The 72,089-nt window shown below is 39.7% G+C and overlaps 1 long non-coding RNA gene across 1 annotated transcript; it reads left to right on the top strand.

The window, feature by feature from the left end:
- Nucleotides 1–12,976: 12,976 nt before the first annotated feature.
- Nucleotides 12,977–42,149, top strand: LOC134170188 (uncharacterized). The gene is made up of 3 exons (XR_009967148.1): nucleotides 12,977–13,121; nucleotides 15,596–15,677; nucleotides 41,828–42,149. It is a non-coding gene; the product is annotated as an uncharacterized LOC134170188 (long non-coding RNA).
- Nucleotides 42,150–72,089: the final 29,940 nt, after the last annotated feature.

Here is a 72,089-nt window from a genome sequence, read left to right as displayed (position 1 = left end):
AATGTAATTAAAAGGTACAGGAAGGTGATGGCAAGGCTAGAAAAAGAAGCAGTGGGTTTATCATGGGTCAGAAGCGCTTACAGTCAAGTCCCACATCTGCATATCAAGTCATGCAGGTGTATGCTACAGAATAAGTTATTCTGCCATTAAGCCCCTCAAACCAAACTTTTGCTCCGGACACAAGGTGGAGAGGTTAACCCTGTGCCTCTTTACAGACTCATTTGGACCAATACTATAACACAGAGAATATGTTATTTAATGAGTCCTGTCTGTGACAACTGATGTGTGGTTGTCAGTGCTATAATAGACCTGGACCTTTTTTCCTAGAAATTTCTTCCCTTTCTCCCCTGCTATTGAACTTCTAGTAGAGAAAAAGCATGTAAGGGAGAGAAAAAGCTGTCTACTAAAAACTTCAGAGCAACCGCACAGGAGATATTTGAAGCTCCAATGAGGCATCAGATTCCCAATTACGAAGGCATGCCTTTTAACATGTCCAGGAACTGACTTTCTGACATGCTTTGAAGAGTATATGACTTGCTAAGGTCTGCTGGCATCAAGCCTACATGTTTCTCCTTTTTGTGCTCAGGTCTTCCATTTGGCACCAGAAGATGTCACGGTGCCAGTGTCAGTCCACCCGCACTCCAAACAATGCTTCCATTCACTTCCCAGCATTTAATCAGTAACTAGTATCACTAGTATTTTCATTCAGGACTGTTTCCTTGAGCTCTAGCTTCAGGTGCCCTGGAACAACCACTGATAACAAGGGAGCAGTCGATTTGCTTGCTGTAAGGACACACCATACGATATTCTCAGCAGCAGCACAGGGCAGGCGGTTTGTAAGGCAACTGTGATTTGTTGTACCTGCCAATGGGTTGAGCAGGTGATAGAGCGGACCTGACCAATTATCAGAGTCACCTGTCTGATGGCTGGACTTACGGTCTATGCCTCTTGCTTCCTACTGCAACTTTTACTAATATCCTGGCCTAAAAATGTTGGAAATAAGCTTTAGGGAGCATCCTGTCTATTGGGCTTTATTCTCATGGAAAATCCACATATTCTCTTTGTCCTTAGCTGTATTTCAGTGTTATTCAACTGAAACTCATTGCTTATATAAGCACAAAACTCTGATGCATCGATACCCAACAAGGCTGTATGCTGGGCTGTAACTTTAAACTGGTATCAAAGATGACTTAACATATCAAACCTTCTGATGACTCTTCATGAAGGTCAGAAGGAAACAAAGAACTAGATTTGTCCTTAGCATACTTTCCTGCTTTTAATAGAGTTATGCCAGGGCCTGAAATGTCCATCAGAAAGGAGGGTTAAGTTGTCTCCAGCTAACGAAGATGAAAAGAATAATTTAATGGAGGTGGGAGCCAGAATGCAGTGTAGGGATGAAAGGACGAGCAGTAACTGAGACTGAATTTAAACAACTCTGGAGATAAAACGATCCTTTAAAAAAAAAAAAAAAGATAATTATGTCTTACAACAATTACCCTGGCTATGAAGCAAAATTAGCATAGTCCTTTCTAATTTAAATGTGTTGAAAGTGCCTGAGCATGACAGCAGAAAATTACAAGGTTTACGACACGGGCTTTGGTTAAAGTGATGGCAATCGGATTATTGTAGCTTTTTGTCTGTTGATAGTAATGATTGCAAAGTTACCTATAAATATTAACTATTTAGTAGTGGGAGACTTTTGCTTTGGATGGCTAAGATATAGCTCTTCTAGATACTCCAAGGCATGAAGTTCTCACACAGAAAACACTTTCCATTTTAAATCATATATGGTTAATTCTGATTCATCAGTCTGCTTTTCTAATACAGTTCCATAAACAGGAAGATCCTGGATTATGATTTGAGTTTGTGGTAGTTGGAGGATATTTAGAGTCTGAATCAAATATATTTTTATTTATCTATTGGAAGAATCAAGCCTGACCTTGTGGAGATGATTCTCTTTGGCTTCCAAGGATTTTTTTCAAAGCATATCTTTAGTTTCCAATAGAAAGACTGGCCTGCAGTTAAGCAGAAAGGTTATTAAAAGAAATAAAAATTCAATAGTATATCATGATCTGCACTTCCATAGAAGCATCAGTGTGGTAGGGGTAAATTTTAACCTGGGTAAACTCACGAGGGTTTTGGCCTGGACTGATCTTAGACACATGAATACTCTGTATTGTCCATGTTTTGTTTACATGTGTTTTACCTTGGTTACACTATTGATCATTACTTTTTACTTTGACATCTCAAAGTACTCACAGTGTTGTCACCAGCTTGTTTATACAAAAGACCCTTTCTTTCCTCTCAGACGTAACAGGCAAAGAAATGTTGGGCAAGACTCATATGTATGGAATTGGACTAGAAGTGTGTCCTGGGCAAGACAAGATGTGCAGCACAGTGTGTGACACTCTACAGTCCAGTTGCACTTTGGTACCCCAAAGTTCATCCTACGCTTTTGCAAATATTCCATGGTGGAGCCTGCTCCTGCTCCATGTGAACTCAAACACAGTGATTTATATTTGTACTAAGAAGGTCAGTTGTTCAAATACTTTCATTTATTAAATTAGCTCTGCAGTAAATTAATATGATTTTCTTAAACAACTTTACAACTTGGGAGGTTTGGGAAAGAGAATTGGGCTCAGCTGTTTCCTGTGGTATCTTGTTTTCATAACCTCACTGAATCTTCTCTGCTTGACTTGAGATATATCTATATGTCTATATATAGTTAGATATAAATTTTAGTGTACACAAAGCAAAATGCATGTGTAGATTAGAATTCTGTTTCAAGTATGAGTCTACTTGATTCATGCAAAAAACTGATTTGCTTTTTGCGTTTTTTGGGTCTGACATTCAGATTAACTTAGGTTCTTCTCTTCCTAAGTTTACTAAAAGATTTTCTTCCTTTATTTTTTCTTGGCAGGATTCTAGGAAAAAGAATCCATTGTATTGAAATGGTGGCTTATTAAATTAATACAATTACATAAAGAAGCTGTGTTATTGTTATACTTTAAGTAGATCTCAGATAAGACGCTTTGCTCTGAATACTAAAAAGAATTCAGTCTCCCTGTATGCCTGATTCAAATGATTATCAAAGACATTTAGTTTTTGTATGTGGCATGTTGTTAAATATGTTAATTCCATAGAAGCACAGTGTAAGAAGTGCAAGAGCAGCTGTGTAGGACAGTGAGCTTGAAAATAACAAGGCTGAGCTCTTCTTGGGAATTAGTGTGGTCCAATGGGTAGGCAAGTAGCCTATGATTGCAAACACCTGGGTTCTGCTCCAAAATCTGCCACTGACCTACTATTTTCCACTGGGCAAGTCATTTCACCCCTTGCTTTTTTGTTCCTACCCATAAAATGATCAGGAATATGATAATTACCTTAGAAACAGTTTTGTATCATAACAGTACAATACAGTTTGATATGTGGAAATGTCTGAGTAGTAAGAATTTGGCATTATTCAGAGATAATTGAGGCCTGTTAGAGCGCTTGTATTTAAGGAAGAAGTAGGAAGCCTGACTGTGTCTAGACACAAACTCCCAGTAGAGATCAAGGGCTTGGTAGATAGAGCAATGGTGGACACGTGCTTTAAATGAATGATGGTTTCAGCTTCCAGAGTAGTTCCATTTAATTTGTGGTGATGATGGGCAGGGCTATTTAATTGAAATAATAATTGATTTTGATGATATTACCTGCTTGAGTGAAGGATATATGCTGCAAAGGGAACCACTGTGCTGTGGCAGGCAGAGAATGTGATATTCATAAGCCGGAAAGGAACTGATAAGGGAAATCAGGACTTGATTCTGCTGCTAACCCACTTTGTAAACTTGAACTATACACTTCATCCTTTCCCATTACAATTGTAATAATAGTCCTTTTGTTTTAAGCTAGAAGATGATAGGATGGATGAATGTAACCTCATGCACATTACTGGGAAAAAAATTGAGGCGGTAATGTAGTATTCCTCCCTAGCAGTTCCTTTCTTCTCCACTGGATGCATGCTGGGGGTGAAGGTACAGCCCTGGCTCTATCATGGCATGTGTTTGTAGTATTTCTGTCTATCCAGACTCAAATTCTGGGCAGCTTATGAGAAAGGTAAGCTTTGGATCACCCATTTCTTTGTGCCACTAGAAGGGTCATGATTTAGCCCACAACGATAACTGAGATTTTATCCCCACATTTTGTATCTCTGAAGAATACAGAGTTAGGCTACAGTTTGTCTGAGTTCCCCTACATTATTCCTGCTGTACAAGATTAGGAGTCTTATATTATTATCTCCATATTTTAGGTTCTAGTGTCTTGGTCAGTCCGTTCGTCCACTTGTCTCAGTGTGTCTTGCAGGTGCTTCTCCAATTCCCCTAGCAATATCCTAAATGTGTTTGGATGCTAAGCCATATTTTTGTTCATCTTGTTTTAAGAAATGGTTTTCTAAGGATCCATTTCTCCATTCCCCTTTCTCAAAGTTTTTCATCCCTTTTCACCAGGATGTGTTCTGCTAACGCAAGTGCCCGCTCAGCAGTGGAGAGCATTTCTGTCCTAGGAGGAAATATTTCCTTTCTTCCAGGGTTAGATCACTTCGCTCGAAAAATCAACACCAAAGCATCATCAGTGATCAGGATCAGGCTTTCACTATGATAATTTCCATGAAGCCCGATATTCTTTCACACTGAGGCCTTTTAGTGACTTCTAGAAATAGAAAGGTGTGTGTGTGGAAATATCTTAAAAGTGATGTAAACGTGTCATGCTTTTTTAAAGGCCCCTTTGTACTGCCAGACTCTTAAATAGGTATCTTAGCGTAAGTGGCACTCAAACCAGTAAAATTTTCAGATAGTTTGGCTATTGCCTCTTCTGCTTGAAACCTGCACCACAAATCCAGAAACAGAATTACCAAGAGACAGAAAGGACCTCCCTCTTAATCAAAATAATTAAGGAGTGAAAGAACTTTCTAGGGATCTGAAGACAAATTATTGGGAAATATGTTCTGAGGGTGATTTTTGTTTCAGTTTCTGCTCATTTTATCACTGAACTTTATGTTTGCATTTATTTAAGCTGTCTGGGAAAAGAGGCTGTACATAAAAGACAATTAGTTTTTAAAGCACTCCAGGGTTGGTTTCAGGGAGAGTTCTTTGTTTTGTTTTAACTTGTTGTTGGTGGGTTTGTTGTGGATTTTTCCCCCTTAGATAGAAGACATAAACTTTAGCTCTTAAATAGATGAATGTTGAGAATAAAATTACCAAAGGCTTCTTTTTAGAAAGGAAAGCAAGAAAAGAACAAGGAAAAACAATGTGTCCTATAGCAGTCATGCAATGATACTGAGATACTGGGCCAAATTCTCAGTGGGTAGAAATCAGTATACCTTTGGTGAAGTCCATGAAGCAGCATCACTTTGAGCAAGTTGAGGCCTGATAGCTACATATATATTTTATCTATCTGTATGCAGCATTACATTAAAAACAAAAAAATAGAGAAAGAAAAGATAAAAGAGCTCTTGAAAGTGAATGAAGTTGATTCTTAAAAAAAAAAAAGTGGGTTTTAGATGTTGAATATTTAATTTGCTGATGAAAGGACCCTGATTTCCTGCATAGAACCACCACAAATATAGAAGAAAAAAAATACAAAGAGGAAAAAAAAAGAAAGAAAAAAAAAAAGAAGAAAAGAAAGGCACATCTTAAAAGGGAAGCAATGAGCAGAAACTGACCTTTCTGTGAGCAAGCAGATGAGAGAAGGTATTTGGTTAATCCCATCTGTCGCTGATTGGTCAGACAGAACCGTGTTGAAAATGTCTCCATCTGGGCTAATCTGCTCTCAGTTGGATGAGCTGAGGCCTTCAGAGTTAACCTGACATTTAACAATAATTACCCTTTCGGATGACCCCAGCCCAATCTCCTGCTCTCTTAGAAATCTCTCTTTTTTTGTGTGTGCTCCCAAACCCCATGACTCTTGTGTTCGAGATAGCTGAAAAGTGATGATACGATAATGAGATATGCTGTACAAACACACATGCGCACGTGTGCGTGCACTTGTACACACGCACAGGTATGTGCACACCTCACATCTAAATGTGCAGCATGTCATGATTGCTCCTTCATCATTTATCAGATTCCTGTGGCAGGCAGGAGGGGGGGTAGTTTAAAAATCAAGGGGGGGATAATTTCCCAAATTAAGGAGTAGTCATGCTCGCTTGCTAACCTTTGCGTGAAAGCTCTAAGTGTCTTTCTGGCACTTGGAAGTCTCTTATCTGTGGTGAGGAGAAATGGTGCATGGAAATAGGTTCAGATAGAAAAGCAGGGTTCAGAGGTCACAAAGGCTAACTGTAGATGAAATGTGGCTATTTCTTTTTACCTGAGGCTGGCTTCATCTTTCCTCTGAAAGGTCATTGCGATAAAACAAAAACACATCTCAGGAGAGGAATCATTTATCTCTGGTCAGGTTCTCCTTTCCATTCCGGTACTTTATTTATTTTCCTCATCTTTTGACCACATTTCTCCCAGTGTCACCTCCTTCCTGTATGAACTCCAATTCTTAGTTCTGGGTGTTGGTAGAAGTTTGGTCTCATTATACTTATTGTCTCTGATTTAGTTGGAAATCACGTCCAGAGACTTGGATGGTTCCCCAAATCACTTTAATCTGTTGGTGATGAGCTGAAAAGTTGGAGAAAATAGCCATGCTAATGGAAAAAGAACAAGGACAAGTCTATATGATAGGAAGCTCATTTCCAGTGCCTGATTTATTTCGTTTCTCCGTTGTGACCATACATAAATCTTATCTCTACCTCAGTTTCTTTATTTGTCTAACCAAGATTATAATAGTCATTTCACAAAAGTGCTATGAGATTAAATTTAAAGCACCTTAAAATTCTTAAATAGAAGACAATTAAGAAGAACTATATATTTGTACATGGTATATCCTCTTACATCTTGGGTTGGATCCAATAACCATCCTTAATTACAATAATTATGCTTCTGGCCACAGCCAGAAGCTTGGAGTGAAGTGAAGGAAATCAGAAAAAAATGTTTAATCAATGCCTTAAACAAAACTTGCTTATAAAAGTCTTGTTTTTTCAATTTCTAAGCAGTTCTCAGCTGGAAATTCAGGTCCAAGTTTATGTCTGGACTTTGGACTGGCAAACAGCAGTTGCATTTGGAATTGGAGTTCCAGGCAAGGATTTTTTTTCAGTTATTCAGTGTGTAGTTCTTTGTTTTAAGCTAATTTCTTATACAGAAGATGGATTCCTCAGTACTAATGGGCAAAGTTCCTTTGACTGTGAAACTGCTGGGAATTATCTGACCTACAAATGAAATCATGATCCAAGCAAACAGTCCATTTCACTGAACAATGTTCAAATAGTCATCACTTGGCAAAATCTCTGCTTATGCTTTTGCCAGCTAAGCAAACCATGGCTGTGTATTTGCCCTACACCCTGCAGTGTCTGTGGTGGCACGTGGAAGAGCTCAAGTTCAGAGGTTTTCTTTTTGAGATTTTAGCAGTTTATACATGTGCTGGATCCAGTAATTTTTGGGAGTCATCAGATTGATTCAGGTGTGGGATCATCTTTTTGTTAAACTGTTGTAGCCTTTTGTCTTTCCATAGGGATTCAGAAGGGTTTGAAATGTGGAATTCTTCCCTTAAGATTAACTCACTAAGAATAGCAATTTGTATTTTATTTTCCTTTCTGTTTCTGAAATCAGCCACAGCTTTTCCCATCATATGTGATAAAATAACACCTTTAGTAGAACCGTAGTCAGTCTCTCAGCATTTCGTATATTTTCTTAGACCAAGAGGTGTTTAAGCTCTGGGAGAAAAGATACTATTTTCTCATATCCAAAGAAAAAAAAGAGTCTCTACAAAGCAAATAAAAAATTCCTGCAGTTCTTCTGGATGAAGATGCTGTCTCCTACAGCAACTTCTGCTACAAACTTTCTAGAAATCTCCTTTAGAAAAGGCAAAAGCTTTTCATTTTCATCATTTTATGTTTCTTCCTGGCTGCAGCTGCTGATAATATTATGCCCTTTGACATGTTGAGGTAAGGACATCAGCTGCAACCTTACACGGTCGTATCAAAGGTGAACTTTCAATGGAAGAGATTCTGTTTGATTTGGGAGGTATGAAACAAGCTAACATGTGGTATCTGCTCACTGTATATCTGATGATTTGCTCTACAAAGTAGCTTAGTGTGATGCCCAACCAATGTTTTCTACCTTATCCTCAGGATCAATTGTTGTTAGACTCATTCATATCTGATCAACCAGCTCTTGCCCTTATAAGCAAAAGCAAATATTCTTCAGTAATTAGGGTGCAGTGGGACAAGTCTAAGCACCATGAGATCCTATTTAAGGTATATCCATTTGGATTCTTACAGTTTATGTACCTGTCTTTTAGGCTGTCTTTGGAAGATGTTATCAATTATTACACAGTAAAAAACACACACTCAGAGGTGTGTGGACACTGAATACACAAGCAGATCATCTTTGTTATTCACATTAGGCAATGTTTTATGCCCTGAATAGACCAATGAAGGGAATGAGATCAGAAAGTTTTGTTCAACCTAGGAAAGAAGAACACAATTTAACCCTTTGATTTAACATCAAAGACAAAATTGTCTTATTCTCAATGAATGACACTGTTTGAATGGTGCCCTCAGCCTGGACAGGGGAAGTTGTTAACCCTTGTGAGAAAGGGTGCTGGGGTGTTATCCAGACTAAACATGTAACACTTGCTCCTTACAGCAATAGGAGCTCATCATGGTTTATTTTAGTTAGGTCATGTCAGGGTCAACTTTTATTAATTCACATGATTCTCACATCTAAAATAGAATGATAATATCACTACATGGTAGTGGATTGGCTCCTTTAAGTGTTTACCTCTCTCGTACAGAAGCTATATCCCCTGACAGTGTAATGGCACCACTGTTTTGCTTCAGCTGATTTCTATCCACAAACTGTTTTGGAGTTCAGACAAGAGATCACCCTAACCCATTGAATTCTCCACTTTCACAGTCAATTAGTGATGGTTGCAATACAGAGGAGGGCAAATGATATGGGCTGCCCTTGAGAAAATGTCATACTATGCTGATGTCATAAAATAATAATACTACATACTAGGCGTCATTACTTTTGCTAGTACATAAAGGCAGCCAAGCACTAGAGCTACTTGGCTGTCCTGTTTATACAGGCTGGGTCAGGTAAAGCTGTGCCACTAGAAATGCAAGTTGAACAGCCTGTGCCATTTGGACAAACTGAAAGCTATTCCACAAGATGAGAGTTTACAACATTAGTCTTCCCATTATCCAGTCCTACTTCTCAGCCTGTGTAAATTGGCCCAACTGCTTTGAAATCAATAGTGGTATGTGGATGCATGGTGTTTTCTCATTTTATACCTTGTGAGAATCTGGCCAGCCATTCCTCTCTACGTCATTCAAAAGTGGATATATATACACCTATTTATAGCCTCTTGAGTAACTCCGAGCCCTGTAACAGCCTCTGTATTCCCAAGCCTTTAGGAAAATCTGCCTCATGATCATGCAGGCAATAACTAAGACCAGTAATACTTAGGCAGACACAACCATAAACACAAAATTCTCCATACAGAATTTTGTAGGTAGGATAAAACATAAACTGCTGGTTGGCCCTTGCCTTTGTGCTATTTTTTTTCTGTAACATGATCAAGCTAATTAGTTATCTCACACTCTGACACCTATCAAGCTGCAAAGGGGAAATACATATTTTGGTAAAGGCAAAGAACTGTCTGTACTCAGACAGATGGCAAACATGTATTGGTTTCCTCCCTCTCCTCTATTTTTTTTCCTTTTGGTTTAAGTCACCCAGACCTTGTCTTTTCAGTAATGTCATAATCGGCAAGCTGAAGGCAAGGCTGCTGATAATTGTTCTTTATGTTGCTCTTTGTTTAGTATCTGATTCAATACATCTGTGTGGACACCATTCCATCACCTTCTTAGTAACAGAGGTGAAAAAAATCAATGGCAATCAGATTACCTTTTTAACAGAAAGGCTAAAGGGCCAGTGTGTTAAGTTCACAGTGCATCACCTTTCATTTAAAACATCTCACTTCTGGAGTTTCTGCTCTTTTTTGTTTTTTTTTGTTTTTCTTTTATTATTTACCCTTTATTATCATTTATAGCTTCAAGAGTTCTTTCGTATACCTTGACATAATTGCATTAATCTACCTCTAGGTTAGACTGGACAGCTGTGACATCTTTTCTGAGGGATGCAATGTTAATTTTGATCAGGCAGCTCTGTCTGCACGTTCTTGTTTCACATGTGGTTCATAACAAAATCCAGGGAACGTCTTGTATTACAAAATACACAACTATGTGTATTTTTACTGTTCACCCTCTCCTTTCCTCCTTATTCACTGCAATATACTGAGAGGCATAGAGTGACTTATAAGTTGTGCTGGATAAAATGTCCACAGCACAGCGCCAGCTGCTTATTGAAGAAACCTAAAGAATGTTATCAAAGAGGAAAAGCAAAACTAACAACAAATAATTGCAGGATACAGTGATAGTAGCCTGTGATTCCCTGAGCACCTTATTTTTTTCATTTAGGGATATGACTGCAGTCCGGACTAAGAATCCTTCTCTTTGCAGTTCATCAACTAACTGCGTTCCTTTTAAATGACTAAAAAGATTTATTAGAACCATTCTTCTGACCAGACATAGTTTGCATGATGCTTTTCTGTATAACTCAGTTGTGTTCCCCCTGCCCTGCACCTCCAAGTCCTTTCTTATTGCTGCTGGTAAATACGGGCAAGTTCTGTATCTGAATCAGCCACTTCTTTGCCATGGATAAAATAATTTCTGTGTATTTTCTGGAGGGTCTGGCTAAATCTGTTGGAATCCTTTCTGAGAGACATAGTGCAGCACAAACTTTATTAATCAGGCTGGGATACCACAATTTGCTATCATAAATATGAACGAGTAGGGAGTGTCCGTTACAAAGAACTTGTCTTCTTTATAGCTATTATGAGTCGTTCTCATCAGCCAAGATACATTTTAGAGTGGGTTAGAGTTGGGCTTCTTAATGACACTGACTTTGTCATAATTTGAATAACAAAACAGCTAGTCTGGTATCTGTTATTTCATCTGTCTTTGGAAGCTAAAGTTGTGCTTAGGCAGGTGTTTTGTGTACATGAGCTAGCAAAGGATTATGTCCAGCAAATCCCTGAGGGAAAACAAGAGACAGGATAAAAAAAAGGAGAGAACTGATTAAATTCAACAGGGTCTTTATTTTTCATTTCTTGAAAAATGTTGTTCAAGTATCTTTTAGCTCTAACTGAATTCCAGGTCAAATTGCATGTAACTATTAGAGACCTCTTCACCACAGATTCCCACAGCTAGAGTCATTTCAATTAATTAAGTGTTGCAGAGGTTAGTAACAATTTTAACTTGTGGAATGAAATTACTTTAAGAAATGGTAGATTCTTTGTGTGTCTTCTTTTCCTTCATTTGGCTTATAGCCATCAAATGTATAATTTTGACAATGGATTAAAACCAACCATGTATCTAACAGGCTGTAGGTAAAATCCAGTCCTTGGTTTTTAAGGTAAGATCACAAGGAAAGTAATTCAAAACCTAGCTAGGATTAAATGTTTGTTTCTGGAAGTTCTGTAGGTGGTTTAAGTCTGCAAACCACATAGAAGACCATTCAGCAAATTACCTATATTGAAAATAGTGGAGGAAATATGGATTAATCAGACGTTCAGAAGCTGTTAAGGACTGTCTATATCTAGTGCAGGCAAACATCCCCTCTCTGGGATCCCAAGCCAGTAATGTTTATTTGGTTCCAGCTCCAATTTCCCTGGTATTTTTCCATTTGTGAGTTTTGAAGGCCTGAGCTATGTTCCCTACCAGAGACAAACACTCAGAATCAAGGTCATGGGGAGGAACAACTTTAATCTGGCAAAGAGCAGGCACCCAGGCGGCTTCAGCACTCAGCTCCTCAAGCAGACAGCAGAGAATTTACAGCCTCAGCCTGCTCCAACCTCCCCATAATTACATATGCAACCTTATACCCCTCATAATCACCAGCCAGGCAACAAGTTACCCTCTGGTCCCACATAAGGTGGTCTATTTTATATGTGGAGTTTTCAAGTGGAATAAATCCCAGCTCTGGTGAGAGCAGTGTGATTCACGTCTGGTTTCAGAGTAGCACTGGAGGGTAGAGACAAAAAAGAGGGAATTTGGGTAAAAGCAAGAAAAGCTCTGATCTGTGAAGAGGGGTCCATGTGTCTGTGCTTGTAGGGTCAGGAGCTGAGCTTTTGTCAATAGGAGGAATGGTGATCATCTGCTGAGTAAACCAGAATAACTCCTCAAAATATTCTTAGCACATTACATGGTATTTTTACAACTGATACAACTTCACATCTGTGGTACATATTATCTGGTACATATTATCCAGCCACCAAAGACAAGAGCAAGGTATTTAAGGCAGATCTATAGAGGCTGCAATATCTAAGCTTTAGACATTTTCCTTACTTGTTTCATACAAGAAGTTGCATTGTGAAGGACCGGGCACTTTTAGGAACCCAGGGAGAAACAGAGGGTTAATAAAGGGTGCTCTTGCCCTTCCACAACACAGTCTTTCAATGATGGAGTTGGTTTCTCTATAAATGAAGCTTTGAAAGGAACTTAGGATTTATAAAGTGCACTGATGGAGAAAGCAGCACTGTCCACAGGAATATGATTTTCTGGCTCAGGGAACCAGGCCCTCCAGAGGCCCTAAACTCCTTGTGCCAAAAGCCTGGAACAAAAGGACACATTTCTGTGTGAAATCTGTGTCTTCCCATGCTTCATGCTTACTAAAATGCAGCTTTACAATGGAGAAGTGAAAAATGCATGTCTTTTGCTAATTAACACAAACTACATCAGCCTGGGAGGGTTTGCAGGTGTGGGAAATGCAGCTCATAGGTGATTGGTGTTTTTGATTACACCAGGTGAGGTATATTGAGTGCTGAAACAACCAGCTGGCTTATTGTGTGTTCTTTTTCCCCTCTTGCCTTGGTGGTGTGGTTAGCTGGGGAGCTGGCAGCAGAGACTGCTATGGTGAAGAGGGAGAAGTTTTTATGTTAGTGATGCTGAAACTGGATGAAGATGACCTCAAAAGGTTTGTGTTAGAGTGGTTTCTCTAGGAAGACATAAACAAACAGTTCTTGTAGAGGGAGAATGTAGCTGTGGGATTTGGGTCTCTGAGCAGCATGGTAGCTTGAGCTATGTAGCTGCCTTATATAGGACTGTTCAGCAGGGGAGGAAGGAGGCTTGGTGCTCTCCATAGAGCTGTATGTGTCAATGCAATACAAAAGTTATATTTATGGTTTTTGCTGGCTGAGCCTACATTGTTCATGCTCAGAAGATGGTTCTTGGTGCTCCTGGGTCGAGAGGACCATAGCATATCTCTGTATGTGTCTAGTGCCCTGTGTGCAGGAGGAGCAGAGGGACTATGCAGCCCCAGTCACGGCTATAGCTGATTCCAGCCTTGATGCCCAGCTGAGTCCTGTCCTCGCTTACACAAAAGCAATTTAGATTTCTGACCAAAGATTTGGTTTATTATTAAGGCCATATGTTTTTCATAACTATGACTTTTGTCAGAACCCATGGGCATTAGGGGCTTTTTGTCAAGGATAATGGAAAATTCCCATTGAGCAAGATTCCACTGTGTGCTGCCATTAACTTAGCTCCATATATCTTCAAGGGTGTGGAGAGGGAGGGTTTTAAATATTTTTAAACAATTAATTTAAAAAGTTTTTTCTTCTCTAATTTTTTCTCATTACAACTTGATATTAAACTAAATAGTTTCATGAAACTTTCTTCTTCAAATTAAAATTAATGTGTTTCCATTTTTACAACCAAGCCACAAATCTTTATATTTTTGGAGCTGAGAGAGTGCCAAAATATATTTACTTAAAAAAATCCACCATCCAAAGTTAAAAACAGAAATGGGTTGGGGTAATCTATATTTGAACCATAACACAAATTCAAAGATCTTGCAGGCTGAAGTATAACAAATACTGTGTCTGATTCAACCAGGGATCTGTGCAAGGAGAAAAGAGGAAGAAAGATCAGGAGATTGAGACTTTTCTTTCATTAAAGGGCGATATTGTTGTGGAATTTCAGTAGTTGGTGATGATGTGCAAGGCAGAAAAGACTTTAGTTGCATTTTGCAGGTTTGATGCAGCAGTAGGTTAACTAGAAAAAGGCTTTGTGATGTATTACTGTCAAGAAGAAGATGGAAGCTTCTCTTATTCACTTTTCTGATTGCAAGGGTGCTTCAATAACTGATTAAAAGCTTACTTCTTAGGGTAAACTGGGTACTGTATGTTTCAGACTGGGATAGTAAGTCACTCAAGGTAATGAGGACTCCTTAGAGGCAATGGAAGCCAGGTCCTACAAAAGCCTAATGACACCAGATTCAATTGGAAGACTTAGTTGGAATAAAATCCCTTAACCATAAGTAGCAATATGGGTGCTGGGGTTCTGCCCACAAGTAATTGCTTAATGGTGTAAAGCATTGCAGAGAAAAGCCAAAGACATATTTTTGCTATTAGGGTAGACCAAAATCAGCTCACTTGCTTTCTTGTTTGGATATTCTATGCATTTAAGAGATTAGATTAATAACAGTCTAAACTGACTATGTTGTGGCTGTGTTAATCTTTAAATATGTTATGGCAGAGTAAGCCTGCATCTTAATGTGGGTTTCAGCTTTGTCTTGCATAATGGAAGTATTCAGAGAGTCTAGAAAGCCACAAAACCAGCATTGGGATTTATTTGGTCTCAAAAATATGATGCTTTCCACCCTCCTCTTAAGGGCTATAGTACACTTGTATTTCAATCATAGTGCTTTTCAGCAGGTACTGTTGCTGAGATAAAGGGACTCCATGTTATGTAATTAGTAATGGATAGTACATAGTAAAAGATAGTCTCCAAATGTTGCACCTCAGTCCAGCTTGGCTTGGTAGCCTTTCAGACACTAGGTGCCCTTGGAGGATGTGTGCTATCCTTATCAAAGAGGATGCTTTCTTTGGGGTTGGGGTTTATCTGCACACACCTTCTGCCTGACACAAAGAGCCAAGCTCCCAGACTTGTCTGGCTGGTGGCCTAAAAGCAGCTGTAGGGTAGGCCCATGGCAAACTTGCAGCCTATTCCTTATGTTTTCCATGCATTTCTGTTTAGAAATTGTTCACATAAAACAGCTTCCTCTGTACTTGTGCCATTTCTTGTGTCTGCATACTGACTTGTGCCTTTTGCCTCTTCCTTCAGCTCATTTCTGAGGAAAAAAGGGAAAAAAACCCCACTGCAAACCCCTTAAAATAACATTAAAAAGTTAATCCAACAAGGTGTTTTGTGGAAAGTTCTTTGAGCTCACTTATTGAAAGACCTCATGAAGTGTATATGCTTTGAGGAGATTTTTAGGTTGCCACCTGTTAGCTTCTTGCTGCAATGTTTTTTTGGTGGGGACATTCACCTCATGATAGAGGATGACAGGTTTTCACTCAGAGTAGAGGTATAAAATACAATTAAAACAATAATTAATATTGAAAAGTAGAAGATATCAGCGCTAAACTTTTTTCTCCCTTTATACAGTGTATATGGGCACACTACTACCTCTTCTGAGGAAGAACACCCAAGAAACAGCTTCTCCACGTGCTGGTGACCCCAGGACAAGGTAGGTGGTTTCAGCCTGATGGCAACAATTAAAAAAATCCATATAAGTTATGAAGATGAATGTTTAAAGCTTACACACGTACGTGTCTATTATGGCTTTTCCTATGAACAGCCAGGGAAGCTCACATGAGCATCACAGCAGCGCCTGCTCCCTTGGCTTACATGCTCAGAGGCTCACCACCATGCTAAACAGCTCAGTATGTGAGAAGAGTATTTCAGCTGTCAAAATCCAACGGTTATTTCTACTTGTGTTTTTGGTTATTTTTTCCATGTAAGTTCCCTCACTACCCCTTGCGTGTGCGTGCATGTGTCTGAAGCTGCCATATTGCACAATGTATTAACGTGGTAGGTCAGATTAGAGCTACATTGCCAATACTATTCCAGTAAGAGAGCTGGCATGAAGAAAAGATGACTGAATTAGTGGCCTATTGGGACATTTTCTGACCTACTCTTTAGGAACCGAGTCCTCTGAACTTTCCCATTATCCTTCGGCTTCATCCTTTTAATAGGGACCAAATCTCCATTAACAATTGAACATCGACAATAAGTGCCATCAGGAAAAGGAAATTCAATTTTAGTGGGGGATGACAGCCTTACCTTTTCGCGCTTAATTGGCCGTATTGTCTCCAAAAGTTAATTGGTTACTTAGTCCAGGTAGTTAGTAAAATGTTTAGCTGCGTCAAAAAGCCCAGGCTCCTACTGTTAATGGGGCATGAAATGGAATGTTTGATACTGCAAATAAAATCAGTGATATTCAAGGATGTTATGGTAGGTAATGCGTTGAAACTGCCATTTAATGGGTCCTGGAAGATTAGGGTAGTGTCAGCTGGAACCGCCCGGTCTCTTTTCTGACATTGTTAGTTGCCTCTTCATTTACTTAACGGCTGTCTGCACTGATTACATAGGCATAAAACTCCCTACAAAAAAACAACAGAGACACGCTCTATTAGCAGTCCAATTAGAACTATTTGCATATTACAGTTCATTTCTGCTTAAGTGAATCCCTAATACAACTTTAGGAAAAAAAAATTCTATTGTCATTAAAAAAAAGAGAGAAGAAAAGAAAGGAGAAGCCTTAAAGGTGATCTCTTTTCTACCTCTCTTTTCTCTCTGGATAGTTCAGTAAAGGTCCATAAAAAATAAGAGGTAGTGGCACAGTCTAAAGGTATGAGACTTCTGTTGCAGCCTTATATGATGATGACAATTTTTAACATCCCACTAAATTCATGCCAACTTTTTTGCATGGTCAGTATGCACTTTTTGTTCCTGGATTGTTTTCCTTTTTTCATTTAAGTTTTTCTTAAAATATCTTGAACATAGATGTTAGATCAACCTTCACCTTGAGTTTCTTGAGCTAAATAGCTACTATGTCTGAGAATGGGTCTCAGGAGGAAGCACACTTGATGTTGTGCAGCTCACCTACCTTATTAGCAAATGGTGGTAAATGATCCCCTCTCTCTTCTTCCAGCCCTCTCCCACATCCTTAGAGGCTGGAGCTATTAGGAAGGCAACACTGCTTTCTGCTTGTCTTGAAAATACTGGGTAAATTTTAACCTGTTGTCAAATAGAGTAGATGGCTTGTTAATGAATGGGGAAAGGTGAGAACAAAGGCCTCCAAATTATCAGGACTTCAGAGGAGTCTTCTGCAAAGAATTAGAGGATTGAGCCAGACTTGGTGGTGGGTGTTTGCTGGAGCCCTGTTTTTTGCCCATCTGTAGAATGGGAGAAGATCCATATGGCTGTGAGACTTTGGCCTAAGTGATGGCTGTGCTTTGAGATCTGCAGCTGCAGTGGCAGCAGCTATGCCCATACAAATAGCAAGTGAGCTTATGTATTTGATGCAGTGCCCTTCAGGACTCTAAGGTGACTGTTTCTTTAAAACAATAACAGTATTACTGGTAATAACGAAAGGAAATAATTTCTAGTCTTCCTTTTAATTTCTACGTTCCTGTAGTCTGCTGAGCCTGGTGTATTTAAAGGCCTCTTATTAAGATGGTAATTACAATGCGTGCACATGCTTGCCCATGAGGTGGATAGGCTGTTTCTCCTGTGAAATAAAAATGCTGATTATTTTTCCCTTCTTCTGTTAGCATGTTTTCAGGAGAGCGGGGCCCCAGGAAACCTGGGGACTGACAACCAGTGAGAAGCTTCTCACCTTCCTCTTGGTTGGCCGGGATATATCTCTGAGGGTCTCCAAGCCGGGCTGGCTGGGTAGAAAAACAGAGTTGGTTGATTGGTACTTGGATTAGAGGCACCTAGAGGAGCCCAGGGGAGATCTTTGATGTTCAAATGCTAATGTAAATACCGACAGAGTTATTTCCAAAGCTCACACAGTTCAATTCCTTTTTACATGCAGACCTAATTTCACAGGTCAGCCAACCCACCTCCGCTATTATCTGGATTTAGCGATTAATAGAGGATTTCAGTAGTTGACTGTGACAAATAGTGACTAGGGAAGGGAGGGAGTGAAAAACATTCTAAAACAAGGGAGGTTTTTAACGGGTCCTTCTACCCAAATCCATTATTTTTATGCTGACACGTAAACAATTGCAAACAACCCCCAAACCAAGAAAATATCTCAATGCAAAGAGTGAAATTCTTCATTTCTCTCTCCCTCAATTCCTGCCTTGCCCATGAGAGGAGTCACAGTGTGCAGTATGTATCGGTTTTATGCCCTGTTGGGTCTTTTGTATCCAGCCTCTTGCTTTATATCTAACACTCGTTCACACTTCCCAGAGATGAGTATTGTCAGGCAAAACTCTGGTACTGAACCTCCTGCTGCCTTCCTAGGCTGGCCAGACACAGAGGATGCAGCCATGGCGGGGGGGACACGGCCCTCTGCCCCTGCAAATATGCTGTGCTCCCTGCTAAGAAAATGGCTTTCTGGAAAAGGGCTGCCTGGTAATAAAATGGACCTAAATCAGTAAGCAGTGATTAAGGATTGCTGTTACTCAAATACACCCTTTTCTCTTTGGCATTAAAAAAAACCCTCCAAGTTATTTTAAGGAGTAGTTTCTTGCAGATGAGATGAACGAATGAGAAAAGCAATACATGGAAAATATTCATTTTCTTCCTTATAAAAAAAGGGAATGCCAACCAGAATTGCCATTTTAAATAAAACATCAGCCCGGGAATGCAAACTCTACTCTGTTTATATTCAACCTGTACTCTGTCTTTTTTTTTTCATCCTGGTTCAATGTCATGCCTAGTGTAATAGCAATTCACAGAAAACATGGGATAAATCATTAGTTGCAGTTTATTCTACTTTTTATTTACAGCAAGAATTTCCTTACTGCTGAACTGAATTGATTGCTGGCATGGGACTCTTTGATTATCAGTGTGGGACTACTTGGGCACTGCTGTAGTTTGTGAGGGAAGGTGGCTTTTTTGTGTGCAGAGGGATTGTGTGGAGACCTTATCGGTGGTGCAGGAACATGTGGCTTTTTCTAAGGGCTATTCTGCAGGTAACTCCAGATTCAGGAAACCCTTTTACCTCTTCCATTAGTCTTTTTAATGCGAATTAGGAGAAGGCTTTGTCCACTTTAAAAAAATCTGCTAGAATATTAGTTACTTGCAAATAAGATTGACTCAGTTATCTAATCATAGTGGTGATTTTGTTACTCTTCCAGTGAGAGGGGGAGTCAGGTTGCCAGTTGCACTTCGTATTTATGATTAGATTTCCTTACTGACCCTCCTGGGATTTCAAGTGCTTAAACAGAAGGTTTTTTGGTTTTTACTTTTGTGTGTTTTGTGTTGTTTTTTTTTGTTTGTTTTTTACCAGCACTATTTCAAAAAATCCCAAATTTTGCACTTGAAATACTTGCCAAAGGCTTTAAACAAAGTAAGTTACTTTCTGTTACCTGCTAGAAATTTGCATCACAAGCTCAGGTGCACTTGAGCTATGTGCTGATCATCAGTGTGCCTGTGAGCCAAGAAACTCATCTAATAAAGGGAATGGGCAAGTTGAGAAGCTCCAGGGTCAGCTGGAGCTGGAAAACGCAGTGTCACAAGAAAAACAATTTGCATGAGTCCTGTAAATGGGTGTATTGATATCTCTGTGCCCGAGTTGAAATCTGAGGGTGGGTCAGTCTAGTCCTGTTTAGTGTTTGTCTTTTAGGGGGGAAAATCAGAGCTGTTTTGTTGTGTTGTTTGCGTAACCGGGAGTCATCTTTCCCCAGTCTTCTTTTGCCCCTCTGGGACCAGAGTTTGACTCTGAAGCCCTGGCTCTAAGGCACCCTTGTCCTGACCTGGCGTTTAGCAGCAGGATCACATTACTAATGAGTGCGTGTTTGAGCACAAATAAAATAAATACGTTTTACTAAACTCGGGACAGTTTCAAGTATTCAGGCAGCTGTCTCTGCCAGTCACCTGCCAGTTTATTGCTTCAAGTCCTTTCCTCCAACTTAAAATCCTCTTAGCCCCTGCTCAGGATAAATGTTTATTGCTTTGGCTGTGCACACAACCCTTCTTGGAAATCTCTTCTTTCCCAAGTATGGTACTTTGGCACATGAAATAATTTGGCTTAAAAAAAAAACAAACCCCAAACCACCACCCAACAACATTTCCAGTATTTCTGTCCCACTGGGAAGAGGAAAAAAAAAAATGAAAAAAAAAGGAATGCTGGATTCCTCACTTGTTGAAGAACTGGCAGGACAAATCTGCTCATTAAAGAGAGCACAGATTTGGGGAAAAAGTGATATTTCAGACGTATTATCATAATTGTTTATGTACTTCTGGACCTTTCCCAGTGCTGTTTGGGAGAAGGAAAAAGAGAAAGTGCTTTTTCGTTTTTTTCCTTTTGCTCTTTCTTCTGTTTAGTGATGAAAGTTCCACATTGAGAACACTCCTTCACATCCAGCCTCCTGACCACTGCGTGTTTCTTACTTCCACAGATATTCTCTCCTGTAGTAATTTCAGTTCCATTTCTATGTAACAAGCTGTTCTAATGTATGTATGTGTGTGTGCTCATATAAACAAACGCATTCCCTGTTCCCTGTAATTGCATCAGTAGTTTCCAAACTTGTTGAAACACAGGCTTGTTGTTAGCTCCCTGAATTGACTGTGAACAACTGTGTTTTCATGAGCCATCCTAAATCTTTATAATCAAACTGGTGGTGGAGACAATGCTGCCATTGACCATGCTGAGTACTCTGCCCTTTACAGACCATTTGAGTAATGTCTTCCAGCCACACTTCTCTTCGTGTTTGCCTTGCACTTAGGGTTTCTTGAGTTTTATGACAATTCCCTTATGTCCTATGATCTTTTTTGCTCTTCCCTGGGCTCCAACTAGTATTTCTATGTGTCCCTGCTATGCAGTGTCCAGCACGCACTACAGAATCACAGGCACACTTCTAACAATTTTGGCAGACAGAGCTCTTTGAAGCCAATGGCAATTTCATGCACATGCGTCCAAAGGCATGATTTGACCCCAAGGAAGCCTGTGGTTAGACATGGATAGCAAGCATTTGATTACCTGTGTACACCTTTAATTATATCAAGGTGTATGTAATTAAAAATGAAAGTGCCTGATTCATGGCTATGTTACTCCATTTCATGCTAGAATAGTTGAAATGAGCAGGATTGTGCCTGATGGAAGAGATGCAAAATCCTGGTGAAAAGGGACATAAAAGTATTTTCTGATAAGTTTTGGTAGAGTTGGTGGGTCAGTCACACCTTGCAGGGAGGTTAACTTTCTGTATGTCTAACAGAAACCCATAGAATGACCACACACACAAGCTATGTTTTCATCATTGATTAACCAGTTTCATGACCTATTCTGCAAGAGAAATAATTGGCAGTTTAAGAATAAATTGATCCCATTATTCAGTATAGAATATTCCACTGATTTTAAGAGATGCTTATTAAAGAGGCCAGATACTTTCTGTCAATGTCATGCCTATGTAAGTAAGCAGGGCTATTGTATGCCATCTATGACAAAAGCAAGACAAGTCATAAACACAAACATTCACAAGCAGCCAGGTCTCCAAAGCTCCTGTTTGCCAATTACAATAATGCTGATGACATATCTAGTTTAATGTACACAGCATTAAAATAGTCCCCCCTTTTCTAGGAAAATCTAATTACACCAAGCCCAAGCACTCAATCAAACCTGTTATTCTGTGGCTAAACAGCCCAGTGTTAATGCAATTTGAGGAGATCCAGGCCGTGACTGGGAACGTCATGTATTAACAATATCTAATGGGAGCTCCCGTAGGTAAATGAATATGCTAACAAGCAAGGTCGCTGCTAAATCTAATATCTTTAAGCTGTTTAATTCCAAACAGTCCCTTAATAAATCAATTGACCGGGAGAGCTGATGTCCCTATCAATTATTCAAGAGGGCAAATAAATATTTCAGATGATTTGATAGGAAGGCTAGTGCTGGTCTTATAGAAAGCTTTGCATTTCATTAGCCTCTTGCTAAAAGTTTTATAATGTGCAGAACAGTGGTGGCTTTCCCTAATCTAGAAACCCCAAGTGTCAGGAAGAAGAGACTTGAGGAATCCTGCTTCAGCCACGTATTCTGCCAGGGACTTGATGACAGCTGACACGGGAAGAGGTGGGAATAGCATCAGGCTTCCTAGTGACAACTTCTCCACCCCAACAAATGGCGAGAGGAAAATCAGAGCACACTTTCATTTCTGGGTAACCCAAAAGAAAAGTAATCTCGAGAAGCTAGGATTAGTGGTTAATACCATGTGCCATGCTGCCTTTTGTAAATGAGGGAAGTCATTTGTGTTTGCATTGGATTATTTGTGTGTTTATGTTAACACTGAGCCATGATTCAGGTTTGCCAAATGCAATTCCCTTGAAGGAAAAGCAGAGTTATTAAAAGAGGTGCTGCCTGTAATTGATCTGCATTAAGTAAGAGAAGCTCACAATGTGCTTGAGATACTTGGATGGGAGAAGCCAGGTGTGCAAAATATTATTCTGTAAGAGCAAAGTATTATCACTGTATCTGAAAACTGCTGATCATTGAAACATGGTTTATTATAAAATCAATAAAGATAAAGTTACAAGAGAAAGAAAATGTACCTGATGCTGGAGAACAAGGAATAGGGAAGTCCCTGAGGAAGCTTCTTATTTAAATGTGTGTAAATTTGCTTGCCTCTGTCCAATCCATTTATACCACTAATGCAGATTAAAAGTCACTCATTACTTACGCAGGCATTTCAGTTTATGAAAAGAAACCTGTGTCATAAAAAAATTATCTATTGTTCTGCAATGCATCGCTAGATCAGTACATGAATCTGCGTTCCCCTATGACAACAAGTCAGGGTCTACGTTTCTGGCATAGATCTCCTACCTGGAGTGTCTCTTCCATGGAGTCCTCTGTAGGAACAGGGCAAAGAAACCAGCTTAGGATGTGTGTTGGAACCAATGTCATCAACACAGAGCCTGAAGCCTCCTACTGGGTCTCATCAGTATGGAGAACATAAAAATGACATTCTTGAAACAACTATGAGCAAGGAGGACTTGGCCTGGCAGGGTGCTTGCAAGGGAGTGCAAAGTCCCCACATGGCCTGGCTTCATGTGCTGATGAGGAGGGGGACTCAACTCCTGCACCCTCCACTATTAGAGACTGGATGAAAATCTCTGAAAGATGGTTTGCAAAGGTTCTCTCCCCACTAATGCAGCCCCACATAAGGGATATTCTAAGGGATTTTCTACAGTGTGAGGGAGAGGAGTTCCAGTTGTGAAAGTCCTGTTAGTGGGGAAGTGGTTAAAAAATGAGATGTAAGGGAAGCTTTTAAATAATTTTGAACATGTAAGAAAACACCACACTTTGAGAAGCTTGACTAGAAAAGCATGTCACACTCCAGACTGGGTCCTCAGCAGAAACAGGCTGATTTATGCCTCCTCTAGAACAGGCTCTTGGTTTCTTCTGTTTCTTCTCCCTAAATAGCAAGATCCATATAAAAATCACTGAATGAGGATCTTCTATGGCAGCAGTTTTACATTGCAAATTACTCAATGAGGTATGAAAGAGACATCTCAGCTGCACAAAATCATAATTTCAATGTTAGGTTTGGTTTATTTTCAGCTTCATGACTCAGTGGAGTAGATCCTCTGTATGGCATTGAAAGTAAAATCTGGCCAAGTTTAAAATCAGGGATTTTAACTCATCTTTAAGTAACCTTTTCCTTCATCTCAAAATACAATGTTGTCATGTGTGTGCTGTAGCTAAGCCTGTGTGCCACAGAAAATTGCACGGAAAAGCAGGAAGGGGAGTTACTCTGCATGTGGAAAATACAAAAGTAATATAAACACAGGTCAAATATTAACATAAAACTTGAATAGTAAGATGCTTTTTTAATTTTAACTCCAGTTTATACTTATTTAAAAAAAAAAAACCAACAAAACAACCAAAACCAAAATAAAATGACAAAACCAACCCAAACCTTTCAGGAGCAAAATCTTTGCTGGCATGAGAATATAGGGTTCACATAAACACATATAAGAGAGGGTCTGTATTCCTGTTTTCAAGAGGGAACACTTTTTCAACCTCTTGCAAAAGCTATTTCTATTACAGGGAACAGCATCCGTAGCAATTTCTTGGAAAAAATGGGAGTAAAGCCAATGGGAAATTGGTGAAGAGAGTTTTTTCTTTTTCTATTTTCCATTAAAATAGGAATTCTCAAAACATTTTCTTTAGTTCCAATTCATGTTAATCCTTGAGATTCAATTATCCTTGGGGACTTCAGGGGCACTATTGGTGAGGGTTTTATGAAAATGTTGATGCAGAAAAATACATCTTGTTTATCGTATTGAATCTTTCGTGACTGGATAAGGGATTGTGAAACAAGTACATAACAATCAGGTCTAGTGATTATTGAAGTCTTCATGTTTCTTTTAGACTTCCATGAAGGACAGGATCTGTAGTAATTAGGACTGTTCGCTTATGCTCTTCTAGCTATAGACAAAGTACCTGCAACTGTACTGATTTGTCAGCAAAGCTTCTATCAGTGAGAGTTGTTTTGAAAATCCCCTTGCAGAAGTACATGGAGATGCTGTTGATGTCATTTTTGTCCTTTTGTTCCTTTAAAAAAAAATTAAAAGAAATATATAGTGAATAATAATGAGAAAGTGTTCATCTAACTCATTCACAAGGTTCTACCTGCTATCCCTTATGCTCAATGAGTATGTGAGGGCACTGTTAGGCATATGTGCATGTAAATTACCTCTAACTGCACATCTCTATTATAGGCAATTACACTAATGTGCTGGAATGATACATTTAGTGTCTTCAGAAGATAGAAGCTGGGTGGAGGGCAGACTGATTTGAAGATCAATCTGGATGAAACAAAGAATGGTATTTATTTGGCAGACCACTGGGGAGAGCTGGCTTAAACTGCTGAATGAGATAACATTAGCCATTTGATAAGTGAGGCTTGCAATTTAGGAGTCTTATTTGCTTTTAATTTAAAAAAAATAATGTCTGTGGGTTTCTAGGCTAAGACTGGGAGCTACCACTGCCTGTCTGTGTAATAGGTATCTCAAGCAATAGGAGCTGGCAACCAGAAAATGTGACAGATATTTGAGTTTGGCCTATCCATACTATGGACTATATTCAGGTGTCAAAATTTGTGTTTCCTTGCTCGCACATGCAAGGCAAAGCCCCTGTAGTGACTACCTGTGAGCAAGAGAAAGTGATGCCAGCGTTGCCTATGTGGTTGCCAGTAAATCTGAAGCGTCTCTTTTTGAACAAGGGGAAATTCAATGTGTCTGTGCCTTGACTACCAAGTTTAAACTCTTGAAATGCTCTTTGCTGGACAACTTCTGTTGGCTAAAAAGAGCTGTATTCAGAACAGCGACAATTTATGGTGGCATTCGTTCACTCCATGTTGCTTTCCAGCATTGTACAAGATTCAGGGGGCTTTATGCTAGTGCTTGGGTCTCAAATCTTTTACTTAGACATTACAGGAGGAAAGTTGTTGCTGCTACAGCTGCTGGCAATGCACAGCTTTGAGGTGTGCAGGGAGAAACTTCTATGTTAAAATACTGGCTATCATCCCCATGACTTTCCCTTCTACTGTACTCCATGACTATGCTGCTTTTGTTACTTGTTCATGTTCTAGCCTTGCTCTTACCTTCATTTGGGAAGAAACAGAGGAAAGTTGTATGAAGTTATCTGTGTGGGTTGACGTGAGGGATGAGTAAATAGGCAAAAGTAGGCAATCTTGTATTCTCTATCACAACAAAACATTTATCACTGGTTTCCATAGCAGCTTAAAGAAACCCTGCACACTACAGCTTAACACAGGACGCCCTGTGAGAACTGTCATGGTCAGAAGTGATGATGGTTATGATGAGCTGTTTTGATAACAAAAATGCTTGATAATCTTGGCTGCTTGGGGGTGATGGAATGAGCACACTTCAGAGGGACACTGGCTAGTGTTGTATTATAGGGGCATAGTGCACAAGACATGAGGTCAAATGTTGTGTGCATTTGTGGGCTGCAGGAAAATGAGGAAAGGGGGGATGGAGGGAAAAGACGGCTCTGTTTCTGATGTCAACTGAAGGCTAAATATCTTTATATGCTTTTGAAGAACTTAGTAAATTTTATACCAAGGACCTGCTTTTTGCAGGGATTTGTTTTGCATCCCACAGGCTGCTTTAAAGAGTTTTCCTGGTTTATATTTGGCTGCACCATGAAGGGATTACTTCCTGATGCTTAATAAATGCAAAAAAGAGATCTGAAGGGCCACGCATGCGCACACGCGCACCCTTGCATGCAACTTAGATGTCCAGTAGATAAGCGCAGTATTTTGTTTACAAGGAGATATTACATTGGAAATCCTATTAGCAATCAGACAGTCTGCTGGCTGGATTTAATAAACTTTAACCAAAGGAGTTATTCAAGCTGGCATATTAAAACCCTAAAGGCTTAGTTTGACATTTTAGGTGCTCCCTTAACTTCCATCTGCACTGCATAACATGGAGGTGGATGCACTGAGTGCACAAGCAGGTTTTTTCCAGTCAAAGTGTTTAAAATCAAGACAGAAATCCATGGATACTCCAGGTAGGATGATTTTATTGCACTAACATCTGCAGCACAGGGATGCTGGTGCATCTTAAATGATGCCTCGGCATCTTGAAATCTCCCCCTCACAGCCCTAGATCTTAGTCCCATGGCGTTTGGGGCTGTAAGTAGGATGGAAAGACATACCTGTTTTCTGGGGAGCGAGGCTCTGATTCGGAAAGGGGATACAGGTACACATACTCCTTCCACTCAGTATCCACTTGTCTAAGACTTGCTGCGCCATCGTAGCTTAAAAAGACAACAAGCAGATGGAGAGCAGGGAAGTAGGATGCAACACACACAAATTAAAAAGTCGCAGATGTGGTAGACGCATATCCTATTAGTTTTGTCTAGAGTTGGTTGAAAAATGCTAGGGATAAAAATTCACATGGTTGCTGAAATAAATACTGTTGAGATGTGCCTTCTAGCTTTACCTTGTGTCATTTCATTCTCCTCAGTACTGGGGACGTACACAGGTGAAAGTGAGATGCTGGGGGAAGAAAATGTTGTTAGAGAGTTTGAATGTATGAATCTCCCATGTGTGAGATTTTTTAAGTGCCTTAAAACCTGTTGAGTATGCGTGTTCTTAGCTAATGTCTTAGGAGCTCCTGAAATCAGATCAGATTAGAGATTTTTATCTTTATTATCTTCAGGGATTCATTAGGCTATAAGTGATAATTTAGGCTCTGTTTCTGAACAAGAAAATTCAGAGCTGAATTTTGCTTTGACCAAGTGTTATCACACGATCGGTAAATCCTGAAATGATGTCTTAGGTGTTTCAGGTTTTCTTTCTTTTTAAACCATTTTTTTCAGCTTTTGTGTGTGTCATGTTGTATTTTCAGCTATTAGCAGTGATTACACTTACAGTTTATGAGTCTTTCTCATCTTATTTAAACTCAGTCCTCTCCCAGCCTGCATTTCTAACTGTCTTTTTCTAAGGATGAATCATTTAGCACCACCACTGTGATATTTCCCTCTCCTTCACTCTCTATGAACTGAGTTTGTTTGACAAATTCTGATCTTTCTGAAAATACCTGACTTAGGTTTAGAATATTATTTATTTTTATAGCCCAAACCCAGCAGGTGAAGAAAAAAATGAAGACAATTTGGTAAATAATGAACACAGGGATGACATATTGTTTTCCTGCAATGAGGAATAAATGCACTTTATTAAGTGACCTTTCCTGCAGTGGCTGCCAAGAAATTGGAGATAATAAAGCTCTTACTTGCAGAGGATTTTAGTTGAGAAGGGGTATTCCTTAAAAAAAAAAGGTCCATTCCTTTATTAAACCCTTGTTGCAGCAACATCAGTATCAGCCAAAGCATGTTATTGAGACTATGTTGTGGTTTTGTCTTTCTTTTAATTTATTTATTCTTGTAAATCCTCTGATTCAATTACTGTTGCAAATGAGAGTTTAATTCCCCACTCTGATACTTTTCTGATTTGCAGATGTTTATCCTGGGTCTTGCTTTACTCTTCCATGTTGTTTCAGGAGGCACAGTGTGCTTGCTGTGAATTGCACTGGGGCTGGTGGGTGCATGTGAGCACCAGCTGCCTGTGTTTAGCCATTGATTCCATGTATGATCATAAGCAACTTAATCAGTTTTGCATCTGAAGAGATTACTGTGACTGATGACCAACAGGAATCTTTCCACTTCTTTCAGTGTATTAATGGTTTGATCCAATGTATCAGGGATGGCTCAGAAAGGACAAGGAGCTCTGTGCATATATAGTTTGCAGGGTGATATCCCTTGTTCATGTAGGCGAGGGAGATGCTGAAGGTTCAGGGTAGGTGATCTCTAGGAAGGAGTCACCCCTCTTGTTGAGTGTGCCCAGAGGGACTGTACCGTTCATGAACACCTACAGCTACTGTACATTTGTGTGGTTTAAAGGTTTTATATGACAGGCAGGAGATTTGTCTCTAGGACAAGTTTCCTTCAGTACAGCTGTATTATCTTGTCTTAAAGAATGGAAAGCTTTTGGCCCAGTAACTCTACAGATGCTCTTGGGCTTGACAGAATGGCTTCTCTTTGTGCACTGTAGTTCTTCCCACACCTTAAAATTTAAGGGTATTTTCTGACTGCATCTTCTGCCCATGAAAGTGACACTTGAGGATTACAGACATGAGTCGGCATGAGTTAGACACTTGTTCTCATAAGGCTAAACACATTCCTTAACCTTCAGTTAGGGATGGTCTAGAGCACATGTGGAGCTAATTGTACAGTACTCAGTTTCTGGTGGAAGCCAAAGCCCAAGCAGATGATCTGATCCATAAGCCCTGCAGCTGATGCCACCATGCTCTAGTTGAGCATGGATTAGTATCAAATCCTGCACTAGAAGCTGTGGTTTGAACTCAAGTACTAACTGCAGGGGTATGTGTCTGTTTCGAAGGATGTCATATCTCACCTTAAGTATGTATGAATGAAAACAAGATTAGCTACTGGTGAGGGAGACTGACAGAGGAGTCAGGACATGAGCCCACAAATCCTTCCTGAAGGATCCCCCCCTCCCAAGTCACTAAAAGCGTCAAAGAAGAGAAAAAGAAGCAGAGGTATAAAATGCAAGTAGCACTTTTTAATAGATTTTTCTTCCTTTTCCCCAAAGGGTTCAGCTGCAGAGAAAGAGTGGAACATAATAATCCTTAGCATTTATATAGCACTTTACATTTCCAAAGCTCTGTGCAAACATTAACTGATCAATCTTCACAACACCCCTGTGAGTTAGGGATGTATGATTAACCCCATTTTACATTGGGGGAAACCATAACATTTCAGAGCCCGACTTCTCCCCACCCCTCTGGAGGTGCACGGTTCTTGCAGATCCCACTGATTTAAATAGGAGCTATCCCTGACACTTCTGAGCAGCGGGTGCTTTGTGACTGCCTCAGGGATACATTGCCAGTGTGTGGCTGATGCTCCAAAGGGTCTGTCTTCCCTTCCTCTGCTCTAACCAAAAGCATGGATGACCCATGCTTTTACACACTTCTGTTCTCAGTGGAGTGGGACCAGTGACTGGAATTTCAAGAAGCAAACCTATACTTTGCTGATGTGCCTACTTGAATACTGTGAAGTTGTCTTCATTTGGAACCCCTAGGGAAAAGCCTGTTATCCCAGTGTGGACTGGATTTGCATGGCAAGGTTTTGGTAGCAGGGGAGGCTTCTGTGGGAAGCTGATAGAAGCTTCTCTGATGTCTGATGGAGCCAATGCCTGCTGGCACTGTATTTAAGAAGGGGGTGGGGAGGGAACTGGGCAACTGCAGCTGAAGAGAGGAGTAAAGATATGTGAGAGAAACCCAAGGTCAGTGAGGAAGGAGGGGATGAGGCACTCCAGGTACCAAGGCAGAGATTGCCCTGCAGCCCATGGTGAACCAGGCTGTGTCCCTGCAACCTGTGGAGGTCCATGGTGGAGCAGATACACGTCTGTAGCCTAGAGAGGACCCTATGCCAGAACAGGAGGATGTCTGATGGAGTCTGTGACCTGGTGGGAAGCCCACGGAGGAAAAGGCTGCTGGTAGGGGTTGTGACCCAATGGGGGACCCCCACTGGAGTAGTCAGTTCTTAAAGGACTGACTCCATGGAAGGGACCCACATTGGAGCAAGGGAAGAGTGTGAGGAATCCTCCCCAAAGTAGGAAGGAGCAGCAGAGATAGTGTGTGATGAACTGACCACAACCCCCATTCCCTACTGCCCTGTGCTTATGGGGGTGAGGAGGTAGAGAATTTGGGAAAGAAGTTGAGCCCAGGAAGAAGGGAGGGATGGGTTGATGGTGTTTTAAGGTTCAGTTTAATTCTCATTATCCTACTCTGATCTGATTGGTAATAAATTAATTTTCCCCAAGTTGAGCCTGTTTCGCCCGCGACTATGATTGGAGAATGATCTCTCCCTGTTACCATCTAGACCCATGAGACTTTCCTTATACTTTCTCCCTCTGTCCAGTTGAGGAGGGGTGTGATTGAGCAGCTTTGGGGGGCACCTGGCATCCAGCCCAGGCCAACCCACGACGTGATGCCTTTTCTTTTTTTCCTTTTCCAACACCTGTAATAATTTAGAATGAAATGTAATCGTGTATAGAGTGAAAGCACACAAATACAGTGATAAACCTGCTCCTTGATGCCTTTTTTCCCCCTTTCTTTTTCAATCTTTTCCTGGTAATTTTCTATGTTTTAGAGAAAATCTCAGGTAGAGCAGGGAATTAATGCAGAAATGCATCTTTTCTAGGTTTTTTTTTTCCCTACCATAGAAATAAATAGATGTTTTGAACATGAAATTTTGGTATAAAATGTTGAATTTTATGAACTTTTTAATGCACCTTGAGTTTCCATCCCCTGAGCATTTATTGACTCCTAAAGCAGAACTCTGCTTTTGCAGGATATGGAACTATCTGGCAATGCGTCCTTCCGCTTTGCTCCTTGTCTTTGTGCCTCCTGAGCCACAGGTGCTTTCACATTAACTCACCTTGGGTCCTCATCAAGAGAAAAACAATGGATTTACTCGGAGGATGCCCCATTGTGTCTAAAAGAGATTTGTCCCAAAGACGTGTCCTACAGGCAGGAGTGGCTCTATATAACATCCAATAGGAACACGATCAGAGCGGTAGACTTGAGGAGAGGACCTTGTTTCTGCACCAGCTGGTGTGCATGGGTCATGCAGAGAATGCAAATAAAGATAAAACCCACTGTGAAGGTAGCTGCTGCCTGCCTTGGTGTACACTGTCTTCCTCCCACCTTCAGGGTTTCTCCTTCAAGATATGGTGTCAGATATTGCAGAGCTCATAGGAATCACTGCCACTTGTACATCATCAATGTTCACTCCTTTGGGCCTCCTAGTTAGCTGAAAGAACATTAAATCTAGTTAGGAAATGGGTTTCTTCTCCTCTATCTAAAATATGTCTTAAGGATGAAAAAGGCTTCTAAATAAGACTAATGTAGATAATTTTAAAAATTTCCTGGGATGTCATTGCTTTGGGTATTTTGTATATTTGTTCATCTTTTCTTTATCTGGAACATATCACTACAATAATAGGAGGCTCAAGTCTGGATTGATACTCTGTTTCTGGAAGAAAGCAGCTGCTTCTGCACTGAGATGTGACCTGTAGCCTATTGCTTTTTATCTGTATTATTGACTCTTCTGATTTGGGAGCTGTGCAAAACAGCTTTTCATTCTGAATGCTAATCAAAAGAGTGCGTTAATTAAATATACTTCTAATGAAACTAGTTGGGAATGTGACACGCAAACCAGAGGCTGCCCCTTCTGAAGTCAATGAGAGATATTGAGGGGATTGGATTTTATTTTTGTTTTAGGGGTGATCTGGCCACTGATACAGAGATGAGCATTATTGTAATGAAGGCTTGTAAAAGAAGATCATTCTCTGATCTCTGTTGTACCTGAAATTTGTGAGTCTCTCCAGATTTACATTGGTGGAAGAGGAGCTCTGAATTTGGCCCCCTACTACTTAAAAACATGTAGTTGCCCTTTAAGATGTAAATCTATTGAAATCCAACCTTAGACATTGCCAGGGTCACTCTGCTTATTACTTTATGACATTTCCAGATTAAAGGTGCAGTGGGGGCTCACATTAATTTGCTTTATGTTTGACTAGAAATGCTTCCCATCACTATTAGAGCACACTTCAAGCTCTCTTCATTTTAGAACGCTTGTCAGTCATTTGAGAATGATATGCCCTACGTCTGGGATGAATAAGCATGTCATATATTAGGCAAAGGCTTTTCCTCTGGAGAGGCTCAAGAGAACTAACAACTACTTCCAAGGAAGTTGAAAAACATACACAAGCTCAGCAGCTGAATGAGGAGCAGGGAAATATTCTGCTAAGACGTTATCTGCCGAGTTGGTTGAAAGTATCCAGGCAGTTGTCTTGAGGTCTGTGGAAATGAGAGGAAATGGGGACCAACACTTTCACATGCACCTCTGTCTGCAGGAGGTAGGAAAGAAAACTTTCATGGGGAGCTTGTATATGTCTGAGAAAACCCCTGGTTTGCACAACTCCTGTGGGTTTAAAGGGGAAGGAGCAACCTCTTCTGAACAGGGATGTTTTCCTTTTCTATTTAATTTTTCTGGAGTGAGAAATAGGTTCTGTCACTTATTTCACTAATTTCCATCTTGAGATCTTTCTAGCTTTGATTTTGGAATCAGTTTGATAGCTGACTGTATGTTAGGCCCTTAGGAGGCAGAAAGTGATGGTTGTATCATGAGGTACCCTGTTTATCAGGTGTTAATGTGATTCTGTCTGATATCACAGTACCCCGGCATGGGCAGTATCTGTAACTTCTCTAATAAAAGCAAAACATTTGCCTAGGGGTTTGGTGATGCTGCTTTGCAGGGAGAGGACTTTTGGTGAATGTCACAACGAAGTTCCCTTTATGGCTCTTTAACCAAGTCACTTCTCAGTGCATATCTGTGGGTCACAAATCCTGCAAAGACTGGGGGAGAAAAAGCAAAATAAATGATATTTTGGCATTTTGATTTTGAACCTTTGTGGTTGTTTGAATTTGAAGCTCAAAATGAGTTGTGGAAATATAAAAAAACACAAAGCCTAATTCTGAGAGTGGTGAGTGAAGACGGCTTTCCAAAAAGCCACCAGATTTTATGTGCTGTCACATCATGACAGGCATAAACACCTTTACCTTTATAGTGCCTGTGCACTTGATGTGTATGTGTTTAAATGTCTGGCATCCCTGGCCAAGGAATTTTGGAGGATTGTTCCCTTCAGTCCAAAGTGATGAATTTCAGGCAGTTTTTTAAGTCTTCCTTGTTTTCCAGTAGTGGATTCTCCTGTATGATTATTTTTCTATAATCAGCATTTCTATGTTCTATGAATGCTGACTCTCTCAGAGAAGTAATGACAACATGGCTAAAGTACCATCAAAAATATGACACTCCTGTGGAGGGAAATTAGAACTGTAATGAACAACATAGAGGCTCTCAATTCTTTCACGCACAATTAACTGTGTGCTACTATGGCTCCTTGCAAAGTGCATCATAAGGACAGTGAGTTCCTGACTGACCTGTGTGTCAGTCCATCACTAGTCATGACCGACCTATTCCTGTTCAGCCCCACTGAAAGATGTATCAAACCGCTGCATCTGCAGATCTCTCTACCAGCAGCTTCGTCTTTTCTTGCTGCTGTATTCTCTGGGGAGCCCGTCTCTGTTTCTTGTTCTATATGATATCCTAAAACACGTTACAGAGCGATGTAACCTGGTAGAAACTCACATTTTCACAAACTGAGTGTGAAAACTGCAGGAACCAATTGTGCATACCCGCATTTTGTTCTTCAGTGCTCCATTTTTGCTTTCTCTGCCTTCAGTTTAATGTCCTAACCTCAGTTATCCACAGAATTATATAGCTTAATATATAGCTTAATCCATTCCTGGGATTTTATATTTCCTTATATTAACTTATCTATAGATGATCTTGTAGGGATGGCATATGTTCGAGACAGTCATTTTTAAAGCTGTATGCAGCTGGTTCTTGTGTGAATGCAGCACCCTGCAACTCATGATTCCTCTTCACTACTAATTATTTCCTATGGCTTTTAATTCTGCTCTGAGTCTTAGAATAGCTCTGAATGATGATAGACATATATTATTATTACAGGTTGTATTAAGCAGTCGTAGCTCAAGTTCTAATTACATTACCCTTCAGCCACGGCAGCAGTAACACTTGGTTTGGTTCTTGAGTTTCTAGGGATAATCTTGCCAGTAGTTCTTAGTCAGACTGCAAGGTCAGAGAGAAAGGAAATTCTCCTGACTTTTTCTTGTAGGATCTGAGGGGATATATTGTGAGAAGGGACAAAACTGGTCATGAAGAGAGAGGATTAAAATGGGAAGCTCCTTGCATTGCATGCTGACAGCAGCAGCACCATGACTCTGCTCCAGGCAGTGTAGGCACCCTGGGGAAGCAAGTGCTAGGGATGGTCTAAGAGCATGTGGGTGCTTGAGTTATGGGGCTGGTCTGCTGAGCCTTAAGTAACATGACTGGGGATTTCTAAATACATGCAGCACAAATGAGAAGTACAAAATACCCTCTGGTTCCCTGTAGAATTCCCAACTCCAATGATTTTTTTTTTTTCCATAAACCAGTGATTTTTAGGTGGTTACATAAAGTCCCATAGAATGGGAACAATGTCATATATATACATGCATATATATATATATATATCTTGATCTCATTTTAATATTTTTTGACTGGGGGAAGAAGATCTATTCACTGTGATCAGTGAGGAAAAGATGACATTGGAACTAAAGGATCTCAAAGCCATGAGTCAGTTAAAAAGTACTTGCATTTCATTATATTTAGTCAGTGGGTTACCAGGGTCATCACGTCTAAATGGCTGTTAATAATGACTCTGATTTGGGCCTGTAACATGTTTATTGGTATTTGGTGGTTGTTTATAAATCTTAAGAGAAATATTTTTAATTATTTAAAAATGAAATAGAAATATGACAGACATTTTTAAAAAACTATTTGAGAAAATTCCTGTGGTGTTGAAGTGACGTGTGCAGAGCATAAGGACATGATCTGAGTTTTTTTTTACATCTGGTTGTCCAAATGCCCAAATAAATAAACAGCATAAATAACAAAGGGGCTATTTCTTTGTTCTCAAATTCCTTTATCTGATAATCTCAGGCAGTATAACTAAGGAAAGGTTTTATTACGTAATGCTGCCCACCAATATGGTATTGCTGGTTCTTTGGGACAGTGAGACTCTCTCCACAGTCCCCAGAACATTTTGGCTACTAGTATAAACTTATTACAGTCTATTTCTCTATTGTAGAGTTTTCTTACAGTACCCATAAAAGCCAAGCACCTGATAGTAGACTGTCTCATTTCTACAGCAATTTCTATCCCTCAGCTTATGAATTTTTACGCGTATATCTCTGTGTGCTCCAGATAGCTTACATTTGTCATGTATATATCCCTTAAAATCAATGTGCATGTTTATTAGCAATTAATGATTTTCAATAAAAATCCAAAAGTAAAATAATCACTTTTAGGGACTGGAAAAAGATCTGGTTTACCATCATGAAATTGAATGAAGAGCATTTCCTTACTATGTTAATTAATTGCAGTTGACAAAAAGTAGGATCTTTTACTCCTCCTTTCATGTTGCTAATTCTATCCTTCCCTCCCTCTCTTTTGCTCTCTCCCCTCAATTAAACGTATGAGAGTATCCCCTCCCCTTTTAGAAAGAAGCTTTTAGATTAATCATATTATCTTAAGGTTCCAAATCTCAATGCCTGCGTGACCTTTCTTCCGTTAGAATCCATTATCTTAAACTATCACAATAATCCTGGCTTTAGGGAGGGAGAGCGGGAAGCAGGAATCAAACCTAATAGATGGCAAATAAGATTAATCTATGATCTAAGTGCCGATTACACTTGGCCCTGCCCTTGAACACCCAGGTGTAACCTTGAAATTCACATCCGCTAAGACACTGCAATTGGATTGCGGGTCCCCGAAGGGCTGGAAGGGGCAGCTGGCCAAACTTTACCCGTTATTCCCCAGTGAGACATGAGCTGCCTCGGCCTGCAGCTCTCTTACTTGTGGAATTTGGCAGCGGCACAGCTGAATGTTTGTTTTGGGATGTTTAGCATTTTTTCAGATAAAATAGTTATTTTCAGGTCCTTAATTTTTGTTTGTCAGAAGCAAGCAGCCAGGGAATGGGTGAACTTTTACCTGGACCTCACAAGAGGAGAAAGCTCTCTTTACAAAATCTGATAACTCCGCAGAAGAAAACAGATATTTTCTTTCTTTATAGGCTGACCTATGGACTCTGCCAAAAAAAATGTTCCATGTGAACTTGAGTTTGCAAGGTCCTTGTTTTCAGTCCCAAATACTCTGCGTTCTGAGAAAGGACATCTGTGATAAGATGGAAATTGGCACTGGTAATGCATGTAGTATGGGTGAAGCATGCTCAAAAGAGGCAGACCCAGAGGTAATTTTTCATCAGAGAACTTTTTTAAGCCTTTATTAAAACTAGCATAAATTTCCTCCATGGCTGGCAGCTTCACCAGGCAGAGCAGGATTGATTTGGATATGGCAGCTCAATTCTTTTTATATGTAAGGCCAGATTCTCAGCTCAGGTAAAACAGTGAGAGTTTGCTGACTTGCTTGAACCTTTCCCAAGAGATGTTGGCAAGAGGTGGCTGTGATATTCAACCGAGCCATCTACCATCCATCACCTCCATTTGGAGGCAACAACTGAAACCCTCAGCAAAGAGGCCATATTTCTGTTTATACCTACCCTCATGCAGCAGTACACTGGTGGGACAATGCTGCAAGCAATAGGGAGTTAGTAGGAAAGTACGCTGTAGGAAATGTCAGTGTGAAGCACGTCTGATGGCTGGCTGACTCTAAGGTGGCCTTAAAGTCATAGGGAAGAGGAAGAAGAAATGGAGAGAGGTATCATGTGGATAACAGTTAACACACTGGTAGCCTTGCAGGGGTTGTCCGAGGGGTGAAATAGCTGCAGCCACCAGCAGCAAACCCTATGGAGGGCTGAGAGAGTCCTGACCTGCCAGGGTATGCCCACCTCTGGGAGTCATGTTTTAGGAGACGCGAAGGATGTAATTCCCTTCAGAGAAGTGCCATGCACAGAAAGCTGTTTTGCTGCCTCTTCACTTTGGCAGCTTATGAGTGTTGGCTCTCATAGGTGTTTTAAAAGCTTTGTTCAGCTCCTTTTGCGGCTGGGACACTATATAAACAGCATGGAAGAGAGTCTGTCACCAGGTCCCTTGCCTGGAAGCTGGCCCAGTGGGACTGGTGGAGACTATGTAGGTGTGTAAATAAAAAAAGGAGATAACCTGGCCCCACTCTTTATGTAATTTAAAGAGAAATCAATTGGAAAAGATGGGAGGGGGGCAAAAGTTACAAAATAGACTGGCCAGGTGGACTTTGGTCAAAAAGTAAATCTGTTCACACAAGTATTGATTAGCAAAATCGCTCCTTTCTCAGTTCTCTTCATGAGTACATGAATACAGTGTTAAATGTGCCTGTGGTCTTGGAATTGTAATATTTTAGAAGCTTTGTGGTGTCATGAAAAGCTGGAACCTTAAGCAGTGATCAGTATAAATATGAATCTGCTATTAGATTTCTGTTAATTCTACAAAAAGCCTCATGAGGATTTTAATTTTATGGGTGTGTCTCTTAAAGATCTTATAGGCTTGACTTCTAGCTTCATCTTGCACTTCCCTAAACCTAGAGAAAGTGAAGAGCTGGACCCCATGTGTAGTAGTTGATCTGGGGTGCAAACATCTGTGAAACAACAGCTGAGATACTCTGGAATATGAGCTACAAGGCAGAACTTGCAGCTGAGTTCAAGGATGATGATGATGGAGAGGCAGGGGGATGCTCAGGCAGTGTGGTGACTCCCAGAGCCAACCAGAACACACAAACTCTGTGTCTTCCATCCAGAGAGGGTTAACTTGCACTTGCAGCAGGCAGCCTCATGCCATTAAGTCAGGGAGAGTAATGAAATTTCATTTAATTTGTCAGGAAGAAAGTGCTAATGTTAAAAGGCATTTAATAAAAAGGGGGAGATTCTTTGAGAGGAAGCCTTTAAGTAATTACTTCAAGTGTCTTAGGCCTACTCACCAGAATATTTACATTAGTGTCTCCCAGCGCCAAAGTGTAATTAAATTAGTGCAGCATTTACATTCCATCCTGTTGGTTTTTTGTTTTTTTTTTTAGAAGTGTGATTTTATTAACAATTCTCAAAAAAAAAGAAAAGCAAGCCTTGATCTAATCAAATCAGGTGTTAGTATTTTGTTAATGTTCTCATTGAGAAAACTACGAACTTAACAGGTTTGGAAAAGGCAGGGAGAGGGGCTAAAGCAAACTTCATCTCAGTTTTGAGCTCCTGCCTTGGGACTGATGTGGCAAACTAGCCAAGACTGTACTGACTGCAGAGGTTCCCTGGTAGAGCTTGTTGCACAAGTCTGGCTGTCTTCACAAAACACAGAGGTGCATATGTGAGAGTAAGAAGGAGATGGAGGGGCGGTGAAGATGGCATAAGATGGAAGAAACAAGCAATAGGCCTAGGGGCTGCCTATCCCATGGATGTGTACACGGCTCAGCATCAGGTGACAGCAAGCTGCAAAATGCTAAAATATCTGATTTGTGTATTTTGCTAGTAGAAGATTATCTTTTCTGGAAATCTGTATGGAGTAGTCTTCTATGGGAGGATAACTTTTCCACCCTGAACTAAAAGGAAAGTGTTCTGCTTTCCTTAACTTCATTATAAAAGCAAATTTAATACAAGACAATAGATAAGATGCATCTGGGCAAATCATCTTTCTGTGACAAAAGTGGTTCAGTTTGTTATACACAATCGCAGAATTGCCAGTACTAGAAGACATTGGAGCTGTATACCAAGAAAGAAAAGCCTATGGAATACTTTTTTTCCTAACTAAACTAAATTAAACTGCCATTTTGCAAATGTTTAAATGTTTTGGTGAAAGATAAATAATTGCATTTAAAAAAATACCCCAGGAGTTAGTTGACCATTGCATGTCACTTTGTTCAAAAGAGAAAAGACTGTTTCCATCACAGAGTAACTGCTGTCTTGTGGCTGGTAAACTCAGACAAAGTCCCTAAAAATAATTAAGTAGAGCAGAGATTTAAATATGACTGTTTGCTCATTACCTAGAGAAAGGTTGCTTGACTGGTATTATTTAATGTGAAACTTTCCTAGATAGAAATGTATTTTCAGTGATGATAAATACAAATAAACAGAAACGTTTTCCAGAGTTGCATCAAAACACTGCCTATGGCTATATAAAATCCTAAAGCTAGTTTAACTGCTGTTCGAATTTCACCTGGGATATAGGAATCCATATTAAGATTTCTGCTGTGTCTATATATCAGTAGGAACTTCAACCATGGTGTCTAAAACATTTATACAGTAAATGCTTCCTTCCCTTGCATTCACGTAGTCCTTTACCTTAGAAATGCTCTGGGTGGATATGAGGAGCAGCTTCTAATTTGCTAAGTGAAATATAATTTTTAAAAGAATTTAAATGTGAATGTTCACCAATACTGAGAGTTTCAGTGTTCTTCCTAGCAGTTGGTTTTCACCATCTCCAGTTTGCCTTGCAAGTGACTCTGAGAGACATTCTATCAGGAATTAGTCTCACCATATTGGAAAATTAACATGTACAGTGAGTATAAGCTTTCTCCGCCCTATATTTAAAGAATTTGGTGAAAAGAAGAACTTTGTGGCTGAGGAAAAAGCCCTTGCTCTTGCCACTACCTCTCTGAGCATCTACAGTGGGGGTGGTTGGTGCTAAATCAAAGGATTTTGCAGGATAACAATAGCTGAGCTGTCAGTAGGGGAAGAGCATATATGTGTAACTCCATCCTAGGCACAATGGCTTCCTCTTCCCGTGGTACAGTGGATTCAAAGGCAATCTAAACACTCAAAGATCCTAGAAAAATATCTGAACTAGGGGAAACTGTCCAGCACGTCAATGAAATGGTGACGGGCTGACACTTTCAGAAGGAAAAGAGGAAAAAACTGTAAAAGCAATGCACTCTGCTTCTTCCTGCCAGGGCTGTTATGTTATTTACAACTTTGTAAGTTCTCTTGCATGTATCTGCCTGATTCAGAGTGTCGTCTTTATTTTTTCCTGTCCTCCACAGGGTTCACACCCTTTGAAGGATGACTGACAAAAGGTTGTGTTTTGAAGTTGCTGTTTGAGTCATGACAATCACATTGCCGTCTCCCAAAGAGACCCTGGCATGGGCAAAGCCCAGCTGGGACAGCTTGTGTGGTGGACCATGGTCATGGACTCAGATGAGCTGAACTTGTTGTTCACTCAGGAGTCAATATGTTTAATAACAGTATGGTTGAGAGGAAGGAAAGGGACGGAGAAGCCTTGGTGCATAAAGGTGTCCTGAGCATGGAGACAGCTGATCTCTCAGGCTGCTTCATCTGCTCCTTTGGGCCTTTTTCTGTGTGCAATCACAGAAGCCCACTAAATCACATCTCCATTGTTCTTACCTCAAAGGACATCAATCCCATCCCCACCTCTCAGAACTAATGTTCAAAATTTTAAAGATTGGCAACATGTGCTTTATTTTATTCTGGTTTTGACTTTGGAAGTATTAACTTTTTGAGTGTGGAGCTTTATTTGTGGACTGGCAAGCAAAACGTGCAATGAAACATGCTGGGATTGCCAGCACTGAGCCATGGTTTGTCTGCACTGCTTGTCAGGCCCGGTGCTATCAACATCTGCTGTGTCAAAGAGTACTCAGTCCAGTGTCTATTTACATGGGGTTCAGATTGAGAGGACCTGGTGTTTTCAGAAGGTACAAGCATTTCATGCTGCAGCCATTTCAAACACACATTTGTAGGGGAGATGAGGCTCAGGACAAGCATGCTCTGTTTCTGATTAGGGCAAAAATAAATCAATCCTGCAGAAGGGCTCTGAGATCTGGAGAAAATGGAACTCACTGTATGTGGAAAACTTCTGAAAAGCCGCACTTTTTCCTCTAGATGCTTGTGCAGGAGCTAATCTCTTTCAGAGATCTGGTCCTATCTCTTAAAAACACATTTTTTTTATGGTAGAACAGCTGTTGTTGCTTCTGTTGTGATGATCTGGGTGAAAAGTTTGGTAACAGAGAGGGAGGCTTTAAAAAAAGCAAAAGGCAAAAAAACTCCCCCAAAAATTCCTTTCTCAACCCACCCACTGAAAAAACCCTTCTGCTCTGGCCTTCCAGAGACATAAAACTTCTAGAGCTTTTTAATGCAATTAAAACAAATGCTGACGTTATTTATAGCTAAATTACTGGCAAGAAAAACAACTAATGACCAAAACCTACATTTGTACCATTTAAAAAAAAAGGGAAGAAAATTCTAAAGGGAATGATTTGTAAGGATGTGGTTAAACCTGTTTATACCCTGGGTTCTATTTGTTTTACAGCCAGCGGTGCACGAACAACATGAAAGGTTATCTTTGACAAGGTTTTAGCTATTATTTTCTTCCAGTGAAATGGTATTTCTTGAGAAAAAAAGGTCCTCAGAACAAAATAACAATAAATCCTGATTTAGATACATAAAGCTGCCATCGATATCACATAATATCAGTGTTCTTTCTCACTCGATACAGGCGTTTTTAAGATAAATGGTAAAACTGAACTGGAAATCCATCTGGCCAGCTGCCTGATCTAATGAATAACCCCACTTTGGCTCCTGCAATGTAAGCAGAAAGAGTTCTCTCCCGGCCGCTTTCGTCTGTCATGAATCTACAAGACAGCCGACATAATATCTGGGCGACAACAGCGTGCTAACAGTGCAGTGACTTCCATTTTCTTTGCTTTCTATTGATTTTCACTTAATAACTGGCGAAATACTAAACGTCCGCCCTGAGTACCTAATAAATCCTGCCTGAGCTTTTTATTGAGGAGAATTTAATAAAAACAACCATTGCGGCTGAGGGATTTTTCTTCTGGACAGAACATGGTGAGGGGTGGATGGTGTGTGTGTGTGGATGGGGGGAGAGACATTTGAATGTTCTAATTTTTCAGGGGGTGAGATAATTCCTCTCCTGCCCTTGCTGCCCTTTTGAGGGACCCAGTTACTTTGCCTTGTGCTTGTTTTCCCCTTTTCCAGAAATGGCCACTCTGCACATTTACTGCTGTAAGACAGAGTAGAAGGACATTTGTAGAAGAAAGGCACTTCCATCAAGTCCATCCTACACACCCACACTTACCTCTTCAATCTGATTTCAATTCTGTTAATTTTTACGAAGGTTCCCTAATTGCCAGGCGTGGGGGCTGTCAGAATCCTCCAGTAACATGCTTTTTATTGTCCCATTTTACAGCTATTTTATGTTTGACACTTGACACGCAGGCATGAAGATCCTCTGTTGGATTGGTTGGCTACTGTAACAAAATGGCATTTTTAAGTTATATGAAGTGTTAAATCTGCATCCAGTTAGAAACAAAACAAAACCCAGTGGTTTATAAGTTGACAATTAATCCTAATTGTTAGCTTGGGGAAAAAAAAAACCCTCTGGAAAAACAAAAGTAAAAGGCCAAACCTCTTCTTTTCCTAGCTGTCCAGCAAGCATTTGTGTGGGTATATATATGTTGATACATAGGTTTTGTACAGTTTTCCTTACTGAAGGAGGATCAGGAGAGACTGGGAACACCGTTCCTAAAAACAATGTATTATTTTCCTCTGCATACCCTCCTGGAACAGCTCTCTTTCCTTGCCCATAAACTCAACAGAGTTCCTATTATACAAAGCTGCTCTTTTAAAGCATTTGACAGTTTTTATTTTAATTGACACAGAGGCAGTTTCAAAGTCATTGGGTTTAATGAACAATCATCTTAGCATTTGCCTGCTCAAATCCTCTTATTCCCGGCAGTTCACAATAAAGTTTATTCTAACGGTTGAAATTAAAAAAGGAGAGAGGCAAGTAGAAATGTTGAGGAGCTTATATGAAAATCTGCGGATCTCAAGTTTGTGCAGTGCTGTTATGAAAACTACTCAGCCATGCAAAGCAATAAGAGGTTTAATTACTCATTGGTAGTCCCTCTGCTGCTCCTGATGTGGCGTGTGGTGTTGCGGAGGCCTGGGAGAGATAATTGAGGCATACGGGTGGAGTGCAGCGCTGCTGTGGCAGCTCATGTACTTTTTAACTCTCATTTTCGCATGTGCCACTGTTTCGTTGTTCCCAAGGGGCAGAAGGCTCTACAGTTCTGTGTAGAGAGGTATCCGGTAGGTGACCCTGATCTGAAGCATGCAAGGGAAGAGAACATCTCCTGGTAGTCTGACAAACACACACTGACTCGAGCTACTGGCTGCAAGAGGCGGTGTGAGAATGAAACCTCAGAGCCTCTGAAAAAAGTTCTGTTTTCAGGTTTGGTTTAATCGATACAATTTAGTTATTACTGGGCTCATGTGACCAAAGATTTAATGACTCATGATAGGCGTAACAGCAGTGACAGCTATGGCCTTTGCCTTCTGTAGGGTGTTACAGGATAAAGAGTAGGATACGGTTACTGAAAAAACATGGACCCTTAAAAACACGTGGAGGGGATTTTCAAACCCAGAATTCTTGAATTGGCTTATAGTTTGGTGTCCATTTTAAGGCAGATTAATTAATGAACCACCTTCATCGCGTAACTTCATGTGATATGTCCGTGAGAATAAAAAAGTACTGAAAGTTTCTCCTGTTTTATTAATGTATGTTAAAGACATTCAGTGACTGGAAGTAAAATTGACGTTGAAGCAGAGTGTGATCAAATTGTTCTCCCTAGCTGACCAGCCAGTAATGCATGTACTACCTGTCTTTAGAGCTTGGAAACCGCTTTTCTAAGCTAAAATCTTTTTACAGTTTTTACCAAATGGATAAAACAAGAAGAAATTTTATCACTATCTAAACAGAGTAATAGAGTGACAGGACATATTTGCATTTTGAATAGATTAGCTGGTCTTTTAAATATTTATTTGTGTCTATTTTCAAAGTCCCTGATCCTCTGAATTTTTCCAAACACTTCTGATTTGACAGACTGGGAAATCTGTCTGCAGCTCCAATTATACTTGAAAAGATACATATAAATGATTTGACAAGTTAAAAATTAGCAGCAAGTTCTATACCTAGCAAGATTTTGTAAGCAGCAGTTCATAATTCATGATACTTCACTCTAAAGTTCATGTAAATTCTGTATGTGTGGGATCCTTTAATTGGTACGCATAAAGGTGTATTGCTACTCACCTAATGTATTCTGTTGCTCAACAAAAGGTTGTTGTAGTGAGCTCTGATTGTGACAAATGATTTACTATTAGGAACATTCTGTAATTATTGTTTGGTGGTACCTCAGACCGATACATCATTAACATGATAGACGACCTTTTATATCAGCAAAAATAACTAAATTAATAAAAATGGCTTCATTCCAAACCCTGTCAGAAAGCCAATACTCGAAACAATCAAGTATCAGTGATACCTGAAAAGAACAGAGTTATATTTTTGTTAAGCAAACCTTATTGTTTGTGTAATAGCATTGACATGTGCTGTAGAATAGAGGGCTGGATTTTCAGCTGCTGTGAATCAATGATCTAATTAATTCTATTTATGTAGAGACACACCACTCCACATCTGTCAAGGGTATGATATGTAGGATTTTATTGTACTGCTAAAAGCAAGACTGTAAATGAAGTATCAGAAAACTTCTTTTCCCTTCAGGAATTCTGGGAACTAATGCAAGTGTGCTTTGTTGGTTCTTTAGATTCTGTTCCCAGTTCCATCCACACAAATCTGGTGTGACTTTCCTCAATGAAATACTACGTCCAAATTTATATCTTTGTCATTTGAATTTGGAGAGGACCGAATCCCATCCTTTAGCCATTTAAAGTCAGGAAAATAGAAAACTACTTAAAGAATAGGTTCTTTTTTTTTTTTTTTCTACTGATGAGTAGAAAAAAAGAGCTCAAGATCATGAATTCTTTGGTTTTCACCCTGCCATATTAGTTTTTTAATGTTTGTTTCAATTACTTGACAAAAAAGTGCAGTTTCTGATGGAAAATATTGAGCCAATAGTTCTGGAGACACTGTAGCTTTGCAGAATACAGATAACTCGGGGGTGATATCATTTTCATAGCTAGGGTTTCTCCCTGACCCCTCTAAGGAGCCAGCAGGGAATAACAGACACAGGTACTCCTGCTTAGGGAAGGGCTGGAGATAGTAGCTACAGAGCACTTCTGCTCACAAATTCCTTTCATGTTTTAATTTCTAATACCTCCCATTCTCTCCTTACCCTTTAGCATGGGGCAGCCCCCATGACAAAAAAGGTAGGAGGAAAAGCCATGATGAGACTGATGCTGGAACAATACCTCCTGAGAGCCATGACCATGGCTAAATGTACCACTCTGGACTATTCCTCTATTGTTTTATTCTTTATTCAGACCGCTTCTATATCCACCCTCTTATTTAATCTCTTCTTTCTCTTGTCATTCCACTTAGCAGTTCATTCCCAAGGTAGCTCACAAGAAAAAAATGAAGAGGTATATTGAACTCACTTGGATACTTGTCAAACGCTCAGTGCCACATCTCTTTTTTTTCCCCTTGCTCTTGCAAGTCTTGCTCAAGTTTAAGTTCCTTCATCAGGGACTGTTTTGTGTATAGGTGTTTCACACCTGTCTTAGTTGTGCATGTAGACATCACAATGATAAATAGGGCAAACAAACATCAGATGGCTGGATCACAAAATGTTGCAGGATACCTGATGGTTTGCTTCACTGTAATGAATTCTCAGCATGTTCTTCCAGTGACACATGCTGAAAGAAGAGCAAAAACCCAATTAATGCACAGGTCATTGTCTTCTAACAGGCAACGAACAAGATTTTGGGACTTAACTCCTTCAGCAGCTGTGTTACTAACTCACTGTGTAACCTTCAGCAAATCCATTTATTGCACCCTTGTAAAATATTGGTAATGAATTTACGTTTTGTAAAGTGCTGGGAGATCCACGGATGGAAAGCACTATATAAGCTAAGTGTTATTAATGCGATTCACTCAGTGAAATGAAATATCTGTTGGGCAAAATACTGTTCTGTAAAACTTATATTTAAAGTTACATATTTTACAGCACCAAGAGAATGAAGGTTGTGTCACTGTTTCCAACATATAAACTATATTTAGCAATTTATTCCTTGGCTTCTCTCTAAGTAAAAGAAAACAGCTTGGTGCTTAAAAATAACATTTTGTAGGCTTGACGTTCATAATTTGGACTGGAATATTTTTTAAACAATTATTTAAAAAGAATGAAAAATCTCTTTCTGCTCATATAGAATAAATTTTCATTCTTGCACAGGCCATATGTGTGAAGGTTAGCCATTTATCTTGAATAGTTATTTCAGTTTTATATGAAGATTGCTATAGAAAAATGCTTCCGATGTCAACCATTTCTGTATTTTCTTTTAATGCACAGCTTGCCTTTCACTGTTGCATCCTGTTAAACAGTGGGGCAGTGTCTGGACAGTGGACAGTTCAGTTTTGTAGCAAATCCTCTATCTTCACTGCTGAGATGGACTAAGTTGCAAAAGGTTGTACAAACCACGTACATGTAGGGAAGTATATTTGACTCTTAAAAACCTTTTGATTTTATTAACTGATATTACCTATAACATCTTCAAGGAAATTGGTTCAATCATCTGAATTTTAACCCAATATTCTTTTTCTTTTGAAGAAAGAGGGCATTCATTCCTGATCTTCCCCTGTAATTCATTTTCAAACATCTTTTTATTCAGAAAGCTTTTGGTTCACAGTGACTTCTGCCCGGAATACAACCTTTTTGTCTTGCATCAATTAATCAATTATCGCTATTACTGGAGTCTAGGGAAGGAAGAAAAACCTTTTACAGAACTTTACCAGAGATTGTAACTAGTCAAGAAGAGATGAATCTGGATTCCATCTTAGGTGAAATGTTGATATAATTCTGCTGAAAAACAAAAAGGACTGTACACAAGACTCTTCCTTTGTCATCATTATACCAAAAAAACAATAGACTTAGACTCAAGGTGTCCTTCTATGAGGAGGTCAGACTAAATGGACACCTTTTTCTACTTCTGGCATCTAAATTGCAGCTCTAAGCTCCTACCACATGACCTTTTTATTTTAAGTTCCCTCCCCCCTTTAGATATGAGTTATTATATATGGCAATCTGCTTCATTCACCATCATATTCAAACCCCCTTTGAGGAGCTTGCAGAAGAACTGAGGTATTTACCCAGCTATTTTCTTCAGTGATTATACAAGACTCAGTTTCTGACAGATAAGAATGTCTAGCCACTAAACATTAGCTTCTCAAACAGTCTGGAGGCTGTAGTTAACCTGGAAAAATGCAGCTCTGAACTGGAAATAGAACCTACAGCAAAATGTTAAGTGTAAACCCAACTGATTGAGGAGGTGAATCAATGTTTTGTAAAGAAAAGCACACAACAGCCCCTGGGGCCACTGTCCTGTTTATAGTAGAGAGATGAAGGTGCTACCGTGAACTTTCTTTGTAGCAAAGTCTGTAGCTACTTTTAATTCAAATATAGTCTAACATCAGGAAATTAGGCAGGTATTAGACTATTCCTAATCTCCAGCAACCACAAGAAAAGCCAAGCCTTGTTGCTTGTGCATTTCTTTGGAACGTTACATGGAGATATTAAGTAAATCTTATGAATGATTTTAGTGGTTTGAATAGGTCCTCATTTTCCAGACTTTGTACTCAAAGAGATATTCTTTGTCCAGTTCTTCTAGATCAAGGCTAAACTTCTTCCTAGCAGTTAGCAGTGACTCTTTGAAATTGTTTTCAAAGCCAAATGTTGGCTCGAACTATTTTAGGCCTTGCTTTTGCTACCTTGGCCCTATCTTAAAGGAAGAAGTTTGCCCTTGAAAGAAAGTTAAACTGCTATGATTCACCGACTTGGAAGAATTGCAGGATGCTGACTGCCTGAAGTGGTGCCTCCCGCTGGACCAGCGCAAGTTTCCTTCCTTCTTGTCTGACCAAGCCATTAAGGAGTTAGTCAATTCCCTGAAGATTGCTTCCAAGGAATATCCAAAAAGGAAATACCCAGCCCTGGAAAGGTAATTTACCTAGACAGGATTTGAAATGCAAGGTTTTCAGCTGAGGAAGAAAGTCCTAAATCCCATCTGGCTGTGGGAATACAACTTCACAGTCTTTTCATCCCTTGAGCTAACAACTGCAGACATTCCACTGGGAGGTGGCCCATAAAATCCAAAGTACTTGGAGATCCATGTACTATTGCTTATGGCCTATTGAAGCCAGAAATATGGCATATTGATGTTCTCAAAGAAACAGTGGCAAAGCAGCATTCTCAATTTGATAAAGGTTTGAATCCTCATCTGCATGTGATGTCTCCTGAACAGAAGCTATTTTTGACTTTGTGGAGGCACAAGTGTGAGGAAATGCCAGCTATCTGTCTTTAGGGACTGGCTGTAATTTGCTTCCTTTGTTCTTAAGGAGCAGATCCCCAGCTGGTGTGAAATGGTATTTCAGAAGAGCTACTCTTGTGGGAAACCAGCCCTAATGCCTGCCACACTGGTGGAGCCTATCGCTAAGAAACCAGTCTCCAGGCCAAAATACATTGTACTCTACCCAAATTCAGTGATGCTATTTGAAATCAAAGAGGCTGGTAGGCTGAGGAAAGTTCACAAAATATTTACTTTTTTAGGGTGAGAAATACACTTCAGAGGACCTCCAGCTGGTTAAAATGTTTATCAGAGAGTTTTATTTTTATTCCTTGAATGTTTTCAAAGTCCAGTTTATTCCTGAGGAAAATGTACTGGAAAAGGAACTAGTAAGGGACCGGAGCAACTGCTTGGAAATGGGTAAAAGTGACTTGGGAGGTCTGGAGTGGTGTCTTGGAAGCAGGAACGTACCCTTGTGTTTCCTGGCCTCTTGGGCATTTTTGAGAACAAAATAATGGCTGTAGGTAGAAGGCACTGTGAGTAACAGACGGGTCTGAGAGCACCAAGCCCTTATGCAAATAAGAAAAGCTTTTAGCAAGTAACAGATGAACACAGTTTTAATCTTTAATCAAGTTGTCTTTGGCCTGCATTTTAAAATATACCTCTTCCCACCATTTCTCTCCTTCCCCACCTTCTCTGTACTCAACAGGCAAAAATGCTGGTGATATCTTCATTAAAAAAAACCCACAACAACCAAAAAAACAAAGAAAAACCCCAAGTGTCTCCAGAATATCAGTGTATTGAAAACCCCTGACAACTGTGTGAACATATTTTCAACACCTGCTCAGTACTTAGCCAGATGCCTCTTTATTTCAAGGGGTTTGAATACTTACCTGCTTGTTCGATATGTTGAGTTTAATGTCTGCAAAAAGATGCAGCTGGAGGAATTTGTGGGCATTCCTTATCTTAATCCCTCTGTTGAAGAAAGTGAAACCTTGTGGGTCAGATGGACAAAAATTTCTTAGTTTTCTTTTTTGCTTGAGTGCCTCTCTCCACTTTTTTGCCTCAGTTTCCCCTTCTATGAAAAGTACTCCTTGTTTGGACTTTGAGCTTTACTGTGATCTACTGATGCAAAGTGGTCCTTTACATTACAATTTCCAAGTAAAGAACTGGCCTTCTCCATGATGTCCAGCAAGACTGTAATCGCTTAGGTGGGGAGAAGGTACAACTTCATCCTTTGCCTGGTCACTAAGATTTCATCCTTTACACCATTCTCATGACTAGGGGCTATTTGGCACATAAAGGTTGAAAAGGACTGTTCATTCCTTGGGTGCAACTCTGATATGGATACAGAAATGCATCACAATTTTGTTAAGCCTTTTCTCAGAACTTTAATTTTTGATGTTAAAGATACAGCTGTCTCTCACAGCACAACAGTCCTCAGACTTTTACAGCTCCAAGACATAGATGTCTGATTACTTAAGCTCTGAAATTAAATTCCAGCCTCAGGGACATTTTGATAATACTTTCATTTAGGGAAGAAGTTTCTTTCACAGACGCAAACATCCTCTACAGCCATGTTCTGTGCCAGTATATCCACAGAGAAAATTTTAGGGTACTTTCCCCACATTTTCCTTCCTCTTTCCTTTCTCTTCTACAGTTTGACTACCTGATTCACAGCTGCTTTTGGCAGGTAGTACCCTCCTGCACTTGACTCAGCTTTATTGCGCTTCCAGGTTTTCCTCAAGTGAAGCACGCCTACATCACTACTTGAATTTGCCTTTGAGGATGTTCCCAGCCTGCCAACACGTCCGAGTTTCCTTTCACCTCTTAATCCTGCCTTGTATTCATAGCAGAGTCACCTCACTGACTGTTGCTTCACCACAGATTCCTTTGTGTTTTGGGGGAATAGAGAGAGGAATTGGCAATCAGGCTGGATGTGGGACTCAGAGAGTTAGATGCTGCTTACAGGCTGAATCCACATGCTCAGAGACCATCAGCCAAACAAGCTTTGGGCATGCTGAGCACCCAGGGATGGGGAGCAGGGGTGTGAGAGTGACCTTGTAGGCAGGTGGAGGATTTGGTTTAAGCCCTGACCTCAACCTGGTACTTGGTATGTGTGGAAGAAGAGGGAATTTCCCAAGCAATAGTAGATATTTGCTTCCTTGCAGAGGGGAAGGTAAATAGAATTTTGAAAATAAAGCTGAGAGAAGTGAATAGCTTTCTGCTGGCTTTGGTTTCCCCCAGGAATCATTTCTGATCCTGTATTTTTGTCTCTAACAAATTTAGACCATATTTTCCTGTTGCTGTATTTCAGCCTTCATTTGATACCAGGCTACAGTGGCTTATAGCAGTGATCAAAATGAATGCTGAATTCCCAGGGACTTCACTGAGGTTGCTGTATACAGCACTTAGAAAAGCACTTTGAAAAGGGGACTAAGGATTATTATTCCCATTTTATGGATACAGTGTCATATTATCACAGACATTAAGGCGAGGGATTGCAGTGCACCTATTTCTTGTCCATAGGAAACCAAAGAAGGAGGTGGAAACCTCAAGATAAAGAATATTCCAGCAAATTTGCAGACTGCTTCCAGCCAAAAGATAAGCACTTCATCTTCTATGGGTTGCTTCACCTTGATTTCTAGTTTTTACTCTCACAGTAGCACTGGCTAGGAAGAGGGAAAAGACAGAGGACATTGATGAAGGACTTGCATGAATCTTGCTTATAGCCAGGTTCTGCTATTGACCACTTCTTGGGAAATCTTGCTTACAAGGACTGGATTTTAGGACTGCATTTGCATTCAATGATAATGATTTTCTTTTAGTCCAGCTGGGATAACTGCAATGATAGGGCCCAACTGCAACTCTGTTGATGGGAAAGTGCAAAATAGATTACACTTCTGAGATGAGTGGGGCAGGGGGAAGGCAAAATGCTGGAGAAAAATCCACACTGTTAGAGCCATAACAAGGACTCTTGATTATGCAGGTTAAAATAACTCCTTGGCTATGCCTTGTATTCAATATTATTATCACTCCTAAGTGCGGCACGTATTATTTTTTTGAAAGAACAGGTAAAGGTATTAAAAAACCCAGCCTGGATCTTTAGATAGAATTGAATGTTCTGTGACTTTAAATGAAAGCTCCAGTGTTGTTGGGCAAATAAATTTAAACCACTTAACATGGCAGAGAAGGTCAGGCAAGCTTATTATAGTGATCATAGCGTTACAGCTATTGCGATTGACCGCTGCTCTTTGGAATCACCAATAATCAGAGGCCGCAAGCTGTGTTTGCAGAGAAAGGTCATCATTCATTTTTTTCGAAGCATTAATATCTTTTGTTTGTTTGGCTCAACATGAAACAGGAATCGATAGAGGTAATTCACAGAGCAATTAGCCCCTCATCTGTCAAACGGTGTCTGGGTGTATTTAACAAAAAGACCTTTGGAAAGGTTTAAAAAGGAGGAAAGTGCCTGTACAATCAACAATTTATATTTTCTACATGACACATTGTGTATGTATCTGTGAAGAGAAGGGACCTTGGGACTAAAAAAATATACATAAAACATGCTGTAAATCTGTACTCAGACTTTAGAAACCCACAGCGAGACAAACTGTTAACTGACTTGGAGAAGTTTTCCATGCTGTTCTTAGTGAAGACAACAATTTTCTACCCAAGGCTTAGGGAAAAAGTTAGACAGTTGTTCAAAAACTTGTCAGATTAATGACGTGAAAGGGAATGGGGCAGCATATAAAACATAAGGGGGCAGAGATAGAGGCAAAATGTCCCTTGCAGCCCTGCTCCTACAGTTTTGGGGTACTGTGAGTCCCTTTCCCAACCCAGAAGTTTTTCTTTATGGGGACACTTAGAAGAGTTAAAGAAAACTGAGAAATAGTGCAGAACTCAGAAAGCTCTGTTACACTTATGAAGTCTTAATATAAACACTAGTGAACTCTCAAATTTGAGAGACTAAACTGGGAAGGTAAAACAGCAGTCGATCAAGGATACTTTATTTCTGGGTAAGAGTGTCTACCAGGGGATTTAATGTACATTAAGAGTTGGCTGTATAGTGCCTGTATTTGAAGGTAGAAGACTGGCAAAGAGCATATGGACTGTTAAAATAGATGCACCATAAAAGGTTTGGAGGTGGTCCCAGAAGTTCAGATGCTTATTCCAGATAAAATTTGGCTATCTCAGCCACTTATGAAAAAGGCTCTGGACTTTATTAGATGAATAATTGTAGGTTAAGCTTGCCTCATTTTTTGTCTCAATGCTGAAATTCTATATCACACTATAAAGTTTATAGTTGGTGAATATTAACTCCTCTTCTGAAGCCTAGGACTTTGAGTTCCAGTTAGAGCAAATTTTAAGTCTCACCAGAAAGCTTTCTGTACTTTCATATTCTCAGTGATTTCTTTACCTTGTTTTGCAGCATCAAATTAATTATTTATTTAGTTATGTATCTTCAGGACTCAAAATGTGCTGTGGAGCCCATTTTGCTTTGGGAATTTTGCTTCATTACATCCTGTAGAAGTTTGGATCTTTGCTGCTATAGACCTAGGCAGATGCTCAGTAGATTTCTAGACTCCATATCAGGTCTTCATATGTGGAAAGAAGATGCATTAAGCCCTGCTTGCTAACTTTGTCGTGTTCTCAGCATGCCCTTTAGAGCCTCAACTCAATGGAATTGCCAAAGGTGCCAAAGGCACCTTATGAAAAAGCAAAGGAAAGTGATTCCTGTGCACTGTTTATACTTTAAAATTGCTTCTAAATTCTAGTTTTTGCTAGATCTGACTCTTTTTCCATCAAGTTTTGCATGATTTTGCTTTGGGCCTTTTTTCAAGCTGAAACTCTTGTTGAGATTATTTGAAACGTATTATTTCAAGGGTGGTCATTTTAATTTGCAGCAAAATGGGAAGATTTGATTTGTGACCTCAAGAAGTCTATTTGTGATTAGCAAAACTTTTATCATCTGTTGTGAAATTAGCATTAAGAATTTAAATGTTTATGTTCTGGAAAAAATTTAGAGTAAAACATAACAATCAGCTTTCTGTTTGCAAGATCTTAGTTTCTTAATCTTCAAAATGCAGTATATACAGTGAGTGAATTTAACTTTCTTAATAGGCTGATCTCCATGTCACATCTCTCATACTGTAGCATTAGTTCATAATTGTTCTGGTAGCTTCTTTGTTTCTTTGGTTTCTTTTCCTCCGAGATATTGCTATAAGCTCCAAATGCTAATTCTGGGCTTCTGCTGAGAACAGATACAGGAAATACTTTTCCTTACTACAAGCACACTTTTAAAGTTAAGGCATTGAAAGCAATATAAGTTAAACAGTCAATTAATTTTTGACTGATTTTTCACTAATTCTTAACATTATTTTTTTTTTTTTTGAGTGCCATGCAGATAGTCTGAGAAACTTCATAAAACCACCTTTAAAACTGTAGTCCAAGGGCAATCAGTTGTCTGTGAGATTATGGCAGGTGGTCTTCAAAGTCCTCTTGTGTTTGTGGCCAAAGTTCTATTATCTTTTGGGTGTTTTTTCAATTAAAATTTTGATTAATTATGCTCAGTGTTTCATGACGAATTTGGAGTGCTGACAGTGCTCTGTTTGCCCCCAGAGTGTGAGAACCAGTGCTCTAGAAGAGGATTATATTTCTTTCACTTTCAGTAATGGTGAGTTAAGTTCTTACAGGCTCTTCTGTGAATTTTCTCTGATTTTATGAATCTGTTCTTAGATGTAGTTAGATGGATAGGCTGCTGGGGACTGTGCTACTCTGTTATTCTCATTAAGGTAAGATAGTCCATCAACTAAACACCTCTTAAATATCGGGCCTAGCTACCATCCAGAGAAAACCAAGACATGCTATTGAACAACACTTAGGACCAAATCTTTCTTCCTTCTCTGCCACCACTAAGCAAATTCGTTAAAGGTCTTGGCCTCTATTTAAAATAACATGAGCTTAAAGAACTTGCTGGTGTTTCATCTTAGAAGGCATTGAGTGTTAGAGGAAAGGCCAAGAAAAATGTTGGCAGACTCTTCATCCAAGAAGTTCAAAGATGGTGTTGATACCTAAATGTCCATTCTATCCTTATACATCTGTTTGCCAGGCAACTTGTCTAAGGAGTTGGGCAGGCTTTTCAAAGGAGCAAATGGCAGCGAGATGCCTGACTATCATTTGTGCCTTTGAAAAATCTACCTTCTTGTCTAAAATAACGTTTTTCCCAAAAATTTACCATCAGCAATAAGAATAAATGGTTTTGACAGTCACTCAACAACTGCAAGCGATTAGAAACATCTAGACCTGCGCTGACTCTACATGCCATGGCATTTAAAATACCAGCAGTCAGTTTGTTAGCACTCCCACTGGCGAGCACAACCTCTGTTTGTATCTGTGAAACATTTCCAGGTAAGTCAGTTATGAATAATTGTCCTTCCAAACAAAGTTAAAGAGGTGGAGATGTTTGTGCCCTGTACAATAAAGGGAAAACACTGCACAGAAAGGTGGAAAAAGCCAAAGAACCTCAGGAGAAAAAAAAATACAAAGCTTATTTAGTGTATTTACAGTAGATTTTTACACATTACAGCAAGTCAGAACTGGAAATAAATGAGTTTAAGGCATGCTGTCATTCAAAAAAGGAACAAAGCAGTAATTGTTGTTTGGCATCACATTTTTGTTTATATTTATGACTGCTTTTCTTGAAAGCCTGACTTCCTATTCATGTGCAGGTTTCCCTAAACAGTTTTAAACTAAACAATTAAACTTTCATTCATGGGTATAATCTAATAGGAAGGAATTCTCCTGTCACATTGTTTTATGCTCTTGATGAAGAAAATATTTCAAGTTGGCTTTACACATCTTTTAGGAAAACAAAATCCTGAAGGACAGCAGCTCTCAAGAACAATCCCTCTGTGTCCCTACATGGGAGAAGGTAGCAGTTCTGTTTGTGGCAGCTGTATTTTCTTAGTAGAGAGCAGTGTTTCTTGGAAAAGGAAGGGATATTTATCTCTGTTCTGTGAAGGGCCAGGGTACACCTGTTCTTTATCTCAAGGACCTATCCAAGGGTAATGTCAAGACTCACATGGTTTTCCAGGCTATTGGCAAATCTCTAACTTTAGCCTCAGGAAGAGTCAAGGGTGTCCTCTAGAGAGCATGTTCTCTATCATACTGAACAAACATAGCACCTGGAAAGCAGTTTTCAGCCATGAGCTGAAAGCCATGGGGCATCCTGCTCTTGCAAGTACTTTCTGCAACGACTTAGAGAATATCCCAAACTTAGAAATATGAATGCTTTGTCTTTGAGAACAGTAAATTCTGACAGAAAAAACTGAAGAAGTGTAGAGATAGTAAAGGAATTTGGCTCAGATGACGCAGAAAACTCATAGCAGAAGCAGAAAGTTCCAAGGCAGGGACAGTGGCATGCTTGTCTTTGAAGTCCTGTAAATAAAGTCTCTGTTGAAGCTGAAATATTTCCACAAATCATTTTGGTTTTGAAATAACATATTTTACTGAAAAGTTTCCAGTTAGCTGTGTTAACACCAGGCCAAGTCCTGAAACCCTTTATTTAGGTAAAAAAGAGCAACAAAAGGTAGGACAGGTTTGACGATGAACTTAGTAGGTATCAGATGGAGAGGTGTACCTGGAACAAACCTCAGGCCTGGTTAAGGAGAAAACCATTCTTGCTTTCTATTGGAGCCATGTCATGTGTTCCTCTCCTGCCACTAGTGTGGAAATGTTTACACAGGTTTCTTTCAGAGCCTCCATAGTGCTTTACAGGAGTTAGGACACTTATTTATCCATCCAGTTTGGATCTGGATATTGCTGAATATTTGAGGGCTGTCATATAATGAGGTTTGGGATGCGGTCAAATCTGTGCAACAAGGAAGGCATTTTCAGACAGAATCCTGTAAGCCTATTTGGACTGGCTTTTTGAAAAGCATTTAAGTGAACTACGCTTCCTCGGAGACTTGAGAGTGCCTTTAAAAATCCCATCTTCTGAGGTTTGGATTTCAGAAAACGTTCAGGTTGACATGAAGGATGATGTTCTTGAGATAATAATTTGCAGCATCAAGCCCTGTCCAGTCTTCTTTTCCTTTGACTGAATTGTCAGCACATTCCCTCTAACCAGAATAGGACCAGTGTGTCTGAATTTCAGTTTTACCTTCTCTGGTTGAATGCAATAATAGCAAAATGTTTTGTTTTGGGGTTTGGTTTTGTGTTTTTCTTGAAGTAAAGATCTGCTAGAAGAAAACTGCTAATTCACCTACAGTTAGCAGACTTGTGTTTGAAAATCTGTCACTCTTCTGTCTCAGTTCTCATCTATATTACTAGCTACTCGTACCTCACAGGTAATCCCTGTTTGTGTTGTTTTATTTAATAAGTTTTCTCAGATAGCCTCACAGGGTTCTAGTACTCAAATTTTACTGAAGAATGGCCTGAATGTCACATTTGTGAGTAGAACTGGATTTTCTGTTCCTGTTTTCCAAAACTGTTATGAAATGGTCTTTTTGGCTCCCTCTCAATCTGTCAGACTATAGGTTTTATGTAGGCTTGTTTATGACTGTTGGAACGTACACAGAGATGTCTTCTGATACTCCTCCATGTACACACAGTCTTGATACCTTCCTCAAGCCTGCTCCGTCTCCTGCAGATATATCATATCTACTTTGATATTTGATCCATGTGCTCCCAGTAGAAATCTTGTGACAAATTGTTCTTCTACGTCATTGCCAAATGCCTCAAAGTGAAAACATACTTTGGGTGGGGAAGGAAACCTAATTAGAAGTTAAAAGAAAGCAAAATTAGGGACCTGCTAATAAAATTAGATTTTCTTGACACTTTTAGTCAATGCAAAAATAATTGTGGGAATATAAAAGGTTTTTTATGGTCAATTATTCTTGTCTTAGTAAGTATCTATAATCATAACCACCTCTGAATAGGTAATAATCCTCAGTAGGGAGAAGGGAAACTTCCCTGCAGGACCATAAGGAAGGTAAAACGTTATCACATGCATGCATAAAATGTATTAATATTGAGATGGTGCCAGTGCTAAGGTCAGATGGTTAGACATCTTTTCTTCCCTAGAAAATATACTATTCCACCTTATTGGACTGCTGACATCCAATTGATCTGCATTATTGCTCTTTGGCAAGTGTTACGTGCACCTAAATGTTTTAGATAATAGGCATTACAGTATTAGGTAAAGGCTTCCTTGAAGTCTCGTGCTGCAATATCAAAGAAGTATAAATTGTCAAATAGGAAAGATAAAGATGGCACTGGAAAGCTTTGGATGAGATGTCATTTTGTGTTTAGAAAGAGAACTGAAAAAGTCAAGACAAGAGGAGACTATCCCCTCATTTTTACAGAAAATGCAATTAAAGGCTTTTCAGTGACCTCATAGCAGAAATGAGTTTCTCTTGGGTTTTAGATGCTGTTTATTATCTGGGAAAGGGATAAGGGCGAAAAAGAGACTAAAAAGGCTGACAAATTATGCTTATTTGAAGGTAAAATGTGTCCCATCAGCAATGCAATGGTAATGTACTGTACGTGTCATCTGGATGTTGACATGTTTGTGTTCTTAACAACGTCCTTCACTTCATGAGTGAGCATCATGAAGAACTTTTCTGGAGAAATTCCTCCTGGAATCTGAATTGAATGACATCACTATCCCACACATAGTGCCTGGGAAATCCAGAAGTACTCCTAGTAATGAAAGGAAAAAGGGAAGCATGTTCCGTAAATAGGGAGCTTGAACCCACAATCTCTGGCTGCCACCCAGATGTCTCTCAGTACAAATGGGCTCATCTGATCTTTCCAGTCAATTTTATTCTGGAAAGTAGCCAGTGGGCCTAGTTCATGACCCAGTGATGTCATTATAATTCATTTTCGCTCGCCACCAAGCCTTCTGAACTTTCCATTTTACAATGGGTCTTTTTAATAAAGAAGGCAGTCATGAACAGAATTCATAAGCACTCCTAATGATTTATAATTTTTTTTTTATCTTCAAAATGGACAACCTTGCCTTCTCTGTCAAAACTGCTTAGGGAGGTTTATTTCTTCTGTCATAAAACACAGTATAGGTTTTATAGGTAAAACAAATGCTATCACCACCTGTCTAAAAAGGGGAGATCTTGTGAATGTAAAAAGTCCTCTTCTGGTTCAGCAGCATGAAGTTACTGCAATAAAGAGGTAGTTACCGTATTGATGGGTCTCTGGCTACGGCAAATGTGTAGAGGCTTTCATTGGAATGACTGGAACACTTTCCCATCACTCTTGGTGAGGTATTGCAGCTCTCCTGGCATAGTGCAAGTGCCTCAGAGTAGACCTACACAGCTAAGGCATGTATACCCTGCAGCCTGTACCTGCACAAACAAGGCACTGCTGAACTTGGCTCCAGCGCCCTCCCAAAGCCTTGCCTCATTGAACTTGTTTAACCCCTCCCAGCTAAAATAAACTTTCCTGAGATTACTTCACTTATCCTCGGCATGGATCTTTTCACCCCTGGGTTGTAGGAGCTGAGCGGATGATCAATGCATTTGCAGCCTGCACTGTAATTTAACTTGCTGTGTCTGACAGGAGATGTGGAATTGCTAAAGAGAGGCTTTACTTGTAATCTTCTTATCATCTTATCCTGGAGTGTTTGTGAGGGGGAGGCCTTTCCAGCAGAGTCTCGGAGTTGAGGGTTAATGCTGAGAAAGAGAAATTGCCCTATAGCGTGTCTGACTCAGTGACCTGATAAAACATGCTCTGGACAGCCCATGAACTCTAGCCTCTAACTACACACTGTGCCCAGGCTGTCCTGCACTAACATCACTTGCCTTCCTTTCATAAGCTCATTAAGAAAAGTCACTGGCTGTAAATATGATGGTGGGAAAAAAAGCGCAAATCTTTTCTCCCTTCCTCTTTCTTGCTCTCTTTCATTTCTGATGCTATTTCAGATCTTCTCGGCTGAGCAATAATTAGCACAAGTCTTGTGTGATTAATGGAAATGAGATAAATGGCTCAGCAGTACTAAGAACTGGAAGGAGGCAAGGATCAGTGGCAAAAGGGGAAAAGTGCAGGAAGTCAGGAACTAAGAGAACCTGGAAGGAGGACCTGAGTTAGGAAGTGGAAGGAATGGAAATAGGGACTAAAGAGAATAAAAGGAGTGAGAAGAGGAACAGGAATTGAGAGGAATTTAGAGGCGATGAAAGAAAAGAAATACCCATTGGAAACTGAAAAAATGTGTGAGGAAATTCAAGCATCTGGGTAAGAGCTAGGAATTGCTGGCTTCTAACTGGAACTGTGCAATGGATTTGTTGCACAGCTTTAGCTAAATAGCTTCTTTGAGGAGTAAGCAAAATGAAGGGAATGATCTTGCCAAGCTCCTATTACCATCTGAGGAAATCTATTTCCTTTCCTAAGAGCTGGATCAAGTTCTAGGAGAAAGGATGTAAGAGGGGCCAATAGGAGAAACTGCAGAGACAGCTAGTTGAAGTAGAAAGGGAAGGAGAAGTGGGATTTTAGGGTTAATCAGGACGCTAATGGGGAGCGGTGACAAGCCATGAAAACCAGTTTTTGTACCATAACATCCTGCAGACATAAGTGAAACGCCTCAAAGCTTTCACATGCAGTCATACTGTAAAGTTGATAATCCTACAGAAGCGCATGGAATTAATTAAAACTCCTTTAAAGGGCTATTAAGGGGAATTCCAACTTCTTTACTGTCTGAGTGCTGTTTCACACAGTTGTTATTGATTAGACTTGAGTTGTAAAGTGGTTTGTAAGAATTAGGGAAGGGCAAATGGTTTAGAAATATACACGGTGGGTGTTCAGACTGGAGCAGACCAAACTCAAATAGTTATGGCTACTGTATTGTTAGATGTTCCTCTCATTTGAGAAGGAAAGAGGAAAAAACCTCCCTCGAGTGAACCTCAAAGAAGCTGTCCAATAAATCTTTTCCCACATCTGAGTATTTTTTGGTAGGAGGAGGTAGTCAGATCTCAAGTCTGGAGAGCTTTCTTGGCTGTGAGCTAAATTCGATGTATGTGGCCCATCAAACCGTAGGTGCCTGTGATAGGAAATGTACTCCTAGGTGAGACTACTTCTGCTTCTAGTCTGGTCTAGTTTTATTAGTACCAGGTTTAATGTAGGCTTCACTCACAGTCCTCAATGTGATGAGCTCTTCAAGAAGGTGGTGTTACCTCTGAGTGGAGGGGGAGTGATTGATATCCAAGATAAATATGTAGCTGCTTCTACCTGCACATATATAAAAAAAAATTAAAATAATAAAATAATAAAATAATAGTAACCATGACACTTTTGAAGTATACTGACCCCAACTTAAGGCAAGTACAAATCTAGCCATTTCTTTTCCTTATGCTCAACTTGAGCTGCTGAGATGCCTTCTGTAAGTCTAAAGAAAGTAGTTGTGAGCTACAGGTGTAATCACCACTCATTTCCTAACATAAATAAAGTAAACTTTTGTACTAAGTGAACATTTGGTTTCCCTCTTTTCTACATCGGGAGCATGTGATTGTGCAAAGGGTGCTTTGGATTAAGTCCAACACCCAGCCTCTAGAGACATCTTTCATACATAACAGTAAATTCATGGCTTTATCAATTTTTTTTAGCTAGCTTAGTAGTTTGCTCCTCTACTCCTTTATGAGAAAAGTGTTCCAAGAACTTTCTTCTAATTTCCAGCCTAAGGGTCTACAAGGTTAGTCTATTAGTCTACAGGCTTTTGTAAATGGGTCAGCATTTCCTTTTTGGTTATAGAATTCTTTGCGATTCTATCAGTTTCTTCCTGGTGCATTATAGACTGATCATACCCCTTCTCAGGCATAATTTTGCTCAATTAAACAAGTCATATCCCTTTTGATCTCTTGGAGACTGTACCTTCAGCAGAATTTGAAGTAAATAGAAAGAGGCGTCTGCACACATCATTTACAGTGGGTGTAAATGTGCAGTCCTGGGGAAGCAGCCAGGCTGCTTTCCAGTCTCTGCAAATATAGAACAGATGCACAGGTTGTCCAATGGGGAGAGGTTTTGTGTCCAAGCTTGGGTGGAGCCCAACATTAAACTTCATCTTTAACTCCGGTACAGTGAGTTTTACACAAATAGAAAATCTAAGGCAGAGGAATGGAGAAGCTGACCTGCTTATGACTTCAAGGAAGAATTAAATTGGGAGTAGTGGGAAATACTGTGATCTGTCAGTCTGATTACCAGCCCACACTTCTCTATGCATTTCAGCCATCACTATCGACTGCAATCCGTCCTGGATCATGACCTTAACAGTGTTATCTTTCAAGGTCTTGAGTCTTGGGGTACTCAGAGAACTTTTCTCTTTCTGGCTTCTCATGACAAGAGCTGTTCTTTTCTTTCCCCTCATCCATCATATTTCACAGAAGATCCTTAAATACATCTAGAGTTTGCAAAGCTACCAGTTTTTTGCTTTACAAGTATTTATGTTACAAACAAAAAAACCTGATGCTAAAATCTCACCATTCCTGTTGGCGAAAACTGAAATAATTGCTCAGTGGAAGAAACTGTGAATTTTCACAGTTTTATTCTGGGACTGAATTTTGGCCATTTTTGCAGTGAATGTGTTTTTTATGTGTGCGCTTGCATTCAAAAGGCCTGGAGGGAACACACCTCTTATTTAGCAGAATGTCATGAAAAGGATCTGGACAAACTGACCAAACTTACTTTAATTTTCAGAAATTTGATTATTTTGGCCTTTGCTGATGGGTGGTGAAAAGCATGAAACGTGAAGACTTGGCTTTATGGACTTTGGGTATTGGAATCATTAGTGTTTTTCTGATCACCGTCTTTGACATCACCAACAACAGAGCTCTCTATTTGTTAAATAAGATCATAGTGACCTACTTCCTTGTAACAGTTATCTATTGCTAACTAACTTCACTGCTCTTGGCAAAATGTTTTGATAGCCTTGACAGAAAAGCACTGAGTGAACACAACTATTGGAAGCTAATTTTGTGCCAGGCTGTCTACCTACTTTATAACAACCTTGTGCCGTTCAGTTCAGAATATTTTAACATGGACTTCAGTAAGCAAATACAGTGGACCTGAACTGAAATTCCCACTTCCTCCTGACAAATGCTTTAATCTTCTGGGCGCTGGCATTTTTTTAAGCTTTTTGATTGTTTGTTTTTACTCTACAGCCTTGACTATGAAAGGGACTTATTTTAAAAACAAGCTAAAGTTAAAATAATCTCCATTTTTTTTCCATGGCAGTTTTGGTTATTCCTCATTTAAGAGAAAAATAGAAACACCCGCCCCCTTCAGGAGAGCAGTCTGGTAGCATTGTCAGAGCACAGTAGCATTCCAAAGATAAAATCACCCAAAGAAGGAACCACAAAATTAATCTAATCTGGTGCATTAAGGAGCGCATGCTTGACATTTGCCACTCCTGTCAGGCGTAATAGAGAGATTTTTACCTGTATTTGCCTATTCAACATATCAGCCCCTCAGCCAATTTTGGAAATTATTTCTGATTTATGGCTCTCATTCTGGCGAGTGTTGCCTCAACCTGTCAATTATCCCTCAAAGCAAATGCTAAGTGAATGCTAGCTGGGTTAAAATTAATAAAGGAAACCTTTACTTTAAAACACTGAAGACACAGGCTTAGGAAAGGGATAATTCAGCCAAGATTTAACTCAATTGCTGCTCCCAGTCTTTTCTAGTGACATGGTGAAGATGCTAAAAAAAAAATAGCAATACAAAGGTGCTGATTGGGTGTTCATAGTTTTTTTTAACTCTTCCTGTGTAAGGCAGCTCAATGTGCCTTCTGCCCCTTAGCCCGAGGTTTCATTGGCTCTGTATAACACCTTTAAGTCACCTGAAAGTGCATAAGCCCTCTTATTTGCTGTCAACCCAATCCAGAACACTCTCAATGCAGAGTAAAGTGCTGTAACCAGTTTTCATGAGTTGCTTCGTGTTTCACTTCCACCCCACAGAGTTATGCATAGAGAAGCCATAGAGAGCAGCACTGTCGGATTCTCATTCTCTCTCCTTGTGCCTGTTTGCTTTGTGAAAATGACATTAATGATTTGTAGGAACCACAGGGATCAGCCAGTACATAATGCATCAGGGGATGCCACATGAGCAGGAAAGCTTTCTTAACAGGTGTACCATACTGCACATGGGAGATAGTTAGATCTTTCAGTACCTGGACATTTCCTGCCTGCCTAGTGCTAGGGTTTATCATATAAATGATTTTAGAGATCTTTTACAACTGGGGAAATTCTTTAACATCATTTGGATAATACAAAGAAGTTTTAGCTTGCAAATATTCCTCCTGAGTTTGTCTTTGCAGGACTAATTTGAGAAAGAAGTAAGGCTTACAAAAAGCCTTCCTGATCTCATGGGAATGATTAGACCAAGTCCAAAGGGGATTCAAGGCCTTCTCTTGGTTGTAAAAATGTAATTCATCTGATCAGTGTATGTTAATAGTAGCATGTGATAAAAGCCTGGCAACTGAATACTAGGTGTCCCGTCTTGACTTATAATTGTATTAAATTATCATGTACTGTGGTGCTTAGAAATCTTTTGATTTTAATTCTGTTTAACATCCTTCCAGATAATTCTTCCCCATGAGATGTAATACCATAGTCAAAAATATTACCAAGTGTGCAAACTGAAACAAAGTATGGCTGATTCTTTGTCTTTCTGTGAGGGTGGCATGGTCCTTTATGTAATGGATCTGGCTAGAAGAGTCAAACAGCTAATATTTCTTCTAGAGCTATCGGAAACAGAAAATTGTTGGGAAATTGTGCCTGAAAAAGTTGATGTTCTACTGCATAAAATTTCATAAAATCCATTGCAAATTTAAAGTCAGTGAAATGGCATTTTTATCAAAAAACAGAGTAGCGAGGTATTAACATTTGAGGACTCTTTTATTTCTGTATTCCACACCCCATCCCAAATGGCAAAATAAGTCTTTTGCATCAGGAAAAAGAAACAGCGACCATATATGCATATATATATACACACACACGCACACACACACACACACACGTTTCCTACATTTTCACTTCGATGTTTCACACAGATCCTTTCTTAAGTGTAAACTTTGCTTATTCACTGCTATGTGAAATAGATTACTGGAGGCGTCAATCTCTGGACCAGACAGACTCCTGATTCTTTAGGTCTGAATTTGACTTCATGACCTTCAGACTTGGGTGTTAGATTTATACTATCAGGATTTTTTAACCTTTTGGAAGCCTGGATCACAGATGTGAAAGAACCCAGATGGCCTGAGCTCCAGAGGTGTTGAACAACAGCAATGTAAATTGAATTTTAATAGGAATTGGGACAGTTCAGCACTTTTTCAGATTGAAGATTTCCTTGGTCTACATGAAGCTAGATTCTATTTTTTATTTGACCTGTTTGTCAGGCCAAATTACTTTTGCATAATTAAGGACGTCTGAGTTCCTTCACTTCAGGATAAGAAATACCTCACTTTCAGATCCCACTGAGTAAAAATTCACATAAACCAGGAGAAAAGGAAAAAAAAAAGGAAGGAAGAAAAACCTGTTCTAGTTTCATTTCTCACCAGGGAAAACACTGACTATTCAACTGGTCCATCTGCCTGGGAGAAACCTCCATGTAGCTCTCCCTGCATGAAAGAATCCTTATGTTGCTCCATTTGGATCAACAATTTCTCATTTGGGGGCCAGCAAGGCCCTCTGAAAAGTGTGGTTCAAATCAACCGGGTCCTGCTGCAATATTAAACCAAGTGTCTCTGCATCTGAATGTTTATACCATGTCCATCTGGGTTAGGAATTTCTTATTTGGGGCCTGGTTATGTCACAATTGCGTCATCTCCCTTAAAGGGAGGAGGGAAAAAAAGAGAAGTCTGGTTGGGTGTCAGAAACCTGTATAATTAAAAGCCAAGAGTTCAGTGTTCAATGACACAATGGTGAAATGCCTTGGTTTTCTACAGCCCCGGGCTATTGAACCACAAATAAATCCCATTTTAATGAAAGAAATCTTATTTTGTCTACAAAAATCTGAAAGTCCAGGAACATAATGAGTGTATAGAGAAACCTCACATCATCCTGGCTGCGCAGGGGTTTGCCTGCACACCCTCATATAATTATATACAGACCGCATATGTACCTTTATCACAGGCAGCTGGAGAGAAACGAGCAACAGTTCTACAGTCAAAGAGAGTCAAGAACCACAGGCTGTACATTTTTATGTGACTGTTACTCTGAACAACCTCCTTTAATTTTCCATTCTTTCACTTTAACAAAAGCTTGAACACTTCTCCATTGATTTGCCTATTCCACAGAGAGACAGGCAGAGAGAGGAAGGGAATAAGTAAAGGGTGGGGGTTGATTTCCAATATTATGTAAAACATTTGGTTTCATGAAGCAAGCTGGAAAGGGGGATGAAAAAAAAACCCTTTAGGAAAATAGTTTTCCATTGAAATCAGTGTATAAAGTAGGTCCCATTGGGAATATGTTTTCTCAAAGCTAAATTTTTAAACTCTTTCTATACTTCCCATGCCACTTGTCAGCAGAGAAATGAAAGGGAAAAAAATAACCCTTGGGGTTTCGCAGCTTTGCACATTGAAGAAATGAGGGATCACTCAATGGTTATCAGAATTCAGCATTTCTTGTAGAGGAAGTATCTGGCATCACTCAGACCCTTTCACACTTGTGGACATAATGACTGGAAAGATTAATTTATTGTGGCATTACTTCTGCAGTTTTAGAGGGCTTTAATGTTGCATTAATGTTGTTATTAGAAGCCAGTAAGGGATATCCTCTTACATGTCATCTTGTGTGAATGTATTTTGCACATATCAAAGTCATACAAACTTAATTATCTGCAGCATAACAGAAGCCACTCTAGTTGTGCCAATGTGCAGGATTCCGGCCACTAACACAACTGTAACAATAAGAAACCATTAACTCAGACTACTAGGTTGGCGCAGGCCAGCCATTCCAAAAGTATTGAATTTGGGTCTGAGCCACACAAAAATAAAGAAACAGCTCTAGGGAAGATGGGAAACAATGCGGGAATGCTGCTAGAACATCACACATCTCAGAAGCAGAAGTTTGCAGTTCTCATTGTTTAACTTGATGGTCTTCTTCTCTGAAGCCAAAGATTTAACATGATGCTAATAGTCCCGAAGTAGAAGGCTCCTCCCTGGCATAAAAATACCCCAGTGTTATTGCTATCAACATGCAAACATGCAGGTTGCTGTGAAGGAATGGTTGTACAAAACCTGATAGTTATGTGTGCAGAAGTATCTCTGCCTTCTAGCAAATAATTCCTGAAACATCAAGGAGAGAGCAGTTGAGCACCCACAGCACCTATAAGAACATTTTGCTTTATATGAATCTATAAAGCATCCTTTTGAATCAGGAGGTTTGTCTTTGATCAAATCTTTCAGCTCTCAGGCCAGCCACAAGTTTTCCAGTTTCCTCAATGCTATAAATTAGGCAAGGCTCACTCACAACATATCCAGATCTGTGGGCAGATTTGCACAATGTATTTTGTGAATTCTTCTCCCAAATATCTATGTACTTGGATTGAAGTGCATAGCTGATAAATCAACATGACCAGATATAGCCATTAACAGCTATGTTAAGAAATTTCTATGATTTTATTGGTGAGACCAGTGCTTCTTTCTCTATTTTAATTTCAGGTTATTCCTTTTGGTTTTATTTTTCCTATTTCAGAGGTGTTTGTTTCTGTATATTTGTGTGTATGAAATAAAAAAATCAAAATGCTAAAATTAAAATATTAAGACCAATGTAATTTACTTTTGGCATAGAATTGCACAGCAAGAACCTGTAACAACAGTTACCAAATAACAGCCGTTATATTGGCTAGAAATTATTTTTAGGACTTTTCCCATTTCTGGGTAATTCTAAGGGATGCTGCAGGAGATGTGCTAAATAAATAGATGTTACTGACACGTCATTGTATCATAGATATAAATTTACCAGTTGGAACTAGGTGATTTTTAAGGTCCCTTTCAACCCAAACCATTCTATGCTTCTATGACTTCGTTATTGACTAGTCTTAATTATTGCCCCAGAAGTGAGCAGTTATTCACCTGAATTGCAGGAAAAATAAATCCATCCCTTTACCTGTAACAGCTCCTCTTGAGTAGGCCGTCAGTAATGCAGGGTTTCGTGTTGTCCTGTTTCACAGGATGTTTTAGAGGTGTTGGTGTTGGTGGAGGAATCCTGTGTATCCTGAGACCATGGCATGCATGCTTCATTTACCAGTAAGTGCTAGGTCTCTGTTGGACTGCATCATGCTACTCTAGCATCATGGTAGTGATTGTCAGTGCTTCAGTGTCTGCTTTGGAAATGCTGCTTTAAAACCAAAGGGTAAGTCAGCCTGAATACATATTTTATATGTCTAGTCATACATCTTCCCTGGGACTTTCCCCTGTGCAGACAGGGCCATTCTCAGGGCAAAACACTGTCTTGAGATTCTTGCATGTAGTTCCTGGGGAGGCAACATAGAGTTCTGTCCCTGAAAAATTCTGGCTCATAATATGCATCATTGAATTCTGCAAAGCTCCACTTAGAGTGGAAGAACATGAACAGACTATATTTCAACAAAAAACAGTCTGAAACTAGCAATTCCTTTTACGTGGGATGCCTGCCTTGACTAACCCTCGCTGGTGAGGAAAGTTATGGGCCATTCTGTACAGAGATTTTGCTCTCCAACACCAAAGTTAGTGGAGAAACTTTTTCTTGCTTTTCCCTCAAAAAATGTGTGTGAAATGAACTGCAGGGCTCCTGCCTGCTATAAAGCATGAAGCATCAAGAGCAGGTATTTATTCACGTTACTCAGCTGCCCGTTTGCGAATAGGGGGGCCATGTTTTCATAGACCATGTTTCATAGGCAGCATGTGTTCAATAAAACGTTTGTACACTTGCCAGAAATCAGGCTGCCAGAGTGATTTTCATGGATTGTGTCAGCAAATGTTATTAGCAAATTGTGTAGTTAACCTGGTGTAAGACTTTTATTACTGCTGGGTATACTTACATATCAAAAAGCTTCTGATCCCCACCCACTCTAAGCCTTCGGCAAAGAGAATCTGTAGTTTTTTTAAGAGACCGTGTTTACAGCTAACTAGTATTGTTCCTAATCCTGTAAAGTCTATGTGGGAGAGAACCCCATCATTTTCAGTCTTAATTAGTTTTGGCAATTAGTTCTCCTGGAAAGGACCATGAACAAGGTCCAGGAGGCTTCTCAGTGCATTATTCCTCTTCAGAAATGAGCCTTCCCCTGGCTGTGTGAACCTTTGCAGGCATGAAAACAAAAAATAAGCAGTGTAAGTCACTACAGATATTGCCAGCCTGACTGAACAAGAAGTTGTGCTGCGGGAAGGCATGGTGAGAAAGCTGTTAGGGTACAAAGGAGTAATCTGTGGCTGTTTTATCTATAGGGAATTAGAACAATGCGCTACATCAAAGGCTTCAAGACTGGAGACTAAATCTTTACTTATTTAGCATTACGTTAGTAATTACTGATTTAGAGGGAAAGAAAGAGAAAATGTATAGAATTTTGTCACAAGATATGTCATTACATCATCATTGGTACTTCAGATTCTGTTAAATTATCAGATTTTATAGAATTTGATTAATTAGAAAAGGTTTGTTCTCCCTCTGCATTGTGAATTATTTAAATCCCAAAGTAGCTTAACTTTTCCAGTTATCTATTAGACAGTCATCTTGGCCAGGGAAGAGGACAGATGACTTTTCCTGAATTAGAAACCTAGGTACCGAACCCAGGACCTGAGTTTGTAGCGCATCCATTGCAGAAGCTGCTTGGCTTTCCTCTGCCTTCTCTCCTTATCTGTTTAAAGGACCTGGTCATGCTGTTTCCCGTCTTCCCATCTTTAAGTGTCATGGTCAAGTGCTGTGTAGAAAGACATCTCCTTACACAATGTCAATCACAACATATTTCTGTATATGGCTAAAACTTCTCAGAAATACAAAAAATCAGCAGTGAAGTCTGTCCTGGGTTGGAACAAGTGCACATGCGTGATGTGGGGTCTCATAAAAGGAGCTGAAATAATTATTTCCTTTTGTCTTAGTGCTGAGCTTTGTATTCAGCAGCATCAGATCCTGAATGCTGTTGTGCACCTGGAAAAGTTCTGTTCTGAAGCACTGGAGACACTTTATTCTGCTATGTCCAGTATAAATATGTTGACAAATCCACCTGGGCCTTCTTGTGTTTGTTTTAACCAGCCTACAAAATATACTGTGGAAACAGATCAACACAAATCTGTTCAGATATTTCATCTCTTGAGCTTGATCTGGTTTATTTCTTGGTGTCCTGATACCAGAGAGTGTTTAGGATAGGTCACTAACATGAGAAAGAAAGATTTATCACAATATCTAATCTGTTAGCCATATGACGGGGTATATAAGCTGCTCTCTGTAAAAATTGTGATGCTGTTTGTATAATTTGTTTGGGAAGCTGTGTTATTGGGATCTTGGCAAATTCCCTTGAAATCAAACTGGACTGCAGTGGATCTTGGTCTGCACAGAAGCCACTGGTTTCAATGCATCAGGTACTTATGCACATGCTTATGCTTAAGTGTATGAATAGATGTCTTATAAGCTGCTTGATAGGATTTGTTCATAAATTCTCACAGCAAAAGAAGTTTCTTAAAGGTAGCAAATGCATTAGTGCAAGAGAAATGTATTTAAGAGACTTACAAATCATGACACAACATAAAAATCTCGTTTTGGGTGTTAAATTTCATGCGGTCGTTTTAGCTATGAAACAGATCAGAAAGTATTAGTTTGGCTATGGGAGGCACGTTAGCTTCCTACATGTGGAATGAATACTTCCATTTGTGTTGTATGTATGAAGGGGAGAAGGGCCCCTGACATGTGGTGTGGGTTAGACTGTAGGTTGTGTCAAGATCCTCACTTTGCTGGTTGTGTTTCAAGATAGATGGTAGGAAAACTTTTCCTACTCACAGGTCAAGCAGTGACCAAGGACATGGATGCAAGATAAAAAGGAGAGGTGGGAAAAGAATATTTGGGAATGATTCCAGTTTTTCACTCCACAGTGTTGCCTCGGGGTGTTTCTCAGGTCTTCCTGGTGGGAAGGCTCTTGGCTTTTCCATCAGGCTTGAGTAGAAAATGGTTAATGCCATCATCACCCAGAATTGCAGCGTCTGTGGAATAAAAACTAGGCACTCTGCCGATCAGCCACCAAGAACATGTTCTGTCTTAGACATTTAATCATATTACTGCTCCCAAAGCCACTGGAGCCAATTTAATCAAATTGTATCATGGACGTGGTGTTATTGTTTTTAATGTCAATTAGGAAAATAAAAGTTAGCACTTATTAAATGAGGATCCTCTTGCATGTTGATTGCTTGGCTAATTTCTTGCTGAGAAACCCTTGTTTTATCTTCAGAGAGAAGGGTGGAATTTTGTGAAGTTTCTCAGCAGAGGCCAGCATGCTGCAGGGTCTCAGACACCAGCTGCACATAGGAAATGAAAAATAAAAATAGAACCTTGTTCTTCTCTTGCTTGTACCAATACCAAGTCAGAACAAGCACAATAAAGTCAATGGAGTTATTTCAGTGTAAAATGAATGGATGTCAGTGTGACTGAGAGAGGAAGAGGAATGTCCACCCATTTTTTTTCTGGCAATAACTATATTATCACTGTGTTGCGAGAAGGTGTGCAGAACATAGCAGCGAGACCGACAAACAAAATGTGATAGAGTTGACTTTTGAAGGTGGCGCATTTATCTGCTAAAAATCACCCAGTGGCTTTCAGCAGAGAAAATGGGTTTTGACAGGATGGTGATATCGGAGAGGGTGGTGGGCAGAGGGGGGGGACTGACCTGAGCTGAGAAAAAAAAGTGTTGAATTTGGTTTGAGGCATAGGTGACTGGAACCAGTTCTTGTTATTCTTCCACATTGATGTGTGATGGATCTCTGAAGGGTTATTAAAGATATGAGTTGAATTCATGAAGTTTATATGTTGGCATCTCAAGGTACTCATAGCAATATGACCCTACTTTTTCAGCCATTCTTAATGGTAAAGGAAAGATAGATGATCCAAATATTAATTCATCATCACAGGAGATCAAGATGAAGTACTTTCCTTCCCAGCATCAACTGGATAAATGAAGGAGGCAGATCCTGTGCTTTTTTGTAAGCATCACTTAAAAAGCCAGCATTGAGACAGGGAACCTGTTTTGATGAGCCGTTGCTTGGTTCCATTAGGGCAGAGTCTCTGTTGTTGCAGAAAATGCTGTGGTGACAGCATGAACAAGATATACCAGGCTTGCAGTATTTGCTGTTATAGGAGTAGCAATTGCAGTGATACTAGAAGGAATGGTATCTTTCTTCCTCTCTTCCCAAATCTAATTTAAGTTGAAAGAAGGTTTCTGGACTAGTAACAGAACAACGGTAACCACTGGTTCTGTTC

This window comes from Pezoporus occidentalis, unplaced genomic scaffold, assembly GCF_034315485.1.
Source record: "Pezoporus occidentalis ecotype Australia unplaced genomic scaffold, CSIRO_AGI_Poc_V1 ctg11, whole genome shotgun sequence".
Taxonomy (NCBI): Eukaryota; Metazoa; Chordata; class Aves; order Psittaciformes; family Psittacidae; genus Pezoporus; species Pezoporus occidentalis.
Note: the sequence above shows the minus strand (reverse complement) of the source record. Positions and strands in the feature narration are given on the sequence as shown.